A 60,948-nucleotide genomic window follows, 5' to 3' on the forward strand; every position below is an offset into this window, starting at 1 on the left:
TCTGGGGAGCCAGCGCACGCCATTGCGAGCGAGCCAGAGGCTGGGTATATGTCTGGGCTTGATGGACGGAGAAATGTGGTTCTTGTGGTGGGTAGTAGGGCTGTGGAGGGTAATTTCGAGTGTGTGGGTAATTTGTGTGATGGGGTCTAAGTTGGTAGTGAGGGAGGGGACCTCTGGATCTGAACCAAGTACATGCCTCGACTGTTGCGACATCTTCCCTTTTCTTCTTTCCGAGCGCACCTCCCGTGCCGCTCTGGATGGCCTGAGTGGTTACTTTAATCGCCGAATAGCTCAAGATTTTGTTAGACTTGAGTCCCTCTTCAATCATACCGCCCATTTTTACTACTTCGTTGAAAGATTTGCCAATTGACGTCACCAAGTGACCAAATTAAGTTGGCTCTAGAGTCTGTAGAAAGTAGTCCACCACTTCCCCCTCTCTCATCGGAGGATCAACTCTTGTTGCCTGCTCTCTCCAGCGGAACCCAAATTCTCGGAAGCTTTCCCCAGGCTTCTTCTCAAGTTTCAGCAATGTGAGACGGTCAGGGACGATCTCAAGGTTGTACTGAAAGTGACCTGCAAATGCTTGTGCTAAATCGTCCCAGGTGTACCACCTGCTCGGATCCTGTCTTTTGTACCATTCCAGTGCAGAACCGCTCAGACTCTGACCAAAGTAAGCTATCAGTAGCTCGTCTTTTCCCCCAGACCCTCTCATCTTACTGCAAAAAGCTCGCAGATGGGCCATTGGATCACCGTGCCCCTCGTACAGATCAAACTTTGGCATCTTGAACCCTGCCGGCAATTGAATGTCGGGGAATGGACACAGATCTTTGTATGCCACACTGACTTGGTTGCCTAACCCATGGATATTCCTGAAGGACTGCTCCAGGATTTTAAACTTTCGAAGCACTTCTTCTTGCTCTGGGATTTTAGTCGGCTTTTCAGTCTCCACCGGTGTCTCGAAGTGAGTATTATAAGTATGAGGCTCGGGTGCTTTGAAGGTTGGTTCAGGGGGTAATATTGGTTATCGTGAACCTGAAACAATGGCTCGCTGGATGATCTTCGCAACGTGGCTGGTAGGGGTGCCACGAAAATAGGAACATTTGGTGGAGGAGGGTTCTGATTGGGTTGTGAAGCTTGGGGGTCATAGGCATTTCTTCCCTGATAGTATTGGTGACTGGGGAAGCTTGTCGAAGGGCTGAGGGAAGGGTATTCCGACGGGTGTCCTGGTGGGAGAGCGGGAGTAACGGGATGGTTAGGCACTTTTTGTACCCTAGCTTAGGCCAGCTGCATTTCTTTCATCTCCTGTCTCATATTATCCATTTCCTCCTTTAGCATTTGATTCTCTGTCCTTTCATCCTAGATACTTTGGTCTGAACTAGTCATGTTTTTTAGTACGGGCCCTTTGGATCTTGTTTGGTAATGATAATCTGCCAGAACGTTCTAACAAACTAACAGGTTCGAAATCTCTGGATAAACAACAAACTTGTTAGCGTTAGAGTTTAACACATATTGCAATTTCACGTTGGGGGATGCAATGTTCCTAGGCAGTTTAACCATTTCTAACATGTCTTTGCTTCGACCGCATGCGTCATTCTGGCTTACTTTGTTTGTGCCTTGTTTAAGTGTTTCCGAAACTTTCTTTATCTCTCTTTTTATTTCTTTCTTTTCCTTTCTTTTATTCACTTTACCTCTTTTTTTTCTTTTTTTAGTGGTGGTCGAATCTTATGTGGATTTCCTACGTATCATATCCCCACATGAATCAGACCGGGCGTAGTTCGGCCCTATAAGTGCGAAAAGCAAAAAGATAATTTTTTGGAAATTTTCGATTTTTCATCAATAAACATTCTATTACAACCCAGATGCTTCTTGGAAAGGAAAATAACAGACTCTAAACCAAACCAAGTACGAACTCAATAACTACTGATATACTCTGTCGCGAAATAAAGACAGACTCTAACAGACAACGGACTCTAAGAGAAAGAAAATGCAGATTCAAACTATGAACACATTAAGGTTTTAAATGTGGGTGCCCACGGGGCGTCATTCGGCCTCGCCGCGGATTTAGGTGTAAGGTTCCTTTCCAGCTGTTCCAATTCATACATGATGTGCTTCACAAATATCGTCACTACCGAGAAGAAACTAGTACGGGTCATGTTTTCACACTCCCGACATTTCCTGGTAATAGCACGAGCAATGGTCAGAATCTTGTTCCTGGTTCGGTCTTTCCCTAGGAGTAGGCGTTCTATCTGATCCCCTATAGCCTTCAAAACCCGAGAATCATACAAATGTTGTTTCTGTAACTACTGCATTTCATATTCCATCGAAGCCATCAGATCATAGCAGTGTTTACTCTCTATTTCAAAAGCCTTGGCTTGTTTAGCCGCCTTGCTCTCTAGGGAGGTCACCTTCCTTTTTAGATTGACAATTGTCTTTTCATAATCTTTCCTTGCCTACTGTAAGTACGGTGCGCGCTCTTTTGTTCCCTTTGCCCATTGTGCCTGGAGTTGTGCTAAGGTATCCTCAGATTTTTTCAAATCATCCCGGCACTCACCGATTTCCTTTTCCAATCCTTTTATTAACCGCTCATCCGACCGACTCCTTTGTTGTTTGTCAGCATCTCTCCTCGTCTGTCGGATTTGGGCTTTCAGCACCTCATTTTCTTGGGCCAATTTGCTCTTTTCTCCCCGATCGGCATCAACTTGCAGACTATTTTCAAATTCCAGGTCTCTAATCTATTGCCTCAGCTTGCCTATTTTTGCCCTGTAACTCTCTTCTTTAGCCAACCAATCCCACTGTTCTTGCGACGCCTGGACGAACTCCTGGAGATGGGGACTTTTGGCTGGTCTCCCAAACTCAATTTCTTTCCTAAACCAAGCAAGGTATCCCGGCGAAACTTCACCCTTGGACCGATCACGTACACATGTATTGGCCTTTAAGTATTGACACTCGCTCCAAATTTGTCGGACTGCTGCTTTAGGAAACTATCCGTTGGGCCCGATCTCGACTACTTGGTCACTAAGATCTTCATCTTTCGGAACTATTTGGCATCTCCCCAACTGTCTCAAGACTCGATACGGGGCATATGGATGAATACTCCGGAGTCCCATCAAAAGGAAATGGGGTCCAGTGGCTGGCATATATATGATGTCATCCACAGGCAACCATCCTAGTGTCCACTGTATTTGGCTGGCGGTGAGGGTACGAAAGAATGATGTCCACGCCGTAACTCCCTCGGGTAGACTGACCCCCTTGATTCTTGTGTAGAACTCTTCTATGCAAGTTTTATTCGAGGAACCATAACTCAAGAACTGGGAACGGTGGCAGAGATGCTTAGTCATCCATATTTGTAGCAACAAGTTACACCTCTCGAAAAAGTTCCTTCTAGCTTTGCAGGCTGTGAGAGCTCGGAAGATATCAGATGCTATCATAGGCGCAAGAGTGCTTTCATCTTGAATGAGCAAGGTACTGACGACCCCGGCTATTTTCAGATCAATGTTTCTGTCTTTCCTTGTAAATGCCAAAAGGCCCAAAAAGGTTATCATAAAAGCCACCCGTTTATGCTCGTCCCATTTCTGACGGTTACTTTTGCTGCATAACTTATTACCTGGGTTGTTGAATCCTCCGACATGACCGTATCTGTCATATATGAAGCGCGGATTACAAAAACCTGCGGCTAAATCTGGGTTATGGACCGTCCTGGGTATCTTTAACGAATCTAAAAACCGATGCACAGTGATAGCTCTTAGAGCAACAAGGTATTTTTGCCTCAACGGAACTTCAGCATTTCCGATGTACCCGACTATTTCCTCCAAAGTCGGAGTGAGTTCGAAATCGGAGAAGTGGAAGACATTGTGTGCCGGGTCCCAGCAGGTGACCAAAGCTCTTATGATATCCCCCGAGGGTGGATTTCCAATAAACTCGTAAGACCTTTTAGATATTTGTTGACCTCGTCTTGCCCTTTACCACCTAAATCATCCCACCATAGCCGCAATTTGAAAGGGATTTTAGTCATTATTGAAAAAGGTTCATTTTGCGTCGTGCTCATCCTGCACATTTATTAAGGTGATTAAGAAATAAAATTTATTTGACTCAACAAATTGACTATTTTTAATTTTTCACATATTAAAAGGAAGATCCGGCTCTGCACACGGCTTTTCAGCACTTCGGGAACGAAGATTTTAAAGCTGGGTGAGTCGACCGGTCAAAAATCCAAAAATGACTAAAAGTGGCCGTTTATGCAAAGTCAGCCTTCCGGCGTCCCTTTCGGGAACATTCGGCTATTCTTGCCAAAAACGGCATCACCCGACTTATTTATGTTGACAATTAAAATTTGACATTTTTGGCTATTTTTGTAAAAGGGGAGGTTAGACCCGATGAGGGTTGCCTACGTATCCCGCACCCTGTGAGAATCAAACCGGCGTAGTTCGGGTCGATAAAACGAACTTCTTCTTGAAAACCAAACTCATAAAACTATATACTTTTTTCCCTTTTTCTCAAACAATTCGGCAGAGTTTTGACACTATTTGGACATTGTTTTTTTTTTCAAAAACAGGCGATTAACTCTCCTTAACCTTCATACTCTATTTCGCTTTCCTCAAAATTCGGTCAACATGCAAGTCCGAAGCAAATAAATGCACAAGTAGAAGCAAGCAAGATGCATCAGGATGGTCATTTTCATTTCGGTACACCTGTCCTAGATAAACCCAACCCTTATGTTGAGCCTCCAAAGTCAAATAAACGTGATGCAAACAAACGTTCTTACTAGGGATCCGGCATGAAGCTGAGTTATTCTAGGTTCATAACCTGGGTCTTTTGTTCTAGACTGTGCACCCGAGCGGACAACTCGAGTCGAGGAGGGGGCTACGTACCAGGAACCAAAAGGCCATCCGGCTTAGTAACTTGTCCGGCCTCTTTCTTATTTCAGGTATGACACTAATAGAATAGGGAGTCTCAACCAGCAAACACATCCCAGGAGGTAAGAATAGAAGGGTTTCGGCACAGTTTATATACAGTTCAGATAATATCAAAGCGGTAAAAGAAGCATTTTGCACATTAGGCCCAAACATGTAACAAAATCAGATAAAGCCAAATATAACAATTTATCTAAGATCGAATTCTAAACCCTGAACCAGAGATTCTGGATATGCTCCCCAGCAGAGTCGCCAGAGCTGTCGCACCTCCTTTTTCACCTACACCCGCGAGGGGCGTAAAAGAGAGTTTTTCCGATTAAAGGACAATCGAAATGGGATATATTATTTAATTCAGAGTCGCCACTTGGGATATTTATGGTGTCCCAAGTCACCGGTTGAATCCTGAATTGAGGAAAAGATTGACTCTGTATTACAGTCCGCGAACCAGAAATCTAAGTAAGGAATTCTGTTAACCCGGGAGAAGGTGTTAGGCATTCCCGAGTTCCATGATTCTAGAACGGTCGCACAACTGTCATATTCAGCTTAATTATTTGATTTTTATACAATTACGAACCTATGTGCAAATTTTAACTTTTAGCCGCTTTTATTATTATCATTATTATTTTAACAGAGAATTGCAACGTTGCGAAAACGTATCTCGAACCACGTCACATCAATGTACCCGTGGTTATCGACACATTTCGACTCCGTTGAGATTTGGATTTGGGTCACATAAATGTGCACCCAAGTTTAAGAAAGTAAATTATTAAAGGCGCGCCTAAAGCGACTAGCGTATTATCATTTTGGGGAAGGCCGTGAACTTTTGCTAAATAGCCCATCCCGAAGTCTAAGGAATTCTACAAACACTTATAGAGGGCCCGCAGATTATGTATTTTGTTTGTCGAGGCTCGTCTCACTCATTATAAAAAGAAAGAAAGAATTGCAACGTCATGGAAATGCATCTCAAACCACGTCACAATCAATGTACCCGTGATTAGCGACACATTTCGACTTTCGTTGAGATTTGGATTTGGGTCACATAAATGTGCACCCAAGTTTAGGGAGGTAATGTTATTAAAATAAGCGCCTAAAGAGACTAACGCGTTATTATTTTGGGGAGGGCCGTCGAATTCGCTAAATAGCCCGTCCCGAATTCTAAATGTTTTATTTTAACCATTCACTGAGGGCCCCGCAACTGGCATTTTTACTCGGTGAGGCTCGTCTCATCATTTTTATTTAAAGGCCCAATCCTAAAGCAATCTATAATTTTCTATTTTTATTTGCCTCTAAAATAAAGAAGAAGATCCTAATTAATTTTGCATTATTTAAGAATTAGAAGACCTGGGTCTATTGAACTCATACGAAATCAAATCTTACTTGTTTTAGGTTCTGAATGCAATCCATATAAATAGACCCTTATCTAAGTGTGTACAAAAAGCAAACCAATTATAGATCTGGGCCCAGGTCCAAATGAACTTGCAGTCGGAGCTAGACCTGGGCCGTTTGTGACAGTACCGAAGCCCAGAATGTCCAAAATGGACCACTGACCTCAGCGTCAATTCTAGTTGAACGCAGAATCACTGGAACAACTTCAAGTTATTTAACGTGCACTCAACAAATTATGAGAAGGGAGAATCACGTTTATCTACTCAAACTAAGGAACAATTTATCATTTGAATCTCATATTAAAATTCAGCTTACTCCACCTGTTTAACTAATGGTGATTCCTAATGAGGGATCGAGTTTTGGACTAAACAACTCAATTATTTGATTCTACTAATATCCACGAGTAGATTCAATTATTTGGACTAAACAGTTTAACTAAGGCATGTTCAATTCGATTAACTACTGCTATGAACTATTAATCCAGAATTATCAACACTTATACTACAACAATGAATTCCGGGCCATCAAACTTAAAGTGGCCGTCATGCTGATTTTAGAATCAACTATATCCTAGAAAACCAATTTAGTGGAATATATATGAAAGCAAACTGATATTCCATTAATCAACACAAGTTAAATCAGATTTCTATAGAACTCTTATGCTTCCAGGAATACACATCTAATTGGTTTAACTAAATCACATTGATGTTTTAAATTCTAGAATCTATTATAACAGTCCAACACAGTCCACAGGTTAAAACAAACAGTCCATGGGAGTTCAGCATACTTAACTACAGTGGACATTTACACGCATCATAAGCAAATTATCCATATATGTAACAGAAGTTTTTCACTATAATTCCGCAATAGGGAACTTGCTTCATTTCTATTTCACATCCGATATGAGATGATACATCAAAGCCTCGAAGTGTACCTGATATTGACAGTACAAGAAGAGGAAGATGAGGATCAACAACAGTAGTAGTGATACAATACAGTAGAACAGCAAACATCCACTGCAAATACCAAACATCAGGTACCAACAGCTAGTGGCATATGCAGCAGACCCAAATGGATTTGAAACCAGTTAAAAACCAGAACACTCAAACTTCAACAATTCAAACGACCTCAAAAAGGAAATCAAAAAAATACACTACTGCAACACTACACCCAAACTCATCTTAAACCATCTTAAAACCTATTTAAACTTTGAACTCCTTTCTCTCCCTTTTCAGATTACTTTCTCTTCTAAAGTCTTCCTACAAGAAAAACCAGACCAGACCCAGAGAGATCCAAGCCCAGACTCGAAAAAAAAATCCAAAGAGAACTAATTTTTCTGCTCCCCAAAACCAGCCCCCTATACTCTGTCCTAAAAACCTCTCCTAAACTGTGTAAAACTCCCCATTTATAACCCCCCCAAAACAGGCCTTCCCCCTCTACCTTATCAGATTTTCTGCCCATGATATTCCCTTACAGCCCATTATCAAGTGTCTTGTGTCCAAAGGCATGAGCAACTTATAATATTCAATTAATCCCCCATGCTATTATGTTTCCCAAGCCACTACTACTAGACAAAGTATTAGTTTAATGGTCAATTAAGTACCCTTATGGTCAAACCACTAACACTAAACATTTCAAGCCTTTTAAAACCCCAAAATACCCCTGAAAACTCCTGTGATTTAATGTCCTGCCTTAAACCCTTTAATCTATACTACATCTTTCAGCTATAACCAATTCAATTTGAATTCAAATGACCATTCAAACTAGAATTTAAATCAGATCAAATGGCATCAACATAAGAACAATGATTCAAGATAACAATTGACCAATAAACTCAGTTCAATGAACTGAATATACCAACAGGCTCAGTTCTAAGTTCAAATATAACAACGAGCTCATTTTAATACAAACTTTAGAACACAAACGAAGCAGGAGGGAAACAGACGAGAATGAACCACGAATTAGACTATTATCATTCTAAACTAACATTCAAGCATACCAGACTAATCGACGACACTTATTCAATCGATTACACAAATTATAACATATAACAATCGACATCAAACAGAAGCAATGATACAATTGGACCAAATAAAAGGTCTGATGAAGAAAGACAGAATCAATCGACAAAAATTGAAAAATCAATAAAGCTACATTTAAACAAAGTAAACAGAATAAACAAACACAAAAGTTTGAAAGGCTTCCCAACCATTCCATCACTACTTGGGATGAGTTGGCGGACAAATTTAAATCAAAGTTTTTCTCGCCGGGGCATATGGCAACTTTGAGAGATGAGATTTTGGCCTTCAAACAGGAACCTAAAGAACCACTTCATGAGATCCGAGAGAGATATCTGACAATGGTGAAAGAATGTCTGAACAATGACATGACCGAAGCAATAATTCAACAGACATTCTACTATGGCATTAACACGACCAATCAGTGTGTAGTGAACCAGCTAGCAGGGGGAAATTTTATGAACACACCTTATGATCAAGCGTGTGAGATATTTGATGAGATGGCAGATACTTCCTCAGCTTGGCAAAGTCGAGCCAATGTGCCACAGGGTGACCCCACTGTCATCTACTTGCACAAAAAGCTTCATAATCATGGCCAGGCAATAGCAGAGTTAACTACCACAATAAACCAGTTAGCAAAATCTCAATTGCAACAGGTTCAAGCTCCTAGACAAGTAAATATTATGGAAGGTGTCAACATGTTGGTCAACAAGAGGCGACAAAGAGGTCAACAAGGTCAAGATAGTCTGGATCAATATGACCAAGGTAGTGGTGGTTTCAATCAAGATGAGGGCCATGATGAGCAAAATGAAGAAGCACAATATGCGAACAATTACCAAGGACAAAGGGGCAATGCTCCTAACCAACAACAACAATGGAGATCCCAAGGAAATTGGGGGAATCAAAACCAATAAGGCAATAGCAATTGGGGGAACAACAATCAAAACTAGGGCAACCAGAATAATCAGGGTAACTGGAGTGGCAACAACAACAATTGGGGAGGAAACAACAACCAAGGGGGCTGGAACAATGACAATCAAGGGAATCGGGGGCAAGACTTTCACAGGCCTCCGATGTATCAACAACCAAACAACCCACCTCCATTTTCGTCCCAAGGTCCTAGCTCGTCAAACAATGAGATGGGAAGGATCGAGATGATGTTTGAACAAATGATGAAGAAGAACGATGGCTCTGATGCCCAGTTGGCATCCCACAATACTTCAATCCGGAATTTGGAGGTTCAACTTGGCCAGATTTCATACTCTTTGAATACTCGCCCTAAGGGGGCTCTACCTAGTGATACGGTAGTAAACTCGAAGGGTAGGAACAATACCGAGCATGCAATGTCGGTGATTACTAGAAGTGGTCGAGGTGGTGATGTGAATACCTCTAAGCAAAAGGAAATTGTGAGTGATGAGATTCAAGTTCAAGATGATGATGTTCTTTCAGTTGATGAGCAAGTGAAAGAAGAGAATGTGAATGCGGAAGTGAGGATTGATATTCATGATGATGAGGTGGAGGCCCAAGATGGCGTGAACCCATCTAGGGAACACGTAATTGACATACCGGAAATGGTAGTGCCCAAGGATAAGGCTCCCTTGCCAAGGCCTCTTCCACCTTACCCTCAAAGTCTTGCAAAACAAAAGAATGAGAACCAATTTAGAAATTTATTGACATGATGAAGAGCTTATCAATCAATGTTCCTTTGGTGGAAGCTCTTGAACAAATGTCGGGTTACGCCAAGTTCATTGAAAGACTTGGTGACTAAAAAGAGATCCATGGATTGTGAGACCATCAAAATGACTCACCAAGTAAGTGAAATTGTGCACTTGATGGATCCAAAGCTTGAAGATCCCGGCACTTTCACCATCCCGTGTACCATTGGGAGCGCGAATTTTGCAAAGGTATTGTGCGATTTGGGTGCAAGTATCAATTTGATGCCTTACTCCGCGTTCAAAACTTTGGGTATTGGGCAACCGAGGGCGGTTGCAAATGGAAGATAGAACTATGAAGAGGCTACTTGGTATTGTAGATGATGTTTTTGTTCGGGTGGACAAGTTCATTTTGCCCGCTGATTTTGTGATCTTGGACTGTGAGGTTGATTATGAGGTTCCGATCGTATTGGGAAGACTTTTCCTTGCAACTAGAAAGGCCTTAGTTGATGTGGAAGTAGGGGAACTCACCTTCTAGGTGGGTGATGAAAAAGTGATCTTTCATATGTGCAAGTCAATGAAGCAGCCCAACAGTACTAAAGTGTGCTCTTTGATGATACTAGTGCAGTGATCAATGTGGAGGACCCTCTAGAAGCGGTATTGTAAATGAGGCTGAAGGGCGGGTGGAGTGTGTCAATGCTTTACATGGAATGAGCTCTTACTCTTATGAGCCTCATAAGCTCTCTTTGGATCTTGAGAATAGAAAGACTCCAACAACAAAGCCCTTAATCGAGTGTTGGAGTTGAAGTTGTTGCCTCCACACCTCAGGTATGAATTCTTAGGCCCTAGTTCAACTTTTCCAGCTATTCTTCCTCTTGTCTTACTAACATGTAGGTAGATGCCACATTGGCGGTGCTCCAAAAATGGAAGAAGGCAATTGGATGGACTTTAGCTGATATCCTGGGGGTAAGCCCCGCCTTTTGCATACACAAGATTATTATTGAGGAAGATGCCAAGCCCTCCGTGGAACATCAGAGGAGGTTAAATGAGGCTATGCAAGAAGTTGTGAAAAAGTAGGTGATAAAGTGGTTGGATGCAGGGGTTGTGTACCCCATCTCGGATAGTTCTTGGACTTCACCATTGCAATGTGTGCTGCAGAAGGGTGGTATGACCGTGGTTACCAATGCACAAAGTGAGTTGATTCCCACTAGGACTGCCACTGGATGGAGGGTGTACATGGACTACCACAAGTTGAATAAAGTGACCCGCAAGGATCACTTTCCATTGCCTTTTTTTGACTAGATGCTAGATAGACTTGCTGGGCATGCCTTCTACTATTTCTTGGATGGGTACTCTGGGGACAACCAAATTTTGATTGCTTCGGAAGATCAGGAGAAAACCACCTTCACGTGTCCGTATGGTACTTTGCCTTTTCTACGATGCCATTTGGGTTGTGTAATGCACCGGCTACATTCCAGCGGTGTATGATGACCATATTTACCAACATGGTGGAGGACATTTTGGAGGTGTCCATGGAAGACTTCAGTGTTGTGGGTGACTCGTTTGATGAATGTTTGAAGAATCTGGAAAAGGTGTTGTCCCGGTGCGAAGAGACCAATCTTGTGCTTAACTGGAAAAAATGCCACTTTATGGTCGATGAAGGCATTGTCCTCGGCCGTAAGATCTCAAAGCAAGGCATAGAGGTGGAAAAGGGTAAAATTGAAGTGATCTCAAAGCTTCCTCCTCCTACTTCAGTCAAGGGGGTTAGAAGTTTTCTGGGTATGTGGGGTTCTACCGAAGATTTATTAAAGACTTTTCTAAGGTAGTGAATCCCTTGTGCAAGTTATTGGAAAAAGATGCCAAGTTCGTGTTCAATGAAGAATATATGAAAGCTTTTAAACTCCTCAAGTATAAATTGACAATTATTCCCATTATTACCGCACCCAATTGGATCTTACCCTTTGAGCTCATGGGTGATGTAAGCGATGTTGTGGTAGGAGCAGTTTTGGGTCAAAGAGTGAATAAAATATTTCACCCGGTGTATTATGCAAGAAAAAAAATGAATGATGCTCAAGTGAATTACACAGTGACGGAAAAAGAATTGCTGGCTATTGTGTTCGCAATGGAGAAGTTTAGGCCTTATCTCATGGGTGCCAAGATGATAGTTCATACCGACCATGCCACACTCCGCAACTTGATGACGAAGAAGGATTTTAAAGCTCGGTTGATGAGATGGGTCTTATTGCTTCAAGATTTTGATTTGGAGATTGTGGACCGGAAAGGGTGCGAAAATCAAGTGGTTGACCACTTGTCCTGTTTGGAGGAGGAGGCGAGGCCCGTGATGGTCTCGAGATTAATTATTCATTTTCTGATGAGCAACTCCTTTATGTGTTTGTGAATAGTATGCCTTGGTTTGCGGATATTGCCAATTTCCTTGTAACCGGTGTTGTTCCGTATGAGCTCTCTTCTAACCAAAGGAAGAAGATTAGATGGGGTAGCTTGGACTACTACTGGGATGGGCCGTACTTGTTCAAAATCTGTAATGATGGTGTGATCCAGAGATGTGTTTCGGAGGAGGAGCAATTGAGTATTCTAGATGTTTGTCATTCCTCTCCCTACGATGGTCATCATGGTGGGGCGAGGATAGCTTCAAAGGTGTTAAGTTGTCGTTTTTATTGGCCCACATTGTACAAGGATACAAGTGACTTGGTGAAGAAATGTGATGAATGTCAAAGAGCGGGTGGAATTTCAAAGAAGGATGAGATACCTATCACTACTATTCTCGAGATTGACATATTTGATGTGTGGGGAATTGATTTCATGGGTCCGTTTGTAAGCTCTTGTGGCAACATGTATATTCTTTTGGCCATTGATTATGTTTCAAAGTGGGTTGAGGTCGTGGATTTACCCAACAACGAGGCCCAGAGTGTTGTAGCCTTTCTCAAGAAGAGTATCTTTACTCGGTTAGGCACTCCTACAGCAATCATTAGTGATTGAGGGTCTCATTTTTGCAATAAGACATTTGACATTTTGCTTGCAAAGTATGGTGTCAATCACAAAGTTTCCACCTCTTACCATCCTCAGGCTAGTGGGCAAGCTGAAGTCTCCAACCGGGAGATCAAGAGTATATTGTCAAAGAAGGTCAATGCAAATAGGACCGATTGGTCAAAGAAATTGGATGATGCTCTTTGGGCTTATATGACTGCTTACAAGACTCCGATTGGTATGTCTCCATACCGGTTGGTGTTTGGGAAAGCTTGCCATCTACTGGTCGAGTTAGAGTACAAGGCCATGTGGGTTTTGAGGAAGTTAAATATTGAATGGGATGTGGCAACAAATCTTCGGGTAGAGCAGCTTAATGAGCTTGATGAGTTCCGGTTTCATGCCTACTCCAGTTTGTCCTTGTATAAGGACAAGATGAAGTACCTTCATGACAAGTATGCTCGTGGTAAGGAGTTCAAAGTGGGTGATTTGTTTCTCTTGTTCAATTCCCGGTTACAATTATTTCCGGGTAAGCTTAAATCAAAATGGAGTGAACCTTTTGAGGTGGTGCTTGTGACTCTGTTTGGTGCTCTTGATTTGAAAAACAAAAATGATGAGATCTTTAGAGTTAATGGGCACAGAGTCAAGCACTATCTTGGCAAGTTTGATGAATGCCACATGGTGGCAATGATCTATCTCAAGTGATTGATGGTAACCTACGTCGTGCCGCGGCATTAAATTAGGCGCTTCTTGGGAGGCAACCCATGTGTTTTTCTTTTTGTTTTTCTTTGATTTTCTTCTTAGTGTAGGATTTGCTTTTGAACTAACTGGTTGTGAGATGTGTATAGGGATGTTTGATGTAGTGCAGGACTAATCTGAAAAAATTTGGCACTCTTTGAAGTTTGGACCACTGCTGCTCTCGATTTTTCGCGGTCGTGATGGCCTTATCATGGAGGCGGAAATTGTTCGCGGTCAACAGTGCTAAAATGTCCAAAATCGAGGTTCTCTGAAGTTTCAACCACTGATGTGGTGCATTTTTCGTGGTCAGTGGTGGCTTACCGCTGTTGTGAAGCATTTTTTGCGGTCCGCGGTGGTCTCAAAGCAATAGCCCTTTTGAGGTTCACAACCGCGGTCCGCGGTGCATTTACCACGGCCACGGTAGGTAAGAATAAGTGGGTCCCAGGGCTTGTCTATAAATAGAACCTCAGGGCCCTCTTTTACACTTTTTGCCCTTTGCACTCTCAATCAACATAAACTACTGTTCACTCACGCCCTAGCTTGCACAAACACAAGAACTGAGTTGAATTTGTTTCACATTTCACATCTGGTAATTCTAATCAACCCTTAGTCTTTAATTTTGTTCTTATTTTCTTTTAAATCGATAGTTATTACTTCTTTCTTCTTTTTTCTTTCAATTTTGACTTAGGGTTCCATATTGCTAATTAGATTAGATTTTAATTAGTCAGAAATGGTTATTAACTATGTAGCGGATTGATAATGTGTTGTTTAATGCTAAAATGCATGAAAAATTTAAACCCTAGGTGCTGAATCCAAATTTGACCTTCGCGGTCTGTGGTCATCTATCTTTTGTGAGATTTTTAAGTCTTGATAATCACGGTCAGCAGTGGCATTTTCCGCTGACAACGGTGCCTCTCAGCAACCGCGATAGTTTTTCCACGGTCCGCGATGATAAAGTTCAGAGAGGTACATTTGAGGGATTGCGGCCGCAGTTGATTTTCGCGGTCCGCAATGCACTTACCATGGCCGGGCTCCATTTTTTGCGGTCTGCGGTGCTAATGAATCGGAGAGTGGGTAGTCTAAATCCCACCTCTTCGTGGTCGCGGTGCATTTTTCGCAGTCCGCAGTCTATTGTTTTGTCTTGCACTGTCAACTGCTTTCCTGCGCTGCTTCTTCTTGTCTTTGCACTAACAAGTTTCAACTGATTAATACTTGTAGACAATGGTTAAATCTAGAGGAGGTGGTGACAAGCAAAAGGGTAGAGCAGAGTCCTCCCGGAGTAGGGGACGAGGCATGATTAAATTGACCCCAGCAGTTCAGAAAGCAATTGGGAAAACCCAAAAAATCATCAGAGCTGCAGATAGAGCTGCTTCCCATTCTGAGGGAAGTGAGTACCTGCCCTCCCGAGAGGCTTCAAAGTCTGATTCTGCGCCAGAGTATGTAACCGACTTCCTGGAGAGACATAGATTGAGAGATGTACCTACACCTCCGACCTCTCCTACTACTCGTTCTTCAGTTCATGTTTCTTTTGAGTCGTTTGATGGCTCAACAGAGAGCAGTGATAGTTCAGCTTCAACCTCACCTACACCTTCGTTACCTAGACATGATGTAGATGTTGGGGTACCGGATGAAGATGGAGAGGGTATGCCGCAATCTAGGGATGTGAAAAGAACTAGAAACCCTGAAGTATGGCAAAAGCGATTCGTTAGTGAGCTGGATTATCACAAGTTCCGAGAATGGTGGCCTCTAAGGTCGCTTATTCATGAGCGCCAGTTCATTGAGAAGGATCTCCTGCCACGCAACCCCATTGTGAAAAAACAATTCAATGAACGAGTGGGGTGGAATTACTTCAACAGCAGCGTGTCAGAGGCAAACGAGCACTTAGTCAAAGAGTTTTACGCCAATGCTTCCTACATCAAGAAAGATACCACAGTGACTAAAGTGCGGACCTTGAAAGTAAAGTTTGATAGGAAGACAATAAATGAATACCTGGGCTTTAATGAGGAAGATGAAGCATTATACTTGGAGAAGTTGGCACTTGATGAGGCAACCCGTCCATGGTTGGCATCATATCTGGCTCTCCCGGGAACCACCCCAGCATGGTTGACAACATGGGTTGCTATCTTGAGGAAAACCCTAAGCTTTGAGGCGAAGGGGTGGGAAACTTTTGTATGCAGCAGGCTAGACCCCACTACCCATGAAAACTCTATGCCGGTCTCCCGGGCAATATTAATGGCGGCTATTATGGCGGGGTTCCCGATCAATGTCAGGAATGTCATGTCTAGGGTGATCACTAGGGTGGTCAATGAGGGTGACAGATCATACCCCTTCCCGAACTTCCTTACAATATATTTGGAAGACTAGGAGGTGGAGAAAAGAAACTTTGACGTGAATGTGAAACCCAAGATGCCCTTTTCATGGTACAGCCTCAAGTCTGAGGATAACCCCAAAGCCAAATAATCCAAGGGCAAAGCCACTACTTCTATCGGCCAGTCTGAAGAGCCAGTAATAGTAGTCACTTCTTCTCAGCCTCCCACTGCCATACCAGAGCCTGCCTCCGGACCATCTACTTTCACCTATCCAGATATTCTATCCTCCTCAGCATACCCATTGACTGCCCACAGATTGAGCCAAACACTCTCCAGTATCAACAATCGGATGCATACAACAACTTTTAAGTTGTATGTACTCTCTAGTTTAGTGGTAGCTCAGTTAGTGCCCCCATAGCCACAGGTGCCAGCTTTGGTATAGGAGACTCTCAAGGAGCTTCTAGATAACCAGAAGAAGCTACTTGATAACCAAAAGCTGATAATGGATGCTCTTGCTGATCAAGGAAAAACACTTAAGGAGCTTAGCAAATACACAAAGAAGCTGAAGAAGATGCAAGCCTCGAAGGAGTCGGTTAAGGAATTGAGGGGAGAAGTGGAGAAGATGAAGGCAGCTGACCATTTGCCATTGGAGATGCTATTACATGATCAGCCTCCAGCAGCTCAGACAGAGCAGGTTCCGGATTAGGAGCTTTAGAGAGCTCCAAAGAGGAGAAGGATGATCCCCCAAGTGGATGATGTTGAGATTGAGTTGGCAGAGCCGGAGGGTGCTGCTTCTAGCCAGCCACAGGCCCCCGAGACAGCTGATCCAGATGCCCAGCCACAGGATCCCGTGCTACCATAGGACCCCATGCAGATGGAGGATTCATAGGGAGTTTTCTTCACTCTCTATCTTTATTTTTGAGCTTAATTTTTGGTTAGTTAGCATTGAGGACAATGCCAACTTTCATTTAAGGGGGAGACCCTACTTTGATTTTTGATTTGGTAGTTTGATTTGATAGTTGGACTATAATTATGACACTATTTTCTTTCTTTATGCTTATTTTTCACTTTTGGTATGTATATAACTTTACCTTTTATTTTACTTTTCGTTCTTGTTCTTGTTTGGTCTGTATATAAAATAACTCTCATATATATATATATATATATATATATATTCATTCCTTGTTATGTATATTCATTTAAACCCCCCCCCTTTTGTACATATTCAGTTTACTTTCCGCATTTTACTTCATAGCTTCTTTTGCACTTTCCTTAATAGTATAGCTTCTTATTTCATTAAATGGCTTCTTTTTTCGATTCGTAGCTTCTTATTTTTCAAGTTTCAATGATGAATAAGCCTTTGGTTTTCTTAATGTCATGGTTCTTTCCAAAGGTGGAGTTTGTGTGAACCAGGTGGCTCTTCCCGATGATGGATGGCATGACAACCTTCTTAATGGTTTGAGTCTGTTTTTCTTTTTCTTTTTGTGTAAATAGTAGTTAGTAAGTAATGGTTCCTCTGGTAAAGCTTCACTTGGGCCTAACACATTTACTTTTGACCTTATGGTTAAAAACAAATTATTATGTATATGATGGTGATAGTTGTGACCTTGAGACTCTTGTGTCGGCTAAACAATCATCGAGTGATTTCTCGGAACCATTTGTGTTGCTCAAATCTTAGCTAAGGTTGTTGTGGGCCCCCGACTCCGTTTATTTAGAAATCCTATAGTTTGTGTGGTGAGGTATTGATTTTCAAGTCTAAGTCCCGTGCCAATGAGTCTAGAACTTGCCCTGAATGTTTGTCTAGGAGAAATCCTAAGTGTAGCTCGGCTTGAGAAGTGATTATAGGCTCTCCTTGATCCCAATTGAAACTTGAAAACATCCATAGCCTACCAATGATGATATCCCTAGTCAACCCCGTTGAGCCTTAGACCTTATTCTTTCAATAACCATGATACAAACCTTTATCCATTTTAAAATGATCCTCTCTTGGTACCCTATCTTTCCTTAGCACAAGGAAAAAGCATAAGTTTGGGGGGAGAGACGAGGAATGCAAAAGTGATATTTGAACAATGTAGAAGAAATGAAGGGATTCAACGAAAGCAAAAGATGAAAGGCATGGAAATATTTGAAAGAAGAAAAAGAATTGAAATGAACAAGAAAGAGTGACAGTGTGTCTCTCTAGCCCCTAAAGAAGAAGTAAATGGCTCAAAAAGTCAAGAAAATGTGTGCCAAAATGAAGCAAATGAAGTGCTTAAGGGAAGATGAAACCTTCTTAGACCAATATATCCTACCCTGAACCAAAAGCCTTCATTACATTCCCACAAAAGACTTATATAATCTTGAGTTGAGTGAGCTTACATTAGTGGTGACTCACATAAGGGGCAAACTTATGGCACTTAGAGTTGGACTTGTGACTTTCCTTTGAGAGAGATGAGTGTGTTTTCTACAATCCTAATTATGAGTGCTACAATATGAAAGTGAGGTTTGCTTATGGAGAGTTGAGGAGTATGAGTTTGGGTTCCACAACAATCAATGTAACAGAAAGAGTTTCCTTGATGAGTTGAGTCAGCTCTTGATGCTTTTGTGTCGCACTATAGCCATGGTGCTAAAAGGTTGTGTATTGTTGATAATGCATTTGAGTTGAGGGTAATTATTAGTCCCAATTGATTCTTGATGAGGTTACTTTAAAACAACTGAAATTTTCCTTTCTTTTATCTTAAGGAGGTTGGAATTACTTTATTTGCTTGAGGACAAGCAAAAGCTTAAGTTTGAGGGAGTTGATAACAAGGGATTCTAGTCTGATTTATGCTCCTTTTGGCTTGAGTTTTGGACTAAAATGTGTACAAGTATTCCCCAAAAGCTAACTTATTGTGCTTGTTTGCAGTGTTTGGTAAAAAAGGGATAAGGATGTCATAACCAACTCAAAAAAGGAGTGAAACCTGCACAGGTACAAAACCAAGTCAAAATAGCTACAGCAGAAAATCCATTGCGGACGCAGAAGACCCACCATGACCGCATTCCTTTTATCGCGGTCCGCGGTGGCAAGGATTCAGAGAGTTATCATTTTTGGAATTCAAGCTACCGCGGTCTGCAGTGATTTTATGCGGCAACGGTGCCTCCACCGCGAGAGCAGTCAGTTTACCGCGGTCCGCGAAGAAGGAGTTCAGAGAACCTGCAGTTGAGCCAAATATTGAAGACCGCGGTCCGCAATGGATTTTACACGGTCGCAGTAGCCTCACCGCTGCAGCGGTCCATTTTCCACTGTCAGCGGTACTTCAGTCAAGGGTATTTTTGTTCGAAAAATTTAACTATGTATAAATACTTTCTTTTTAGATTTTTAGGTCAACTTACGTTAGCTGAGCACGTGAAACGCTGTATTTATCTATTTTAAGTAATTTTGTAGCTTACTTAGCAATTAATCTTAGTCTTGTAATTACAATTTATGGATTATTCTTCTTCTCAATCTATGATTTCTTCTTCAATTATGAGTAGTTAAACCCATTAGCTAGGGTTGTGGCTCAACCTAGTATGGGTATTTAATGGGTCTTTTATTTTAGGTCTTAGACGTTTATAGGTGATTGTTATTTGGTCTGATTTATGCTTTTTACGTTGAATTAGTGGTTGCAAACACTAATTTGTGCCTTTTTGACTTAGGCTCTTCTTGAGAAAGAGAGACTAAGTCTAAGAATTTCAGGCCAACAAGGAATTGGAGTGTATTCAAGAGATTGATAGCCCTAATTAAAGGGTTAAACCTAGAGATAGTAATACCCGACTTGAGACAACATTACTTGCACAAATTGAACACCCAATTGGGCTTGAGAAAGCCAATTAGGGCAAGGTCACTCTTATTACTGAGAGGTGTAGAGTGAGTAGTTTCGTGCATTGGCTATATCACGATCCCAACTATAACATTATTGCCCTAAGTTCTAGATCTCGTTAGATACTCACCTAGGAATAAGTTACTTCCCTAATGCCTCTTTACCCATTTAGAAAACCTTACAAACATATATACTTAGCTTAATTTCGCACATCATTAGTATAAAATTAGAAGTAACAAACAACAAAAATGATTAGAAGTGTAATCAAGAGCACTACATACTGCTAGATTAGATAGGAATCCAACTCCAAACGTTGTATTAGCTCCCTGTGGATTCGATCCCGACCTTCTCGGGTAAAAGCTGCATCGAATGCTCTTGCCACTTTGTAGTGGTATAGGGTTGGACCTGATCATGCGGTCGTACAAAAAAATATGCAGTTAGCACAATGGGAGGTCAGATTGCGTACTATATAAATAAGGGTTAGGATATTATTTCACATTTGGACTTTGGGAGCTTGGTTTGTGGCGATTTTTCGTGGGCTTTTTAAGAAATTCATCGGGGTAAGTGATTCTAACTCAGATTTGGTTAATCTACATGAATATATCATTGGTTTCATCATTTAATTAGTACTTTGAGATGAAAATTTAGGAAAAATTGTAGAAACTTCATAAACTATAATTTGGGGATTTGAAGGTCGAGTTATTACCAGATTTGATTAATTTTGGTATGGTTGGACTCGTGGTTGAATGGATGTTTGTATTTTATGACTTTCACCCGATTCCGAGATGTTCGTCCAGGTCAACCTTTTGGAGCAAATTTCTAATTTCTTGCTAAAGTCTTGAATTTATTAATTAGATTAGTTTCTTATAGTTATATTTATAGTATGTAATTGCTGTTGGCTAGATTTGTGCCATTCGGAGTTGGAAAATCGAGGAAAAGGGCATTCTTATTGATTGATTGAGCTTGGTTCGAGGTAAGTGGTTTGCCTAACCTTATGTAAGGAAATCTCCTTAGGATTTGGTACTATTGTGATAATTTCGTGATATGTGAGTGTTGTATACATAAGGTGACAAGTGCGTAAATGGGCTAATTGTTGTAAAATCTAATTTTTACTAATTAGTAACCTATTACATCTTAAATTAGTTATACCACCATGTGTAGTTATCTTGTGTTGCCTAATATCGCATGTCTATGTGTCTTAATTGCTTATTTGAAATATGTGCAACTTGCTTAGTTGATTTCCTGCTCTTCCTTGACTTGTATTTAGTCTTAAACTATAAGATTTCTTGCCATAAATTGTTGTTTTTATCAATTTCGAGCTGTGTGTTTACTTTTGGGACTATGAGGCAGTACCTCAGGAGAGCCCCTGTCGCATATTTACTTTTGTGACTACGAGGTGATACCTCGGGAGATCCCCATTGCATATTTACTTGTGGGACTACGAGGCAGTACCTCGGGAGATCCTCATTGCATATTTACTTGTGGGACTACGAGGTGGTACCTCGGGAGATTCCCTGTTAAGCATTTACTTTTGGGACTACGAGACGGTATCTCGGGAGCGTCCCTGTTGTTTATCCCTATGTGATGTGTTGTTATCTTCCTGTATTTTCTCATTATTAAAATCACAATCTTTCATTATATCGCTATATATTCTGCCTTATTTATTATATACTAGTAGGGCCCTAACCTGACCTCATCACTACTCTACCGAGTTTAGGCTTAGCACTTATTAGGTACTATTGTGGTGTACTCATGCTACTCCTCTGCACATGTTTGTGTGCATACCCATGTACCTCCTACCAGCCCCGATATTATTGAGTAGTGAGTTCGAGGAGACTTCAAGTATATTTGTCGGCGTCCGCAGACCTCGGAGCCCCCCTCTATTCCCTCCTATGTTGTTTTCTTTCAGTAATTTCCTTAGAATATGATGTCTAGAGACACTTAGTATTTCCCTTAGAAGCTTGTGACTTATTACCACCTGATTTTGGGAACATTGTTATATTCTAGTTGTTGGTTTGCTTGTACCTATCAAGCAACATTTTTTAGTTATATAGTTATCTGTTGAAGTTTAGTTGTTAATTATGTTTTTATTTCAATTATTCCGCAATTGTTAGACTTACTTAGTCGTAGAGACTAGGTGCCATCACAACATCTTATGGAGAGAGATTTGGGTCGTGATACTTTGATGTTTGTATAATCTCTAATATAATTTTGACTACTTTTTGTATCTGTGCAATTGCAAATTGTGTATTCACATTGGTGTTTCTAAAGATCCTCCAATTTTGTGCTTGTCATGTGTGATATATCATTTCCCCCATATGGGTGCTACAACTTCTCTCTTCATCTTCCCCCATGCATCTCCTAGTCTTCATCCACTACAACTACTGTGTGACTCATTTTTTTGCTATATATATCCCAGACTAAGCACTGAGCCCATGCTTAACTTGAGTTATCCATGCACACTCTGCAAATAGGTGTCGTGGATTTTCCATCTTTCCTTCATCACACAGACAACATGTGTTATCTACCACTGGAATCTGGAGTAGTTGGAGTCTATCTTTTGCGAGGACTTTGTTTTGGTTGGCTAACTAAACAATGAACCCGTGCTTAGGTTGCATTGCTTTGGTCTAGATTAAGTCAGCCTCTTTTAGTCTCTCAAGATCTGTAAACATACCATTATAACTTTTGGTCCCTAAGTACTTCCCATTAGGTATTAGCTGATACCTATTATTCTGGCACCAATGCACCATGCCACTCTTGAGGGAATTCAATTTTCCCCAGTACCAACTGCTGTCAATTGGAGGATTGTGATCCTAAATAGTTCCATCTTGCTTTATGTAGACTCCATGCACCAATCTCACCCATAATAGATCTTTCTTCTCATTCATTTGTCATAGGAGCTTTCCAACTGAAGCTACATTCCTGATCCTACAACCTTTAATATTCGAGTCAATTACTCAAATGATCACTCAACTATCCCAAATTATCTCCTAAAGTCACCATTCTTTCGTTTGTAACAACAAAGTCACTGAACTATGTCTATTGCACTCAGAAGGTCACTCAACTAGATTTTTCAAATTTTGGATTTCCAAATCCCTATTTTACCCTCTAAATTATAAACATTTATCTTTTTTTATTATTTTTTTTTTAAAACTTTTTACTGTTAACAACAAAAATTCAAAAATTTATTTACACAATTCATAATGAAAGAAAATAAAGATTGTAAAATATATATTCCATGCACGTAATAAAAAAATTATTATTTAAATAAAGGTATTTTTATAACATACATTATATATTCTTTAAAATTATACTCAATTACATTATTAGGTTTCTACCAACTTTATGACGACACAAAGTTATGTCACCGGAAAGCAGGGGGGCTATCTGTATAGGATAAAATATGCTATATTAAGTCGTGCATGGAATATATATAATATAATTGAGCATAATTTCAAGAATATATAATGTATATTATAAAAATACCCTTATTTAAATAATTATTTTTATATTACGTGCATGGAATATATATTTTACAACCTTTATTTTCTTCCATTCTATTGTGTAAACAAAAATTTTGAATTTTTATTGTTAACACCAAAATTACTATTACTAACAAATTATTCTAATTAATTTTTTTACTATGCTCATTATTTTGTTATTCCAGCATTATATATGCTTAAATAATTTTTATTTTTTAATAATAAATAATATTTATTTATTCTATAGGTAAGTCAATAATGTAAATTAAAAAGGGAAAAATCATAATATTAAAAAATTCAAAAAAATAAAAAGAAGATAAATATTTACTATAATTTAGAGGGTAAAATAGGTATTTGGCAATCTAAAATTTGAAAAATCTAGTTGAGTGACCTTCTGAGTGCAATAAGCATAGTTCAGTGACTTTGTTGTTACAAACGAAAGAAAAGTGACTTTAGGAGATAATTTGAAATAGTTGAGTGACTATTTGAGTAATGAACTTTTTAATATTCAGACCACCAAACTTCTTAGGTTTGCACACTTTCTCTCAAGCAACGAGTGAGACTTTTTGGAGTTTTTAAAATTTTCGAAAAAATTTCAAAATTCATATTCAACTGAAAATTAAAAATTTTATGGTCAAATATTTATTTCGAAAAAAAGTAAAAAGATTTCGAAAAAAGTGAAAAAATTGTTATGTCCAAACGGGCTCTTAATTTATGCATACATCAACAATGAAAACGCACTAGCTTTCAGTATAATTGGATGGGTGATAATATGTAGCTATCGGTTATTAATTAATATTTATTAAAGAAACTTGCATATATCTATCTATCTATATCCATAGTATATTAAATATGGGAAGCCCTTAACTTAAAAGTCAAATTACTAAAATGTCCTTTTATTATTTAACTAAACACCTATTTAATTTAAGTAAATAACTTAGAAATAGAGCAGACGCTACAAACCTCCAGTTCGACCAGCCAAGTGTTGGGCACATGACCGCGTTGTCCAGCCAAAGGCCCAATGACCTAATCCTATTCTCTTTTGGTTTTCATTCCTATTTGAATTGGATTCGGTTTATTCCTATTTTGAGTGAGTTTTGGCTTTAAGAGAAAGCACCACTCATGATCTATAAATAGGACAACCTTGGAGAATTATTCTATGCTCATTGATACAAGTCTTTAAAAGACTTAAGTACATAAGAGAGGTTTTTTAGAGAGCTTTCGTCAAGAGAGAAGAGAGAAGAAAAATATTTGTTTTGCTGCAGATTTTTATTCCGACCAGCCAACTTCAAATCATGTTTTCTGATTCGTTAACCGTTGGATCGGGCTAAAATTTTGACTGAGTGTTCGTAAATCGTGTTCTTGGATTTGAACGGTGAAGATCGTATGTGGAGGCTCGTAGTATCTTATTTCGAGCCTCGAACAACAGCTTCGTTTTTGTGGATTATACTCTTTCTTCAATTGATTAGTTGTTGCTCCGTGTTTGGCACTTGTTGTGTAGCCAATTTGGAGAACTTTTGTAACCCTCTTATTGTTATAGTGGAGTTTTTTGGATCTTTGTGATCCCGTGGTTTTTACCTTCGATTTGAAGGGTTTTCCACGTTAAAATTTGGTGTTCTTTATCTTCTTTATTTTCGGGTTTGCCTCTTCCTCGACATAACACCAAGCGATGCTTCATGCCCCTGTGTTATGGTCATAAACATTCGATGCACCAGTTTCCATTAATCTTATTTGCCCATCCCATTTGGAAGAATGCTTAAGTAAATCTCTCTATGGTGTTATACTTTTCTTGTCATTTTTTTTAGTGGTTCTTCATACTTTGTTGTCTTCTGACATGGTCATTATCCAAGTTTGAGAACAAGAGAAATCGAAGAGAAACCAAGGTTTAACGCTTTTGATTATTAAAAAAATATGCATACAACAAGCTTTAGAGCCTAATTTAGAGAAAACCCCATTTCAGACATTATATTGATCTGCCAAAGAGTTGCACTATTTAGTTTTGGAATCCACAGATCATTAGTAATTGAAGTTTCTTTGGAGACTTTGTTCCATCATTACATCGAATTATTCTGAAATATGAATAGAGAAGAAAATTCAGAAATTAAATAACTCCATCTTGATGGTGAAGTCGACGTTGGTTTCATGAGTCAAGAAGAATGGAATTATTCACTCTAGCTATCCAGAAACAAAATAAAAGATAACGCTTGAAACCTTTTTCTCAGGTTCAAAACAGACCCCGAGTATATATTAGACATAGGAAAGAGTTTATTATATGATATGGGACATAGAAGGCATTGCATGCAAGTCCAAGTCTCTGATTTTAATTTCCACTCTGCAAGGTATGATAATGGTACCAAGTGCACTTAGCCTAACAAGTGTCTGATTATGCTTGGATTATTGTGGAGGAAGTAGAAGTCAATTATCATGAACATCTAATAAGTATTAAAATGTGAATATATGAGGCTGAGCAACAAAGGACAATAAGGATCGGATGGTGGTGGTATAATCCTAATCCTGCAACTTCAAATTCATTACTCAAGAATTGCATATCCGAGAAAGAAAAAAAGATCAAAGTGTTTATACTTTTCACTATGAAGATGAACAAAGGCACAACGTCAAAATGATCTGAGAAGAAAGTGCCAATAAAAACGGGTTTTACTTTCTTAATATTGTTCACTCTTTAATTTTTTATCCTTCTAATCTATGATATCTTGTTTCTACAAATGTTATCTGTTTTCGTTATGTCAGGATCTCATAATATATTTTTATTATATTATATGACATGATTAAACATAACATGTTATTGGAGGTAAATTTCTGCTATTATATTCCTTTTACTAAATAATATCAGTGTGTTGGTATAGATTAGGTATTTAGATATCGTTCATGAAAATATGTGCAGACTGTTTCCAAGGTTGTAATACATGAATTAAGCTTACATAAAATCTTGGAAATTATCTTGAGATCAATTTGAAAATAATATATTGCATGTCTCTTTGGATCAAGAAAGGTACATGCTTATGTTTATTCGATCAAGTAAGGAACAAACTTTTGATAGTATGTTTAGGGGTTCAACACATTAGTTGAATAAATCCATTGAAAAAGATAGTTAAAATCTTGTTAAAATTTTGATTGTTCATCTCGATAGCTTCAGATAATATCTAGTTATCTCGATCTCAACAAACAAGTTACCATACGATGATTCACATTAACCATTCATAAAAAAATTTACTTTATTCTTTCACGTAGAATTATTTACTCAAAGTTTTATCTTCTTAATATGATATAATTTTATAATATCATTTATTACATGAATAATATACACGTGCAATGCGAGAAACTAGTTACCCTATAAATGATTCGATCGTGCAAATATTATTTTGAATTGTCGATTCATTGTAAATCCTTTCAATTTTTCCTCTGCCATTTTTGTGTTCCAAAATCCAATTCATATATGCTAGTGTTGTTTGTCGTTATTTTGTTTTATTAAGGGTTTCTTTTCCTATAGACTTCATTGAACAACACTTTGCAAACAGGAGACTAGATTTTTCGTAGGACTGAAAGAGGATAATTTAAGTTCCTACTCCAAAAATAAAAGGTAATAATTTAAGAATGGGTAAAAAGAAAAAGCTAGTCAAATAGTAGCTGTTTTTTCCTTTGTTTTCATTCCACTCAAATAATTTTTTGATCCGTCCAAGTTCCAAATTAGCTATGGGGGCGTCAAATTAATTAGCGTTTATCTTCTGCATTACACGTTTTCAAGCAGCCCATATCTGACCCGCCTGTCAGTTTGTCTGTTAGGTCTTTAGTTAAAGGCTGGTAGGTTTTAATTTTGCATATATAATATATTACCTTATAAATGATTCTATTATGCAAATATTATTTTGAATTGTTGATTCATTGTAAATCCTTTTAAGTTTTCCTCTGCCATTTTCGTGTTCCAAATTCCAATTCATATATGCTAGTGTTGTTTGTCGTTATTTTGTTTTATTAAGTGTTTTTTTACCTTTAAACTTCATTGAACACCATTTTGTAAACAGGAGACTAGATTTTGCGTAGGACTGAAAGAGGATAATTTAAGTTCCAACCCCCCCCCCCCCTCCCAAAAAAAAAAAGAAAGTATAATTTAAAGTAGCGTTTAGCCATAGATTCCCAAATTTATTTCGAAAAATCTTATTTGGGTGAAGAAGTTTGAAGATGAAAATGTGTTTGGACATCAATTTTCAAAACATATTTCTTTTTTTTTTTTGAAAAAAGAAAAAACATGAAACATGGCTTATACTCACAAGTTCAAAAAACTTTAGCAAATACCCAACAATACCTTCATCAATAACATTTATTATATTATCGCAAACCATAGTCCTGAATATAAATAAATTTGGTACAAAATTATCATTTTTATAATGAACTACATAATATAGTATCAGATGATCGAGAAGACAGAGCTGCATTGTTACAAAATAATAAATGGTAGGCTCTTTTATATAATGGTTTTTGGATTTGAATTTGGAAATTTGTCAAAATATAAATAAAATTTATGAACAAATATGTATTTGCAAAAAGCTAACAATTATAGATAGAGAAGTTTTTACGAGCTAGCTTCACTTGCTAGAAAAAGCTAGTCGAAATAGCTATTTCTCTTCACTTGTCCGAAAAAGCTATTTCTCTTCACTTGTCCGAAAAAGCTAGTCGAAATAGCTATTTCTCTTCTTCTCATTCTAGTCAAATAGTTTTTGGATCCGTCCATGTCCCAAATTAGCTACGGGGCGTAAAATTAGCGGGTGGGATATTTTTTTTCATTATCTCTTTCAGGGGAAAAAATAAAAAATAGCCAAATTTTGTATCTAGTAATTGAAAAATAGTCACAGTTCAAAAGTAATCAAAATTTAGCCATTTTTTCATGTAAAGATAAAATTTGAATAAAAATACCTTTAAAAATCCGAAAATATTCCAGCATAATATGTTTAAGTTCGAATTTTTTTACAAATGAGCTTCCAACATAATGGACTGGAACTTTCCATGTGGAGTTGCAATATAATATGCGAGAATTTTATATGCATGAGTTCTAAAATCCAACATATTATAATGGAAGTTTCTCTGTTTGCAGTTCCAACATAATATGCTCGAAATTTATTCGCAGAAGCTCTATATCCTGCATATTGTGCTTAAATTTTTCGTGTTTCAGCAAAATAAGGTTACTTTTCAATCCTTATAAACGTTGCTATTTTTCAAGAAAGAATTACAAGAAAATATACATGACTTCACACCATAACAAAAAATGACCCATATTTTTAGAGTTTACCCGGTATAGCCCAGTTTGTATAGAATTTGAGGGAAAGATTTCAATCACTAAATTAGTTCTCTTTTTCCCTACACGCCCAAAATACTTTCTCTCCCTGTGCCTCTTTATTCTCTACAGACCATTATCTTATATCCTCTATATTTTTTAGATCTATCTCCCATAGTCATCTTCTATCTACATAAATTTTTAAATCTATCTTTCATCCTATCTTTTCTCCTCTCTAATTTCCAAATCTAGTTTTCCTTAACCTTTTTTAATTCTTTCAAACTTTCCTCATGCAGAAAGATGAAAGTCTAGAGTAATATGAAGAATATGAAGTTAGTTGTTCGTTTGAAAGGATCGAGGAAGAAAATATTTGAGTTATTAATGATTTAAGTAATTTTGATTGATAAATATCGAATCTTTACTGTGAGTATTTGGTATCGAAATATAAGTCCCAAAAATCATAATTCTGCCACTAACGAAGTTAAAGTTTTCAGATCTAGAAATTTTCATTGTGAATTGGTGCTTCAATCCAGATGGGTATTGACTAATAATAGTATTATTGATTGAGTGAGACAAAATTTAAGAAATTGGGATTCATCTAGACCTATCTTGAGCTGATTGGTTCTTCTTCTTTTTTTTCTTGTTCTTTTTGATAATATTGTTGTTAAAACAGAGGTGTAGTGATGAGCATAAGGTATTTTTCAGTGCATATGGTGAATAACTGGTGTTTATACACACCTATACAAAAAAGTATAATTATGTATAAATATGTATAAGTACGTAGATTTGTGTATATGATGTATAATTATATTTTTTTCAGTGTATAAGGGTGTATATACATTATTATTGTATAAGAGGTCTTCATGAAAGTTTAACACTTTTTTTATATGATAAATTTTGTGTTGAAATAAAGATTTAATGATGGCTGGAAAGTTTTTTTCTAGTGTAAAATATGCACGCTGAATTTATGTACATTCAGTGCATATGCTGTATATACTCATACATATGATGTCTGAGGGTTTCATTGGCTATACGGATGAAAACTTAAAATGGTGGCTACGCGGATGAAAAGTACCTATGTGGGTTGTACTTATGTGAAATTATTCCATTTTTCAATTATCTGTCCGAAAACAACTTTTAAAGTCGCCATATCCGACCTCACTCTTGCCTATTTGCCACCACTACTAGGTCTAGAGTACAGATGTAGATGCCGTATATATATGTGACTTGTGACCAATTGAGCAAAAGTCCTACTATTATTTGTATTCTAAAAGCAGTAATATCCTTTCCTACTTATCAGGAGAATGCGTTTTTATCATTCCTGGATCACTACTAGTATTTGTTTCCGGCCTCTTCTCTTTCTTCTCCTAAGATATCTGTGTTTAACCCAAAAAATAGATTTCAAGGTCAAAACAATAATTTTATATGAGGGGCCACAAGCAATCGATTCAATCCGAAAGATATAAAATTTTGTTAATACAACGTGATAGAGAAGTGAGAAATAAATTCAATGAAAGATAATATAAAAAAAATAAAGCAGAGAAGACAAAATTCTTATTGAATGGTCCTTGATAGGATAATGAACCGAACAGAGCTTGAAGAGCCGAACTATGGCTAACTTGGGAGCAAGATGTTATGAATTACAATATATATAAAATTGTATATAGGGCTTGCCCTGATGGTGGTAAAAGTACGTCTACTTATAGGGCTAAATCTAAGTAACTAGTCTCCTTGAATTATGGGTCCATTATGAGCATTTACTCAATTCATCCATTACTTTTGGAAGATTGTAACAGCTGTGTAAATGCTGGAATTCCATAACTAATGAGTTAATTCCGTAATTGATGAGTTAATTCTATAACTGATGAATCAATCCAGTGCCTGTTGAGTCAATCCCGTGCCTATTGATTGCCGTGTTCTGACCGTTACAATCATTTATTAATAATTGAATTGTAACTGATGGTGTAGTGATGGTAAATCCCATATAATCCGGGATTAATTGATTCCTTCCTCATTTGTAATTATGAGATATTCTCCCGCACATGAGTTAATTCCGTAATTGATGAGTTAATTCCATAACTGATGAATCAATCTCGTGCCTGTTGAGTCAATCCTATGCCTGTTGAGTCAATCTCGTGCCTGTTGAGTCAATCCCGTACCTGTTGATTGCCTTGTTCTAACCGTAACAATCATTTATTAATAATTGATTTGTAACTGATGGTGTAGTGATGGTAAATCCCATATAATCCGGGATTAATTGATTCCTTCCTCATTTGTAATTATGAGATATTCTCCCGCACATGAGTTAATTCCGTAATTGATGAGTTAATTCCATAACTGATGAATCAATCCCGTGCATGTTGAGTCAATCTCGTGCCTGTTGATTGCCTTGTTCTGACCGTTACAATCATTTATTAATAATTGATGTGTAACTGATGGTGTAGTGATGGTAAATCCCATATAATCCGGGATTAATTGATTCCTTCCTCATTTGTAATTATGAGATATTCTCCCGCACCTGATCCGGGCTAGTTCCGAGGCTAACAGGCACGGTACGAGTATGTTTAATCCCGGGGGTGTTTCACATATCATCTTTACACGTCATTCTTTACTTTTCTTCAACTTTATTGACACGTATCGCCATTTAATATACTCACACGGAGACTCTAATTTTTACTAATAGAATCTGATCTCAACTTTCCTTTATCCGCATAATGGTCTGGTTTTGTTTATCTCGTAAACCAAGAGAGCACCGTAAACATATTCCGGATGATATACTGATTGATATTCTGAGTAAACTCCCAGCACAAGACTTACTCTTGCCGCCAAGTCTGCAGGCACTGGAATTCTTTAATCTCAACCCCATTTTTCAATGACATGTATCTGAATCTTGGTGCTGTTTCCACTGTCATTCTCCAGCAGAAAGAGCTAACTCGGCGGAGTAATGGCTATCAGATGAAACTCCTATTTCTCCCGGAGAAGCATCAGAACAAGACACTAAGAAAGAAGAAGAGAAGTAATAGTAGTTAACAAATTTCAGTGAGTTCAATGCTATCGGCCGATCAAATTTATAACGTGCCTGACCTTCTCTTTTCCTACCATGGTTTGCTCTTCTTTATAGAAGATTATTCCTATTATATCTAAACCCTATCACCCAAGAACTAGTTACCTTTGATCTCCCATTCGGTCAAATCCAGGCATTCTATTTCCATCCAGTGGCCAAGGAATATTATGCCATCTGGATATATGTTAATACAAAATCACCCAGTTTCGTAGAATTCAAGATACTTAAACTTAGCTTATTGCTATCTGATAATTTGGATGTTATCGAAGTAGAAACAGGATGGGAAAAGGTTTGTGATGTCGTCCCCCATATAGCGCCTAGATCAATGAGATCTCCAACATGGACAAAGGAAGCTATATATTGGATGGCTGACAGATTATATTTTTGTGATTGTGATGCTTGTCCTGTTTCTTGCAAAACATCTATAATGGTGTTTGACATTGAAAAGGAGAATTTCATATCACATCTCATCCGGGGGAAGAATGTGGCGGGTACCTTTCTCGATATATACATGCTCATATGCACCTATTTGAGATGGAAGGTCAAGTGATATTCTGCAAGTTTGCATTTTCTAGCTTTGGTGAGGCAACAATAGATATATGGGAACTGGAAGACTACTCCAACTGGAGTCTAAGTACACTTTAATCCTGTGTCCTACGTTGATAGTCCTTGGAATCCATATGTAAGACCCATTGGCATAGTAAATGGGGAGTTGATCATCAGTCATATACGTAGAGGAGTTTTGGCCTACAATCTCCAATCGCAAACCACCAGAATGCTAGAGGGGGGCGATATAAAACTCGCCATAATCTACGTTTTCCTTCATAGCAAAACAGTTGTTTCGTTGGGAAACTACTCCAAATCCAAAAAGTCTGGCACTCACAACTCCAAACTTAGATGTTTGCTATCTAAGCTGAAAAAGATGTGCTCCAATGGAGTTTAAATTTTCAAGGGATGAAGTGTGTTGAGTTAGTTGGTATTAGATTTCTATGACTACCTGTTGTTTCTATCATTTCAGTCATATTACTATCTGATTGTTATTTATGCTGTTTTTTCTCTTCATTAATGTGATGCTTATGCTTTCTTGAGCCGAGGGTTTATTGGAAATAACATCTCTATCTCAACAAGGTAGGGGTAAGGATGCGTATACATTACCTACCCTAGACCCCATTATGTGGGATTGTATTGGATTTTTTGTTGTTGTTGTTGTTGTTGTTGTTGTTGTTGTTGAAGTGTGCTTTTAACTTTGCATAGAAACTACCTAGCCCTGTTCAATATAAATGTCCGAGTTATATTTATGTTCACTGATCTGTTGACCTATTATTGGTCTACAAAGCGAGTTGGAGGAGGAGGTGAAGGATGAAGCGGAAGACATAAGTTCCAATCTCTATTTCTGTGTTCTGCTATCGAGTATTGCCGTTTGAAATCAGGTATTTGCTATCTTATTGCACCATTTGTTAGGAGTCTTTTTCCAGGAACTTTGATTGCAGTTGTGTTAGAGAAACACAGATTGCTCATTTCGTGTTAATCACCACCACACCATTTAAAAAAGTTAAAGAATAAAAAAGATCTATATAATACTGTAATAAGATTACAAACCTAGTTCTAGATTCTAAATTTGCTTCTTATGGCATACAAGGATTGTTCAAGTGCTTTGATCAATCAAATACAGACTATTGACAATCTCAAGTGCAAATGTAATAAGTACGTTCTTCATCACTAAAGTGGTTCTTTAGAATATCTTCAAACGGGTTGCTACTTTTACACACATTAGAATGATCAGAAATATTCTCTGTTTGCTCGTCGAGGTAAAAGATTTTAACACCAAGCTCCTTAAATGCAGCAAACTGAGGAGACCCCATAACCTCAATCACATCTCCTTGTTGAAACAAAGTCTCAACTTTCCAATAACTTAACCACATCATCCCACTAATTTCATCCTCTGGAAGGCCAAACCAAGCAGGATAAAGAGCCCAGTTTAAGTCTTTTGTCCGATTTCTTACCCAAATGGCTGGTCCGTCGTACAATCCAACATTGGTGTATGCTTCAGGACATGCGTACACAAAGCAAATGCTCAAACCACTTATTACTCCATGGCTATCAACATTTGGTAGGGTGCAATATACATCTGCTGCATCAGCGAATTTGTAGCTGAACCAATTAGGTACGCTTTCACCAGGTAAAAAAGTGGAGAAAATGCCGCGGTGGTACAATATCTGAGACAGTAAATTAAGGATTTAAGTTATATACACTGACAATTGTAAATGCGCCGTCGTTATATGTGATAGTAATTTAGTTACCATTTTTACCAGGTGACTAAGTAATGCTGATCATGCTTATAACTGGTCTGATTATTATCTTCATATACAACAAGCTTGTTACCGTAATTATGTGAAAAGAGGGGTGAGAGAGACAGACCTGTGGAGGGAACTTCTTAGGCTCAAGTGAAAATAAACTTGCTATATCATCTTGGACACAACTTGGGTATTCATTTCTAACTCTTCCAGCATTGTACGCGCGACCAAATACCAGAGAAACCTTAATACTACTTTTTATAGGTTCCAAAGTTGAAATTCCCATATTGGCAAGAACTTGAGCATCTGCATTTTCCAGTGGCTCTAACTTGAAAACACCCTCAGCTTCAACAAGATTGATGCAATTTAAATAACCTTCTACTGGATGTCCTTTTGCACAAGAAGCTGCTACTTTCTCTAAAGACATGCATCCATCAGCATTTAAGTCACTGATATTTGATGGTAATCCGTCAAGATACTTGATCTTTGTACAGTACGCGATGTTAAGAGTTTTAAGTCTTGTAAGATTCTTGATGCTATCTGGTAGATTGCAGATTGGATTTCCTCCCAAATCTAGCCAATCTAACAGGCTCAGAATGCCTAAATCAACATTGCTAAATGCATCTGGACATAAATTGCATTTTGCAATGTTTAACACATGCAAGGACCTAGGAAAATGGATTTCTTGAATTTTTTTAGGGGATATTACCCTTCCTTTCAAGGCCCAAGAATACAAAGATGAATACCATGTATGGGCTCCCAATTCAGTAGATATTGCCACCCTATTCATAGAGATCCCATCAGCATAAAGCTCCTTTAGCGAAGTCAATTTATCCAGTTCTGTTGGCAGATATTCAATATTTGAGCAGCCTGATATATTAAGTGTCTCAAGAGATTTTAACTCACAAATGCTGTCAGGAAGGCTCTTTAGTTTTTGACAATCTTTAAGGTTCAAAATCACGAGTTTTTGCAAGCTTCCTATGGTCTCATGAACATAGATTAACTTGGTACAATGTTCAAGTATCAACCTTTCAAGATTGGAAAGGCCCGAGAAATCCGGTGTGGTGATGAGCTCATAGGAGTGGCCTAGATCCAGTATCTCCAGGAATGGGAGAAGCTAATAGATCAAGACAAATAAATTGAGTCAGTCAAAAATCGCGACTCAATAAGGTGTCAAATTTAGCCCATGAAAATATAACTTGCCCAAACATAGGCGGATTGGGCCGGATAGAAACACTGGACTATGAATAGACAATACCTTGAATCCTTTCCAAAGTTGTTTCAAGCTGCTGTATTGCATGTCAATGGAAACAACACTTCCCATTGGAAACTCATTTGGTATACACTCCTCTGGGAATCCACTCCAACACAGCCATCTCAATCCCTTAGGGAAATTCTTGAAACTTCCATCCACTTGAACTTTGTTGAATTGGAGAAATCTTAGCTTGTGCATTTTCTCAAAGGCATCAGTTCTAAGATCCTGTAAACTAGAATTGCCTTTTGTACTCCAAGTGAAAAAGGCAATTGCATTTTGTGTCACTGGTATTAAGGGGCTAGAGTACCTTCCTTTCTTAATCATACGCATGTCAAGTACCATCCCTTGCACTGCCTCTGTTCCCTAATAGAAATCACAAAAGAATAAACAAGAAACATAAGAAATAAGTTCCACGTACAAAAAATAGCATGTGATTTCTCACCATCTACCTAATCCAGCTTCGGGGCAGAGCAGCCCTGTAATTGCGCTAGTGAGAGGTAGCATGCACCCAGTGGAATAGTCGAGATGCACCAAACTGACTCAGACATCACCGCTATTGAAAACAACATTTGCACATAGGAATAAGGTGACAAAATATACAAATAAGAACATGCTTAGTTTCTTACTGTTTTTCCTCTTAGGATATTGTAAGAATCTGTGTGTTGCCAGAGTCTACTACGCTTTCCAGGCTCCACAGGTGCTTCTCGACGAACAATGTCTCTTCCCATATCTCGTACCAATTGATGCATTGTTATTTCATTTACATATCCGATTGTCACTAAACTTCTATCGATGAGATTCTGAATCCCCACCAATGTGTAAAAGTCACATTTATCTAGTATCCTAACCACAAAATCTTTTTTCATCCCCTCAAAGAAACAACAAAGATGAAGGAACAAATTCTGATCATGATCATCATCCAACAATTCATAACTCAATCTCAATTTGTCAACAATTTTATTGGTGGGAATATCTCTCAACTTTTCTATTGCACTTCTCCACACATCCTTCGATTTTCCAGCCAACGAAGAACCGATAACTTGAATAGCTAATGGAAGTCCTCTACACCATTCAATCACTTCCTCTGAATACTCTTTGTAATAACCTTCACTTGTATTGTTTTCCCCAAATGCATGCCAATTAAATAGCTCAGTTGCTTCAGTTGTGTACAAAATTTCAACTTCATGTACCTCATGACCTATTTGAGGTCTTAATAAATTCTTGTGTCTAGTTGTCACAATAATTTTACTTCCAAAACCAAACCAATCTTTAATGTCAAATATTGCTTCAACTAAATCAGGCTCATCAACATCATCAAGAATGAGAAGAATTTTTCTATAACATAAAGCATTCCTTATCTTAATAATTCCTTCATCAACACTTGATATTTTTACTTTATCATGTTTGAGAAGGGTAGAAAGAAGTTGTTTTTGTAATATGATGACCCCATTAGGGAGTTTTGAAGTTTCTCTAATGTTTGCCAAAAAGCAACTGCATTCAAAATATCCAAAGTTTAAGTTGTAGACAAATTTGGCAAGAGTTGTCTTTCCAATTCCACCAATACCAGAAACCAGGAGTATTCCAATGTCAGTATTAGATTCATGTTGAACCCAGGAATTAATGGGTCTAGCACGACGATGTATTCCAATTGTGCAAGAAGAAATATACAAGGCTGGCCGACTTAGTCTAGTACTGATAACATTAATAATCTTCTTGATGAATCTGGATTCATGCCTGAAACATCCATTACACAAAGCAAACATAAAAAGATTTAAGTTATTATAATGCATACTGATAATGTAAAGAATTTCTATACTGTCAATGTAATTTTAATTTGTTATATATAGCACGTTATGATTAAATGTTTATTATACATATAGAGTTACCTGTAATTGTATAATTATTTTTTACACTTAAGATCAACTTATAATTCTTGCATATTGTGTTCTTATACGCTGTGAAATAAACTAGAAATCTAAAAGATCTTGGACATGGAGTGAATTTCATGACAAATTCAAAAATATTCTTTAATGGCTCTAGTTGTTGGAGTTGGGGCTGTTCAGCCCAACACATTGCAAAAGCCCAATGAGCAGCCCACTAAGGCATTAGTCCACGACCAGCCTCCTCCTTAGTAGAATGGCCGTGGATCCTTCTTTATTTAAGTAACCTGACCCAATTATTTTGTATATATATAATTAGATGATTCTTTTGTATGAAATTAATTCATTTTGACATTATACAATATTAATAAAATTTCTCTCTCTACTCGTTCATGTCGTATTGGACATTTCTAGGGTTTGCTATTTGAAAGTTTCCACGATTAATTCGGTTTTGAGATGTTATCATGGTATCAGAGCCACGACTTCGGTGACTTGCTCTGAGGGCTTTCTTCCGTTGGTACCTCAACATGTGAATCACATTTTCCTCTTTCCTCCGGTGCCGATTGAATCAATGATCAAGTTTCAATCTTTGGTGACTTTCTCTGATGTTTTGAGAGCATTTTTTAAGAATTTGTGGAACTTTCTAAAATGGTCGCGTATCCTTCTTTTTTAATCCAAATTACTAGTTAAATATTGGGGTGATTGTCTATTAACTGCCACATACTTGATTAACAGATTTCCTTCTCCTTTACTTCATAACAAGTCACCATTTGAGATTTTACATGGTAGTTTCTCCACTCGTCAATCATTTGAAGACTTTTGGTTACCTGTGCTTTACTGTTGTGCCTAAACCCTAGAGGGACAAGTTTAAGTCCAGAACTATACCCTCTGTTTTTATTGGCTATAGTACTGGAACTTAAGCTTACAAACTTCTGAACCTTTCTTCTTTGAGTATATTTCACCTAGGGATGTAGTATTTCATGAACATGTCTTTCCTTAGTCTGATCACTCTCCTGCACAATTCCTCCTTTCCTCCATTCCCCTGATATTCGCTCATCATCTAGTAGTGTTCATTTTAATGCTCTTCATCCTTCCTTATCCGCACATGCTTATGTTCAAGATTCTCCTTTGAGAAGTCCTATTGGACATCATCAAACTCCTACCAACCTGAATAGTTATGTCTGTTCACTTTCACATCCTTCTAACCAGAATCCTCCCCTCAAAAAATCTACTAGACATCACCAAACTCCCATCTATCTGAATGATTATGTGTGTACCGCTGTTTCTTGTCCTATCTCCTCTCATATATCTGATGACATTTATTTGCTAGAACCTCAGTTCTATCATCAGACTGTCTCTAATCCTGCATGACAGGAAGCCACTTTGAAAGAGTTTTAAGCTCTAGAGGCTACTAACACCTGGGATATTGTTCCTCTTCCGGGAAGAAGAGAGTTATCCCCTGTAAATGGTTCTATAAGATTAAACAAAAGGTTGTTGGTTCTATTGAAAAGTATAAAGCTAGGCTAGTTATTATGGGAGATAGCCAACAAGAAGGTGTAGATTTTACTGAACTCTTTTTCTTGTGATGGAACTCACAACTATTAGATGTCTATTTTCTCTAGCAATAAAAAGGAATTGGACTGTATTTTAGTTAGACGTCACCAATGCATTCTTGCATGTAGACTTAGATGAGGAGGTCTTTATAAAAATTCCTCCTGGACACTTTGTTCAACTTCTTATGCTTCTATTTCCCCCTCTTCCTCTCTTGCTTGCAAGCTTAATAAGTCATTTTATGGGCTTAGACAAGCCTCCAGGCAATAGTATGCCAAATTATCTTCAGCTCTTCAATCCAAGATTTTTAATCCTAGTTTGAATGATTATTCCTTGCTTACCAAGCTAGCTAATAGAAAGTTAACTATGATTGATGTATATGTTGATGATATTTTGGTGGGTGGGGATGATTTATTTGAAATTCACACTATGAAGATCTTTTTGGATAGTGAATTCAAGATCAAGGATCTTGGGGAGATCTATTATTTTCTTGGTTTGGAAATTGTTAGGGATTCTTCTAGATTTTTGATTAGTCAACAGAAATTTATTTTGGATTTGCTCTCTGAATTCCATCGCTCTGCTGTTTCATTTGTGGTTGCTCCTCTTGATCCTCATGTGAAGTTGTCTGCTAATATTGGTGAGTTGCTGTCTAATCCATCTTCTTATAGAAGACTTATGGGTAAATTGAACTATCTCCAGCACACTCGACTTGATTTTTCCTACACAGTTCAACACTTGAGCCAGTTTATGTCCAAATCGAGGGTTCCTTATTTTGAAGCTGCTCTACATGTGTTAAGATACTTGTCTGGCACCAATTCCTTAGGCTTACTTCTCCCCCGTACTTCAGATTTCTCTCTTAAAGGCTACTGTGATTCTGGCTGGGTCTCCTGTGCTTATTCAAGGAAGTCTGTTAGTGGATTTGTCTTGTTTCTTGTTGGTTGCCTAGTGTCTTGAAAATCCAAGAAGCAGCCTATTGTTGCCTTGTCTTCCGCCGAGGCAGAATATAGAGCTTTGAGGCTTTTGGTTGCTGAAATCACTTGGATTCTCCGACTACTTGGTGAACTTGGTGTCTCTAATCTTGCTCCTGTTGCTGTACATTGTGACAATCAAGCAGTAGTTTATATTGCCAAGAGCCCCGTATTTTATGAGTGCACCAAACACATCGAGCCGATTGTCATTTCGTGCGGAATGCACTATCTACTGGTATAACCAGTCTCCATTCCATTTCTACAAATTTTCAATTGGCTGATATTTTCACCAAGCGTTTGTTAGGCATTTAGGTGTAGAGTTTCATTTTCAAGCTTGGAATAGGCTCCCCTTCCAGCTTGGGGGGGGGGGGGGTGGAGTTAGGGTTGTTCAACCCAACACATTGCAAAGGCCCAATGAGCAGCCCACTAAGGCATTAGTCCAGGACCAGCCTCCTCCTTAGTAGAATGGTCACATATCCTTTTTTATTTAAGTGACCCGACCCAATTGCTTTGTCTATATATAGTTAGATGATTCTTTTATAAGAAATTAATTCATTTTGACATTATACAGCATTAATAAAATTTCTCTCTCTACTCGTTCATGTCGTATTGGACATTTCTAGGATTTGCTATTTGAAAGTTTCCACGATTAATTCGAATTTGAGATGTTATCACTAGTTGGTTGTTAGATACTTAGATTGTACTTATTCCATTACAGTAAATAAGGTTTTAGTGACAATGTTATGTGCCTCTTTAATCGTCACCAAAGGTTAGTGCTGAGTCACCACACTATATGTCTCTACGACCTACCTTAAATCTACACTTTGGCTTTGGTGCATTTGTTTACTTTTTGTAGCGAGCTTCATTGTCACAAAAGCTAATTTATTTGTCGCTACTTTTGGTGATGATTAAAGAGGTCGCCACAAACATTATCACTGAAAATCTTATTTCTTGTTGTTGTGAATTCCCTTTATTACTAGCTAGGAAAGTGATAATTATCATATCATTTTGCTTAAGTACATTATTTTCGTAAGTTCTCATCTTATTTGTTAAGTGTGTCTGTGTGTGTATAGACATATAGACACACATCTAATTAACATATTACTTATAAAAAATTTAGTAATGTTTTTTGACAAAAAGGAAACAAAAATAAGGAAACGCCTAAATTCTTGGTTAAATTTGCAAAACAACCTATTTATACATAAAAAAGAAAAGAAAAAAATAGAGCTGCATAAGGATTTATTTACACAATCAGAATATGAGAGAATATATGGCAAATTAATCTTTCAGCTTTCCTATTGGGGCTTTTAGCCCGGACCAGAAACTATTTATATTTGATAGCTGAAAAAAATGTATAAAACTTGTATAATTTTTGTATATAACATACAGAATGTGTGTGTATATATATATATACAAATTTTATATATTTTTCGGCTATTATTTTACCGAGGCTATACAATGTCATTTTTCCTTTCCTATTCATATCACCCACCTTTTCCAAAATAAAAATGATCGCAAAGGAAAAAAACTACTTTAATCAATTAAATGATACAATTAATTGTTAAATCTCCCTTCATTATAAACCTTTTTTCCCCTTTTCCGGTTCCTCGTATTTATAGAGGGTATAGGTAAAATTGAAACTAGTAATAAAAAACGAACGTACTGATTTTCAAGGACCATTCCGGCCAAATCTGCAGCTTGACTAAGTGCATCCTTCCATTTCTTTAGTTTCTCCTCCCGCTCTTCTTCTTCGTTTCCATGTCTTAATTCAGACTTGAATTTTTCTTCATGTCTGTTTAATGCTTCCCCAAAACTTCCCTTGTGCTTCCTGAGATTGGAAGGATCAACATGGTAGAATATAGGCAATATTGTTGTACATGCAAACTTCATTTTACGTTCAAGAATTGTGACAAGTTGATCTAGGCACCAACTAGAAGACGCATAATTTTGTGAGAATACAATGGTACAAATCTTTGATTCTTGAATTGCTTTAGCAAAATCTGAACTGCTGTCTTCTTCTTCGGTACTTCTGGATTCATCATCACCACCTTTGAACGTGCGAAATCCGGCTTGGTTTAAAGCTGTGGAGAGGTGATCCGTGAAATTTTTACCTGTATCTTCACTTTTGAAACTCAAAAACACATCATATGAACCTCTATATGTGTTAGAAATTGATTGCTCATAATCTTGCTCCGTGGCCATTTGAACAAATTAAGTTCATCTATGTTACAGCCTGCCTTATGGTCGGGACTCCTATTTTCTCGGAGATAGCCTGATCTGAGCTAGAACAGTAAATTCGTGAGCAAGAACATATTTCACAGCTGATTCAACAATAACCATTTTTTCTGGGGAACTTTCATAGGTAATGGAACGTGTGCTCTTTTATCCTAGCTATTATAATTAATGGAAGAATAATGGTAAAAATTCTGAGCTATGGACCTATATATTTGTATATTATACATGGGTTTTAAGAATCAAAATATTGTCCCACTTGTGACATTGATATGCTTTTTTTCTTTTTTGTCAATCTTTTTTTTATAATTACCTAGTTTAATTTAAAGATTAAGGGATGATCACTCCTCTTTTGGAAATAATAAAATTATCATTTTGTTATTATGGGACAATTAGATTTTTGAATTGTACCAGGTAGGTCTGGATGGAATCAAATCATCCCACTAACACCCAAAGAAATAAAGGTGGAGGTAGAATTATTCGGAACTGTACGCTGATGCTATCTTGGCAACTGGCTGATGTCTTATTTAATAAATTGATATTCGAACTTTACATGTCCGACTAATTATTTAAATTTGCGTTGGGTAAGTTTATTTAAAAAGTAAAGCGTTTTCACCATAATTTTCTTCATTTAAAGTGGAGAATCCCTTACATGCAAAGTGAAAAGTGGAAATGACTACTAATTTCAGTCTGTCTACTGTATATGTTGAGTTTCTTTTTAATATAGAAAGATATTAACAAGAGGGTGAATGAGAAATGGAGGGAAATGAAAATTTTGAGTAAAAATTTTAAGTTTCCCTCTCCTTTTAATGAGACATTGTCCCTCATTGGTAGAGGAAAATGAGTTTTGTGGGTTTATATACAAATGCACTTCATGTAGCTCTTAAAGAGTTAGGAAGAAGGCAAGCCTCGTGTCGTCGTCGTCGCTCGCTCGGCTCGGCTACGGCTACGGCTTCGGCTTCGGATTTGGTCAAATGATCAATTGATTAATTTTTTGGACCAAATTTATTTGTTAATAGTAAATATTAACGTAATATTATCCGTGTTTATAACGGATATGTTCCAATCCGTGTATTGCCGCCTAGTGCTCCTCCCACCATGGCTAAGTGCTTGCTCCATAACAAGCTACTGCATGCTCCACCATGGAGAGGGGGCGGGTCTCACAACTGACTGCTATAAATATGAGCAGCAGCAGTTGGAGAATCAGGCACCAAAACAAAATTGAGAGCTATTGATCTTCTCTTCACCGAAAACTCAACGTTGGCTATAATTTGCATTCCTTCCTCTCAGAATTTCCATTCGACTTCTGAGTTTTCCTCCCTTGTTCTGCATTGTTTTAAACTACAAACAAAGCATCCGTAAGTGTGATTTGCTGCCGAACTTTGTATTCGCTGAAACACTGGGGTTTGAAGTACCGTTACACCAGTGTGTAATTCGTTCTATCCTGGGAGGAAATAATCCATAACCTTGGGTACTAGGAGGGGACTAAATTCCTTAAGGAAACACTTTGAATTCAGTGTGCTCGAATTAATTTCTGTTTTATTTATATTTACGTTTATAAGCTAACGTTCTAATTTTCAGAATCATTATTTTACAAATACAGGCATAACAACAACAAGCTTAAGGAATTTAACAATTTTAATTTCTGTATTTGTGTTACTTTTATTATTCTGGAGACTATAACCTTTGTGGTTTTTGTGTACTCCCGTTTGGAGAGTAAAGCCTTCGTGGCGGTTTGTTGGAGTTTAAAATCTACGTGATTTTTACTCCAGTTTTAAAGCCTTCGTGGTGTTTTGTTGGAGATTAAAATCTACGTGATTTTTACTCCAGTTTTAAAGCCTTCGTGGCGTTTTGTTGGAGATTAAAATCTACGTGATTTTTTACTCCAACTTTAAACGTTTGTTTGTGTCATTTTTTTTCCTAGAAAAAATGGCAAATGACAACGGAAATCAAGCTGTTCCGATGATGACTGCCAACGCATCGACAAGTCGAACTCCGGCGTTGGCACCGACAGAGAAACCCAGAAATTTTTTTGGGATGGATTTCAAGTGCTGGCAGTAGAAGAGGTTCTTCTACTTGACTACGTTATGTCTATAGAAGTTCATCAAGGAAGATGTTCCTGATCTTCCTGATGAAACTCCAGAGAATGAAAGCTTTCTCGTGATTGAGGCGTGGAAGCATTCTGACTTCTTGTACAAGAATTATATTCTTAGCGGACTGGAGGATAATCTGTATAATGTATACAGTGGCGTGGAGACGTCAAAAGAATTGTGGAATGCGCTTGAAAAGAAATACAAAACTGAAGATGCCGGGATGAAGAAATTCGTCGCTGCAAAATTTTTGGACTACAAAATGGTAGATAGCAAGTCTATTATTACCCAAGTCCAGGAATTGCAAGTAATTATTCATGATCTACTTGCTGAAGGTATATTTCAAAAGAATACTGATATTGAAAGTAAAACTTTTAGTAATTTTACTAACAGAATTTTCATTGAAGGTCTTGTCATCAATGAAGCATTCCAAGTAGCAGCAATAATTGAGAAGTTGCCTCCATTGTGGAAGGACTTCAAAAATTATTTGAAACACAAACGAAAGGAAATGTCCCTTGAAGATCTCATTGTTCGATTGAGAATCGAAGAGGACAATAAAGCTGCTGAAAGGAGAGGCCGTGGAAATTCAACAATAATGGGAGCAAATATTGTTGAAGATAACAAAAAGAGAAAGAAGGCTTCTGGTCCGAAATACAACCCAAGCAAGAAGCGGTTCAGTGGAAACTGCTACAACTGTGGGAAAACCGGACACAAATCTATGGAGTGTCGTGCTCGGAAGAAAGACAAGCAAAGGGGTCAAGCAAACATGGTAGAAAAGCATGATGATGTTGATGACTTGTGCGCCATGCTTTCTGAATGCAACCTGGTAGGAAACCCAAAGGAGTGGTGGATTGATTCTGGAGCCACTCGCCATGTTTGTGCTGTGAGGGAAGCATTTTCTACATATGCTTCTGCTGGACCCGAAGAGACGCTCTCTATGGGAAATGCTGCTACAGCAAAAATTGAAGGATACGGTAAGATATTTCTCAAGATGACTTCTGGCAAGGTCATGACTTTGAACAACGTCCTTCATGTTCCCGAGATTAGGAAGAACTTAGTCTCTACTGGACTTCTTGTAAAGCACGGTTTCAAGTGCGTTTTTGTATCTGACAAGGTAGTGATTAGTAAGAATGAAATGTTTGTAGGAAAAGGTTACCTTACTGAGGGCCTTTTCAAGCTGAATGTAATAGTTGTTGAAACTAATAATAAAACTTCAGCTTCTTCTTACTTACTTGAGTCAAATGATTTATGGCATGTACGTTTAGGTCATGTCAATTATAAAACCTTGCGAAAAATGATAAACTTGGAAGTATTGCCTAAGTTTGAATGCGAAAAATCAAAATGTCAAATATGTGTGGAATCTAAGTATGTTAAACATCCTTATAAGTCGGTTGAAAGGAATTCAAATCCTTTAGACTTAATTCACACAGATATTTGTGACATGAAGTCAATACCATCTCGCGGTGGAAAGAAGTATTTCATAACTTTTATTGACGATAGTACTCGATATTGCTATGTTTACTTACTTAATAGTAAAGATGAAGCAATAGACGCATTCAAGCAATACAAAAATGAAGTTGAAACGCAACTTAACAAGAAAATCAAAATGATAAGAAGTGATAAGGGTGGTGAATATGAATCTCCTTTTGAACAAATATGTTTAGAATATGGAATTATTCATCAAACAACAGTCCCTTACACGCCCCAATCCAATGGGATTGCGGAAAGAAAGAATCGTTCATTAAAGGAGATGATGAACGTATTATTGATAAGTTTTGGATTGCCACAGAACTTGTGGGGGGAAGTTGTTCTTTCGGCTAGCCGAATACTAAATCGAGTACCCCATAGCAAAACACAATCCATTCCATATGAAAAATGGAAAGGAAGGAAGCCCAACTTGAATTATTTTAAAGTGTGGGGGTGTTTGGCAAAAGTACAAGTTCCTAAACCCAAAAGGGTAAAATAGGACCGAAAATAGTTGATTGTGTTTACATAGGATATGCGACCAATAGTAAAGCATATCGATTTCTGGTTCATAAATCAGAAAATCCTGACATTCATAATAATACGGTTATAGAATCAGATAATGCTGAGTTCTTTGAAAATATATATCCGTATAAAAAGGAATGTGAGTTCTTTGGTGAAGGATCTAAACGACCTTGGGAAGAAACAAAAGAAAGTACATTTTATCAGGAGGATCCAAGACGTAGTAAACGTCAAAGAACGTCTACTTCGTTTGGACCAGATTTTGTGACTTTCTTATTGGAAAATGAGCCTCGAACATTTAAAGAAGCTATGTCTTCTTCGGAATCATTGTTCTGGAAAGAGGCAGTCAATAGTGAAATAGAATCCATATTGAACAACCATACATGGGAATTGGTTGATCTTCCTCCTGGAAATAAACCTTTGGGTTCTAAATGGATTTTTAAGAGAAAAATGAAAGATGATGGCACTATTGATAAATTCAAGGCAAGACTTGTTGTCAAAGGGTATAGACAACGAGAAGGTCTTGACTACTTTGATACATACTCCCCAGTTACAAGGATTACGTCCATACGGATGTTAGTAGCTTTAGTTGCAGTTTATGGTCTTGAAATTCATCAAATGGACGTAAAAACAGCCTTCTTAAATGGAGATTTGGAGGAAGAAATTTACATGGAACAACCTGAAGGGTTTGTAGTTCCAAGTAAAGAAAAGAAGGTATGTAGACTTGTTAAATCCCTCTACGGACTAAAACAAGCACCCAAACAATGGCATGCGAAATTTGACCAAACAATGTTGTCAAATGGTTTTAAGATAAATGAATGTGATAAATGTGTGTACATTAAAAATGTTCCAAATCACATAGTCATTGTTTGCCTATATGTGGATGATATGCTGATAATGAGTAATGACATTGCCAACATAAATGCGACTAAGCGTATGCTAACTAGCAAGTTTGATATGAAGGACTTGGGAGTTGCAGATTTAATTCTGGGGATTAAGATCCAAAAGACTCCTCAAGGTATGGCATTGTCACAATCTCATTATATTAAGACAGTACTTGAAAAATTCAAGCACTTAGGCTTTAAAGTTGCAAAGACTCCAATTGACGTGAATCTTGCATTAGCAAAGAACAAAGGCCAAAGCATATCACAATTGGATTATGCTCGTGTGTTGGGATGCTTAATGTACATCATGAATTGTACACGACCAGATATAGCTTGTGCTATAAGTAAACTAAGTCGATACACGAGCAATCCAGGCCAATCTCACTGGATGGCAATGAAACGAGTTTTGGGATACTTAGAACATACCCAAAACTTTGATTTGCACTACAGTAAATATCCTGCGGTGATTGAAGGATATTGTGATGCAAATTGGATCACCGGTTCAACTGATTCGAAGTCCACAAGTGGATATGTATTCACTATTGGTGGAGGAGCGGTATCTTGGAAGTCGTTCCAAACAAACATGTATTGCCCGCTCTACAATGGAGGATGAGTTCATAGCCTTAGATAAAGCCGGTGAAGAAGCTGAATGGCTCCGGAATTTTTTGGAAGACATTCCATTTTGGCCCAAACCGTTGGCACCAATATGCATACATTGTGATAGCCAAGCAGCAATTGGAAGGGCTGGGAGCGTTATGTATAATGGTAAATCTCGTCATATATGACGAAGACATAAAACCGTTAGACAACTACTCTCTAGAGGAATTATCACGATTGAATATGTAAGGTCAAGTGATAATGTGTCGGATCCACTTACAAAAGGCCTAACTAGAGAGGTAGTTGAGAAATCATCGAGGGGAATGGGACTATGGCCGAGAACAAGTCATTGTGGCGGCAACGATACCTAGAAGACTGGAGATCCCAATATCTAGGTTCAAGGAGATCAAACAAAGTTATTAATGACGGTTCAACATTGTCAACAAAAATTTTGGTCCATTCTCGTGATGAGACAATGTTCAGTACCAAGGATAAAGCATGAAGGCTTTTTAATGATTTCTAAATTTGATACGGGGTATATCAAATAGTGTATCTACGGGATGACACATTTAGAAATCACCTATGTAAGTGTGAAGTGTTAGCCGCTTCAAGGAGAATTTTGCAAGGCCAATTCTCTACGCACTTATGAAACCAGGCGGTGTTCATGGCTGAAACGAACACAACAATGAGAACCAAAGACGGTTAAGGGTTGATTGTGTGACTTATCGTTGTCTATGTATACACTAAAGTTCGACGGTTCAAAGATATCAAATCTACCGATTGACCGAGTATATCCGACATAAGTTCACTACGGAAAGTTCAAAGGAAAACCTACTTATCCAGATGCAATTAATCCTTGCTTGCAAATCACACAAGTTTTTCATGCATACTTCCGTGATATAGCCATTCCCTATTCATGTGGGGGATTGTTGAGTTACTTTTTAATATAGAAAGATATTAAAAAGAGGGTGAATGGGAAATGGAGGAAAATAAAAATTTTGAGTAAAATTTTAAGTTTCCCTCTTCTTTTAATGAGATATTTTCCCTCATTGGTAGAGGAAAAAGAGTTTGGTGGGTTTATATACAAATGCACTTCATGTAGCGCTTAAAAAGTTAGGAAGAAGGCAAGCCTCGTGTCGTCGTCGTCGCTCGCTCGCTCGGCTCGGCTTCGGCTACGGCTACGACTTCGGATTTGGATTTGGATTTGGTCAAATGATCGATTGATTGATTAATTTTTTGGACCAAATTTATTTGTTAATAGTAAATATTAACGTAATATTATCCGTGTTTGTAACGGATATGTTCCAATCCGTGTATTGTACCACCAGTTGCAATAGCAGCCGCCTAGTGCTCCTCCCACCATGGCTAAGTGCTTGCTCCATAACAAGCTAGTGCATGCTCCAGCATGGAGAGGGGGCGGGTCTCACAACTGACTGCTATAAATATGAGCAACAATAGTTGGAGAATCAGACACTAAAACAGAATTGAGAGCTATTGATCTTCTCTTCACCGAAAACTCAACGTTGGCTATAATTTGCATTCCTTCCTCTCAGAATTTCCATTCGACTTCTGAGTTTTCCTCCCTTGTTCTGCATTGTTTTAAACTACAAACAAAGCATCCGTAAGTGTGATTTGCTGCCGAACTTTGTATTCGCTGAAACACTGGGGTTTGAAGTACCGCTACACCAGTGTGTAATTCGTTCTATCCTGGGAGGAAATAATCCATAACCTTGGGTACTAGGAGGGGATTAAATTCCTTAAGGAAACACTGTGAATTCAGTGGGCTCAAATTAATTTCTGTTTTATTTATATTTACGTTTATAAGCTAACGTTCTAATTTCCAGAATCATTACTTTACAAATACAGGCATAACAACAACAGTATATGCATAATAGATCGGAAACATTAATTATAAGGATACATTCAAAAAATTAGTCTAGGGCCAGAGACGAAGTCAAGATTTGAAACTTATGGATTCAGTATTCAATTTTTTTTCCAGTTACTGGATTCTAAATTGATAATTTATAAATAATTCAATAATTTTTTAAGATGAACAGATGGTTTGGACAAAAGTTATTGGATTCACGCGAACCCGTACGAGAAGGGCCTAGTTCTGCCCCTGTCTAATGCTATTTATGATAGCAAGGGAGTTTTTTCCGGCCCTTAGCTACTTATTAATCTCAAAAGATAAAAGAGGATTTTCAGAAATGAGTATTGTTTAGTGGCTATTAATTTGCTATAGCTATCATTTACTTAATTACTTCATATAGCTATGTTTTTACTTGTTATAGAGTGTATTCGATGTATTCAAGCTACTGTATTAGCAAAACTCGGCAGAAAACAAGGAAGTCCAGCTAAACATAGACTGTATTCATATGTATTCACGAGCTGTATTCGTGAATACAGTAACAAAAATCTATGAAAAAAAAGGTCTTCAGCTTTTTAAAAACAGCAAGTGAATCATTTAACATGATATACTCCTAATATAACTCAACAAAATCAATTATAACACGCCAAATTTGTATTTCCAGTTATAGAAAAGATTCTCAGCTGAAAAATACCCCAAAAACAAAGCAATCTTCAGAGATTCAATCCATCCTTTCTTTTTAGTGGTATCTTTACTAAAACATTTTTTAGTGGTTTCTTTACAAATAAATTTATATATTGAAATTATATAATTACATTGAGTACAGTTAAATACATACAATACATTGAATACATGAAGTATAGCAGGTCTAGAGCTTCAGCAAAATAAGGTTATTTTTCAATCCTTATAAATGCTGTTATTTTTCAATTACCAGTCCGGAAACTACTTTTAAAGCCGCCATATCCGACCTCACTCGCCTATTTGCCACCCCTACTAGGTCTAGAGTTCAGGGCTGATAGGTTTCAAACAAAAAAACAGATGTAGATGCCGTATATATATGTGACTTGTGACCAATTGAGCAAAAGTCCTACTATTATTTGTATTCTAGAAGCAGTAATATCCTTTCCTACTTATTAGGAGAATGCGTTTTTATCATTCCTAGGTCACTACTAGTATTTGTTTCCAGCCTCTTCTCTTTCTTCTCCTAAGATATCTGATCTCAACTTTCCTTGTATCCGCATAATGGTCTGGTTTTGTTTATCTCGTAAACCAAGAGAGCACAGTAAACATATTCCGGATGATATACTGATTGATATTCTGAGTAAACTCCCAGCACAAGACTTACTCCATTGCCGACAAGTCTGCAGGCACTGGAATTCTTTAATCTCAACCCCATTTTTCAACGACATGTATCTGAATCTTGGTGCTGTTTCCACTGTCATTCTCCAGCAGAAAGACCTAACTCAGCGGAGTAATGGCTATCAGATGAAACTCCTATTTCTCCCGGAGAAGCATCAGAACAAGACACTAAGAAAGAAGAAGAGAAGTAATAGTAGTTAACAAATTTAAGTGAGTTCAATGCTATCGGCCGATCAAATTTATAACGTGCCTGACCTTCTCTTTTCCTACCATGGTTTGTTCTTCTTTATAGAAGATTATTCCTATTATATCATAAACCCTCTCACCCAAGAACTAGTTACCTTTGATCTCCCATTCGGTCAAATCCAGGCATTCTATTTCCATCCAGTGGCCAAGGAATATTATGCCATCTGGATATATGTTAATACAAAATCGCCCAGTTTTGTAGAATTCAAGATACTTAAACTTAGCTTATTGCTATCTGATAATTTGGATGTTATCGAAGTAGAAACAGGATGGGAAAAGGTTTGTGATGTCGTCCCCCATATAGCGCCTAGATCAATGGGATCTCCAACATGGACAAAGGAAGCTATATATTGTATGGCTGACAGATTATGTGGCTTAACTGTCACAGGTATTGACCATTTCGAGTCCTGAAAGCAGTCTTCAAGATATCTGGCTCCCGAATCTTCAACAGATGGTAACCTGAGCGCAAATCAATCTTAGAAAACACTCGTGCGCCCTGAAGCTGGTCAAACATATCATCAATACGAGGCAAATGAAAACGGTTCTTAACTTTACTTTGTTCAAATGGCGATAATTAATACACATACACATAGAACCATTCTTTTTCTTCACAAACAAGACAGGAGCACCCCAAGGTGATTCACTGGGCCGAATAAAACCCTTATCAAGCAATTTCTGTAACTGATCCTTCAACTCCTTCAACTCAGGAGGAGCCATATGATACGGAAGAATAGAAATGAGCTGAGTGCCGGGCAACAGATCAATGCTAAAGTCAATATCTCTATCAGGCGGCATGCTCGGAAGATCAGCTGGAAACACATCGGGAAAATCCCGTACACTAGAACTGAATCAACTGAAGTGGTATCAATACTGACATCTCTCACATAAGCTAAATACGCGTCGCACCCCTTCTCAACCATACACTAAGCTTTAAGAAAAGAAATAACTCTACTAGAAGTGTGATTTAAAGTACCCCACCACTCAACACGCGGTACGCTTGGCATAGCCAGCGTGACGATTTTGGCGTGACAATCAAGAATAGCATAATGGGGAGACAACCAGTCCATGCCCAAGATAATATCAAAATCGACCATGTTGAGCAACAATAGATCGGCTCTGGTCTCAAAACCACTAAGAGCAACCAAACACGACCGATAAACGCGGTCCACAATAAGAAAATCTCCTACAGAAATAGAAACATAAACAGGGGAACTCAAAGAATCCCGAGGTGCACCCAAATGCGGAGCAAAATAAGAAGACACATAAGAGTAAGTGGGCCTGGATCGAATAGGACCAATGCATCTCTATGACAAACCAGTATAATACCTGTGATGATAGAATCAGAGGCAACAGCCTCGGTACGGGCAGAAAGGGCATAATATTGGCCTGACCTTCCCCTATAGTTGGCTGAGCAGGTGGGGTAACAACTGGTGCTGTGATCATAACCTGAGAACTCTGCAGAGCGCGCTGTGGCTGAGAAGTCTGTGGAGGTGCACTCCTCCCAAGTATAGGGCAATACCTCACCACATGGCGTATGTCACCACATGGCGTATGTCACCACACTCAAAACAGCCTTGTGACTGACGTGGTAGTGGGAACTGTGCGGTACGAGTACCTGAACATCTGAAACATTGCGTAAAATCTAAGATGCAAACTGAGCTGGCTGACCCACAAAACCTCTTCCATGTCGTACACTTCCTCCAAAATAAGGACCAGTAGGTCTCCCCAGTCTACGAGGTCTACTCACTCCCCTATACTCTCCCTCCTGACCTCGTCTACCCTCTCTCTCCTGGACCCACCTGTCCTCTACTCGGCGAGAGGTCCTCACCACCCGCTGAACTAGGAGCACAGGTTGTGTCGCTATGACACATGGAACCTGACCAATAGGAACTCGCTGCTCTGGAGCGGGGCTGGCGGGTGTCTAGGTCTCTCCCTCGATCTGTGAAGTAGTTGGTACATCCTGAATAAACCCCGCCTGAACTAATGTACCAAACATGCTCAGGAACTGTGCTAATATCTCCTGAAGTGCTAGAGTAGTAGTAGCAGTAGGTGTATCCGATGCCTGGGATCTGGCTGGAATTGCTGGTGACTCTTCGGTGGCAGCTCGCGCGGGTGCTCTGGCTGCACCACGTGCGCATCCTCAGCCTCTACCCTAGCCCCGACCTTTGACGACTCTCGCAGGGGGCGCGAGTGTCTGATCATCTCTGGCAGCACATGTCTTCACCATCTATGAGAGAATAGAATGCAGAAGTTAGGGCAATGTTTAACAGCTAGAATAGAAAGGGACTTCTCGGTCTGTGGACGCGGTAGATGTACCTCAAAGTCTCTAGAGCAGTGCACATAAGAGACATGAGTACACTACAGCGGTACTCAGTAAGTGCCAAGCCTAACCTCAGTTGGGTAGTGATGAGGAAGGTCAGGGCCCTACTGAGATTAAATAATATATAAGGGTTAATAGTATGGAATAAAACAGTATAAATAAGTGCAACTGCAAGAAATAACATAGGATTGAAAGAACAACAACAACTAGAATAGAGACAAAATAAATCACGGGAAAGAAATACAGCTCAACACAAAGATAACAACCGAGCATCTTCCCGGATACCATCCTGTAGTCCCAATTACAACTGTCCAGTGGATCTCCCGGGATACCGTCCCATAGTCCATCATATATATCCGAAGGATCTCTCGAGATCATGTCCTGTAGTCCAACTATCAGTGTGTGGGGATCTACCGGAATCCCGATCCATGGTCCCCAAAAATAAATACCCAGTACTGGGGGGAATCTACTGGGTGCAGTCCCGTAGTTCCATATAACTGTGCAGGGGGATCTACCAGAATCCCACATTTGTAGTCCCAAATAAACAGATAAGGGGGATCTACCGAAAACCCACATCCGTAGTCCCAAATAAACAGACAAGGGGGAGCTACCGAAATCCCACATCCGTAGTCCTAATGTAAATACACAGCAACAACAGGAAAATATTCAGAAATGGAAATTTCATATTAAGGCAACAAGTAATTCTAGCCTAGCATGCTGCACGGAATTCAAGTAAAGAAGGTTGAACAAATAAAACAAGTAAATCACTTAGACATGCTTCCTAATCTAACAACATGCTTAATTGGTACAAGTAATAAAAACAAGAAAGGAAACATACTAGTAAATACTTAATGAAAATCGGATTTCCAACAATTTGCACAAGTACGCACTCGTCACCTCACGTACAAGGCGTTTCAATTACCAAATATATCAATCCTAAGGGAAAGGTCCCCCACACAAGGTTAGACAAACCACTTACCTCGAACCAGCTCAAAATCAACCCGAAACCACTCTCTTGCCACGAGTACTGGACTCCAAATGACCCAAATCTATTCAATTCAATTGCATAGTGTAAATAACATTTCAAGTAACTGATTCTACAATTAAATTCTAAGCTAATACGCAAAATTAGATAAAATTACCAAAACACCCCTCGGGACCACTTCTCGGAATCGGGTAAAATTTATAGTTTCAGAATTTTCACACTCTCACGAGTCTAACCATACCAAAATTATCCAAATCCGATGTCAAATCCCCAATCAAAACTCAATTTGTTGGTCTAAGAACTTTTCCCACAATTTTCACCAAAATTTCGAAATTAAAGGATGGATTTAAGTGTAGATTCACGGGAATTGGTCTAAACCGAGTAGGAATCACTTACCCAAATTGCCCAGGTGAAAATCTCTTTAAACATTGCAATCTCCCGAGCTCCTAAGTCCAAAATATGAATTATGGTTCAAACCCTCGATTTTGGATTTTAAAAATCTGCCCAGGTGTTTTCTTTCTTCGCGAATGCGGTCAATGCCTCGCGTTCGCGAAGTACAAAAATGACTTTGACCAAAATCCTCTTACGCGAACACGATGAGACACTCGCGAACGTGATGATTCCTTAGAATTACCCTTCGCGACCCTCTCTCGTGAACGTGATGAACAAACTCGACCTTAGATCCAGATGACCAATTACTCTATGCGAACGCGCTGCCCTTCTCGCGAACGCTATGCACGAACATCCAGCCCTTCGCAAAAGCGGATCCTTTCTCGCGAACGCGAACTAAAATTCCACTATCTTCGACTGACTCTTCGCTAACACAAGGGTCCACTCGCGAACGCGAAGAGTAAATATTTGCAACAGCTGAACCTGCAGTTTCTGCAACTCCAAACTTCATGGAATGGTCCGATTGACCACCCGAAACTCAGCCGAGGCCCCCCGGACCTCAACCAAACATACCAACATATTCTAAAACCTCACTCGAACTTGTTCCAACCTTTGGAACGCATAAAACAACATTAAAATACCTATTCCTCATCCGATTCAAGCCTAAGAATTCCAAAAACTCTAAAAATACGTTTTCAATCAAAATGTCTATCAAACCTCGTCTGAATGACCTGAAATTTTACACACACATCACATTCAACACTACGGAGCTACTCCAACTTCCAGAATTCTATTCTGACCCTCGAATCAAAATCTCATTATCAGACCGGAAACTTCAAAAATTCAACTTTCGATATCAAGCCTAAATTAGTTATGGACCTCCAAAACACAATCCGAACACGCCCCTAAGCACGAAATCACCCAACGGAGCTAATGGAACCATCGAATTTTCATTCTGAGGCCGTCTTCACACTGTTCTGACTATAATTAACTTTCCAACACTTAAGCTCTCATATAGGGACTAAGTTTACCAAAACTCTCCGAAACTCAAAACCGAACATCCTGGCAAATTTAAATAGCAGATCTAAACTCAGGGAAAGTAGTTAATAGGGGATCAGGGCGTTAATTCTTTAGGCGACCGGCTGGGTCGTCACATCCTCATACACTTAAACATTCATTCGTCCTCAAACGAGTATAGAGACATACCTGAAGTAGTGAAAATATGAGGGTAACTGCTACACATATCTTGCTCGGTCTCCCAGGTTGCCTCCTCGACCGGCTGACCCCGCCACTAAACCTTTACCGTAACAATGTTCTTTGACCTCAGCTTTCTAACCTTCCTGTCCAATATTGCCACTGGCTCCTCAACATAGGATAGATCCTTGTCCAACTGGACTAAACTGATATCCAGCACGTGCGACGGATCACCGTGATACCTCCGGAGCATCGAAACATGGAATACCGGATGAACTCCGGCCAAACTGGGAGGTAAGGCAAGCTCATAAGCAACCTCCCCAACATGCCTCAATATCTCAAAAGGGCCAATAAATCTCGGACTCAAGTTTCCTTTCTTCCTGAATCTCATAACGCCTTTCATAGGTGAAACCCAAAGCAGAACCCGTTCTCCAACCATATAGGAAACATCACGAACCTTCCAGTCCACGTAACTCTTCTGTCTGGACTAGGCTGTACGGAGCCTATCTTGAATCACCTTAACCTTCTCTAAATCATCCTGAACTAAGTTCGTGCCCAATAATCTAGCCTCATCCAACTCAAACCAGCCCACCGGGGATCTACACCATCTCTCATATAAAGCCTTATACGGTGCCATCTGAATACTGGACTGATAGTTGTTGTTGTAAGCAAACTCCCCCAATGGCAAGAACTGATCCTAAGACCCTCCAAACTCAATCACACACACATGGAGCATATCCTCAAGAAGCTGAATAGTGCGCTCAGACTGTCCGTCCGTCTGAGGGTGAAATATTATACTCAACTCCACCCGAGTACCCAACTCATGTTGAAGGCCCTCTAGAACCGTGAGGTGAACTGTGTACCTCTGTCTGAAATGATGGACACTGGAATACCATGCAGACGAACAATCTCTCGGATATAAATCTCCGCCAACCGCTCCGAAAAATAAGTAGTACACACAAGAATGAAATGAGCGGACTTGGTTAGCCGATCCACAATCACCCAAATAGCATCGAACTTTCTCAAAGTCCGTGGGAGCCCAACTACAAAGTCCATGGTGATCCGCTCCCACTTTCACTCTGGAATCTCTATATACTGAAGCAACCCACCCGGTCTCTGGTGCTTATACTTCACCTGCTGACAGTTGAGACACCGAGCTATGAATCCAACTATATCTTTCTTCATCCGCCTCCACCAATAGTGCTGTCTCAAATCTTGATACATCTTCGCGGCACCCGGATGGATGGAATATCGCAAGCTATGGGCCCCCTCTAGAATCAACTCTCGAATCCCATCAACATTGGGTACACAAATCCGACCCTACATCCTCAATACCCCATCATCACCAATAGTCACATCTCTGGCGTCACCATGCTGAACCTTGTCCTTGAGGACAAGCAAATGTGGGTCATCATACTATCGTTCCCTGATACGATCAAATAAGGAAGACCGAGAAACCACGCAAGCTAGAACCCGACTGGGCTCTGAAAGATCCAATCTCACAAACTGGCTAGCTAAGGCTTGAATATCCATCGCCATAGGCCTCTCCGATGCTGGTAAATAAGCCGAACTCCTCAAACTCTCCGCCCGATAACTCAAAGCATCGGCCACCACATTGGCCTTGCCCGGGTGATACACAATAGTGATGTCATAGTCCTTCAGCAACTCTAATCACCTCCTCTGGCGCAAATTTAGATCCTTTTGCTTGAACAGATACTGCAAGCTCCGATGGTCAGCATAAATCTCATAGGGAACCCCGTATAAATAATGGTACCAAATCTTCAGGGCGTGAACAATGGCAACTAACTCAAGGTCGTGAACAAGGTAGTTCTTCTCATGTATCTTCAATTGTGTGGACGTGTAGACAATCAACCTACCGTCATGCATCAACACCATTCCGAGGCCAACCCGCGAGGCATGACAATAAACCATATAAGACCCCGAGCCTATAGGCATTATCAAAATTGGGGCGGTGGTCAAAGTTGTCTTGAGCTTCTGAAAGCTCGCCTCACACTTCTCTGTCTACTGGAACGGAGCACCCTTCTGGGTCAACCTGGTCATGGGGGCACAATCGATGAAAACCCCTCTACAAAACGAAGGTAGTAGCCCGCCATGCCAAGGAAACTGCGGATCTCTATAGCTGAGGATGGTCTGGGCCAACTTTACACGACCTCTATTTTCTTCGGATGCACCTGAATGCCCTCACTCGATACCACGTGGCCTAAGAATGCCACTAAATCCAACCAAAATTCACATTTCGAGAACTTATCATATAACTTCTTCTCTCTAAGAGTCTGAAGCATAGTTCTCAAGTGCTGCTCATGATCTTCCCGATTTCGGAAATACACCATAATATCATCAATAAAGACAATGATGAACGAGTCAAGATACGATCGGAACACACTGTGCATCAAATGCATAAAGGCTACTGGGGCATTGGTCAGCCCAAATGACATAACAAGGAACTCTTAATGACCATACCGAGTCCTGAAAGCAGTCTTCGGGATATCTGGCTCCCGAATCTTCAACTGATGGTAACTTGAGCGCAAATCAATCTTAGAAAACACCTGTGCGCCCTGAAGCTGGTCAAACAGATCATTAATACGAGGCAAAGGATAACGGTTCTTAACTGTCACTTTCTTTAACTGGCGATAATCAATACACATACGCATAAAACCATCCTTTTTCTTCACAAACAAGACAGGAGCACCCTAAGGTGATACACTGGGCCGAATAAAACCCTTATCAAGCAATTCCTGTAACTAATCCTTCAACTCCTTCAACTCAGGAGGAGCCATAAGATACAGAGGAATAAAAATTGGCTAAATGCCCGACAATAGATCAATGCCAAAGTCAATATCTCTATCAGGCGGCATGCCCAGAAGATCAGCTGGAAACGCATCGGGAAAATCCCGTACTACTGGAACTGAATCAACTGAAGGGGTATCAATACTGACATCTCTCACATAAGCTAAATAAGCATCGCACCCCTTCTCAACCATACGTTGAGCTTTAAGAAAAGAAATAACTCTACTGGGAGTGTGATCTAAAGTACCCCTCCACTCAACACACGGTACGCCTGGCATAGCCAGCATCACGATTTTGGCGTGACAATCAAGAATAACATAATGGGATGACAACCAGTCCATGCCCAAGATAATATCAAAATCTACCATATTGAGCAACAATAGATCGGCTATGGTATCAAAACCACTAAGAGCAACCAAAACGACCAATAAACGCGGTCTACAATAAGAGAATCTCCCACATGAGTAGAAACATAAACATGGGAACTCAAAGAATCCCGAGGTACACCCAAATGCAGAGCAAAATAAGAAGATACATAAGAGTAAGTGGATCCTGTATCGAATAAGACAGATGCATCTCTGTGACAAACCAGTATAATACCTGTGATGACAGAATCAGAGGCAACAGCCTCGGTACGGGCAGGAAAGGCATAATATATGGCCTGGCCTACCCTCTAGCTGGCTGAGCAGGTGGGGTAGCAACTGGTGCTGTGATCATAGCCTAAAAACTCTGCGGAGCGCGCTATGGCTGGGAAGTCTGTGGAGGTTCACTCCTCCCACGTCTAGGGCAATACCTCACCACATGACATATGTCACCACACTCAAAGCAGCCTCGCGGCTGATGTGGTAGTGGGAACTGTGCAGTACAGGTACTCTAAGACCCCTGATCACCTGAAACACTGTGTAAAATATGAGATGCAAACTGAGCTGGCTGACCCACAAAACCTCTACCATGTCGTACTCTTCCTCCAAAATAAGGACCAGTGGGTCTCCCCAGTTTACGAGGTCTACTCACTCCCCTATACTCTCCCTCCTGACCTCGTCTACCCTCTCTCTCCTGGACCCACGTCTCCTCTACTCGGCGAGACGTCCTCACCACCCGCTGAACTAGGACCACAGGCTGTGTCGCTATGACACCTGGACCTGACCAATGGGAACTCGCTGCTCTGGAGCCGGGGCGGCGGGAGTCTGGGTCCCTCCCTCGATTTGTGAAGTAGTTGGTACAACCTGAATCAACCCCGTCTAAACTAATGTACCAAACATGCTCAGGAATTGTGCTAATGTCTCCTAAAGTGCTAGAGTAGTAGTAGCATTAGGTGTATCTGATGCCTAGGATCTGGCTGGAACTGCCGGTGACTCTTCAATGGCAGCTCGCACGGGTGCTCTGGCTGCACCACGTCCGCGTCCTCGGCCTCTACTCCGGCCCCGACCTCTGACGGCTCTCGCAGGGGGCACGGGTGTCTGATCATCTCTGGTAGCACGTGTCCTCACCATCTGTGAGAGAATAGAAGGTAGACGTTTACGATTGGGATGTCAAAAATCTCGCACGACAGGGAAATCAAATGAAGTGGAATTTTCCTAACGGTTACATAGCCTCTTGTAGTTAAGTACAAATGTCTCCATACCGATCAGTGAGACTCTAATAAATCGGCTTGTGATCCATGACTCCTATGAACCTAGAACTCTGATACTTACTTGTCACGACCCCAGTTCGCCCTCCGTGAACTGCTGTGATGGCACCCAGTCTCTATGACTAGGTAAGCCTAACAAATGCGGAACATAAACGGAACTTGCGAAAGAAATAATCAAAAACCAAAATAACTGAATGGAACAATATTTATAATGCCGCTCGGAATATACAACACAACATTCTCGAAACCAGTACACTATCCCAAAACCCGGAAACTCGCGGAAACACAAGCCTTTAGAATATCTAACAGTCTAACTCCAGAATATCTAACAAGAAAGAAAAAATACAGAAGAGCAATGTTTAACAGCTAGAATAGAAAGGGACTTCTCGGTCTGCGGATGCGGCAGATGTACCTCGAAGTCTCTAGAGCAGTCGCCTCCCTCAAGGATGGTAGGACTGAGTAGCGGTACCTGGATATCAAGAAAAACATACGCATAAGAGGCATGAGTACACCACAGTGATACTCGGTAAGTGCCAAGCCTAACCTCGGTTGGGTAGTGATGAGGAAGGTCAGGGCCCTACTGAGTAAACAAGATATAAGGGTTAACAGTGTGGAATAAAACAGTATAAATAAGTGCAACAGCAAGAAATAACATAGGATTGAAAGAACAACAACAATTAGAACAGAGACAAAATAAATCACGGGAAGGAAATACAGCTCAACACAGAGATAACAACTTAGCATCTTCTAGGATACCGTCCTCTAG

General features: G+C 39.1%; 1 protein-coding gene across 1 annotated transcript; it reads right to left on the minus strand.

Moving 5' to 3' along the window:
• Nucleotides 1-33,198: 33,198 nt before the first annotated feature.
• On the minus strand, nt 33,199-42,003 carry LOC104247060 (disease resistance protein RPV1-like). Its single transcript, XM_009803005.2, has 5 exons — nt 41,258-42,003; nt 35,822-36,929; nt 35,199-35,558; nt 34,065-35,057; nt 33,199-33,862 (listed from the first exon to the last, which is right to left on the minus strand). The coding sequence occupies exons 1-5, from the start codon at nt 41,794-41,796 to the stop codon at nt 33,332-33,334; spliced, it is 3,531 nt and encodes a 1,176-aa protein (XP_009801307.1). The 5' UTR covers nt 41,797-42,003; the 3' UTR covers nt 33,199-33,331.
• Between the last annotated feature and the right edge of the window lie 18,945 nt (nt 42,004-60,948).

The sequence above is a fragment of the Nicotiana sylvestris genome, chromosome 1 (assembly GCF_000393655.2).
Source record: "Nicotiana sylvestris chromosome 1, ASM39365v2, whole genome shotgun sequence".
Taxonomy (NCBI): domain Eukaryota; kingdom Viridiplantae; phylum Streptophyta; class Magnoliopsida; order Solanales; family Solanaceae; genus Nicotiana; species Nicotiana sylvestris.

What these genes read in the sequence shown, in the direction of transcription:
- LOC104247060 (XM_009803005.2), bottom strand. Translation starts at nt 41,796, where the DNA reads ATGGCCACGGAGCAAGATTATGAGCAATCAATTTCTAACACATATAGA. An exon ending in GGAATGGTCCTTGAAAATCA is followed by an intron (nt 36,930 to 41,257) that starts GTACGTTCGTTT and finishes TGGATGTTTCAG; the next exon opens with GCATGAATCCAGATTCATCA. An exon ending in CTAAGAAGTTCCCTCCACAG is followed by an intron (nt 33,863 to 34,064) that starts GTCTGTCTCTCT and finishes TTACTGTCTCAG; the next exon opens with ATATTGTACCACCGCGGCAT.